Genomic DNA, 72,089 nt, shown 5'->3' on the forward strand with positions numbered 1-72,089 from the left:
CTTTCTTGACTTGTCAATGTTTTAAATAATTTGTATATTTCTATGGATTTTCTATACAATTAGGTCACCTACAAATAGAGATAGTCATATCTTTCTTTCTAATATTTGTATCTTTTATTTCTTTTACCTATCTTATTGCAGTGGCTAGAACTTACAACAAAATGTTACATAAACTGGTGATAGTAGTCATCTTCATCTTGCTTTTGATTTAAAATAGTGCCTATAAAGTTTTACAATTAAAGATAATGCTTGCTTTAGGTTTTTCATAAATATACTTTTTTGGCTAAAGAAATAGTCTTTTCTACTGAGGTTACTAAAATTTTTGAATTATAAATATAATTTTAAATAATTTATTTGTATTTTCAGCACCTACTATGATGATTATATTATTTTTCTCCTCTACCTGTTCTATGGTATGTAAATAATAGATTTTCTGATGTTGAACCATCTTGGCATTTTGGGTAAACTTTTCTTGTTCATGGTATACTAATTTTTAATAGACAGTTGATTACCCTTGCTTGTATTTTGTTTAGTGTTAGTGTCTATGTTTATAAGTGAAATTGGTCTACATTTTTCTTGTGTATTCCTTGGTAATATTGATTGTTGCTTTGTTATTAATGTTCTTGTAGTTTTCTGCAACAGTTTATATAAAACAATAATAGTTTATTTTTGGAGTCAAGGTTACCTTGAAAGCCATCTGGCCTTGAATCTTTTGTGGAATCTAACAATAATCTATTCACAATCCAATTTCTGTAAAGTTCACTGCCTTATCATGTTTTTTCCATTTCATCTTGAGTTTTAGTGATTTATACTTTTCTAAATATTATCCATTACATCAAAATTGTAAATTTTATTTGCGAAAAATATAGTCTTACTATGTCCTGCGATTTTTTAGAATCTTTCTAGTGTCTGCAGTTAGTCCTCTTTTAATTTATAATATTGTTTCTCATATTATCTCTTTTTTTGTTTCTTGAATAGCAATTTCTGGAGGTTCTAGTTGGTTTTTGTGATCCACTCTATTGCTTTTTAGCTTTGCATTTGATTAATTTTCCCCTCATTTTTATTATTTCCTTTCTTTCACTTTCTTTATGTTCACTTTATCATTCTTTTTGAGTTTTTCTGAGCTGAATACTTGGTGCATATTTTACAATTCTTTTTCATTTTGTTTTGTTTTCACTACATGCACTTAAGTCTACAAACTTACTATAAATGTACTTTAGATTTACCACATATCTTTTATAGATAGCATGTAGAAAAATCACTCTGAATGTTTTGTAATTTCCATTACTTCAAAGAGTTTAGGAGTTTTTAGGTTTAGTTTTTAGGTGTAGGAGTATTTAGTTTCCATTCATACATAAATATTTTACTTTTTTCATTTTGATAATTTCTAACTCTGTTTAAGTATAATCTGAAAACATGCTGTATATAATATAATTTCTTTACAGTTTATTGATACTTACATTGTGGACAATATTTTTCCTTGTATACTAAAAATTTCTTTTTCTAAATTCTGGGCATATATATCTAATATATATAGAAAAATGTGTTTTTGTTTTATAAATATACATTACATCACTATTATTGTTCAAATCTTTTATGTATTTACTATATTTTTTTGTCTGCTGGATCTCTCGGTTTCTAATAAAAATGTGTTAAATTCTTACACCACGATTGTGATCTTGTGAGTTTCTCCTTGTTATTTGTCTTAATTGTCCCATTGTCTTTGATGATCCTTATTTATCAGTTAGGGTGTGATCAGAGGATCAGAACCTCTGTGAGGAAAGTTGAAGGAATTTAGTGCAGGGGCTGGAGCAAATGTCACTGTGGACTCTGGCTTAACTGTCTGTGATGCCTGTCGTCTGGTGCTGGGCCTGAGCCGGGAAGGAACATGAGATGAAGTGGGCAGAGCAAGGATAAACAGATCCCCTGAGGACAAGCTGGAACCTGGGACTGTATCTCACGGCCATCAAGGTTTGACCTTGGATGACACAGCTGACCTGCAGGAGAAGCGGGTGCCCTTTGCCCCAGAACTTGCCCCAGACATTGGTGCAGAAGTCAGAGATGCTCCGGGAGGAGACACAGAGGTGGCAGAGGAGCTCAGGGCTGGGGTTGTCCCAGGTGCTGCAGGAGCTGAGCTGCAGAGCACAAAGGCCCCCTAATCCAACTTCTGCCTTCCGCATCTCATGCAAATTTCTATGGACACCAACCCACGTCTGGAAACATACATGGACAGGAATCTTGAGAAGCCTAGCTCCTGTTTTGCTTGGTTGACACAGGGCTAACCCACCATTGGTTCCTTCTGGAACTATTGTTCTTTCTTTAGTTCTTTAAATGCTTTTAGCCTTTAAGTATTTTGTCTAATATCAATATTTTTATGCTGCTTTCTTTTGTTTAGGTTTTGTTGGATAGAAATTTCCCATTCCTTTTTATGTAACTGTTGGTGATAACCATGGCAATACATGGCTCAGTTCTCCCCATCAGGAGACGTAATTGACCAGGTGCCCCACCAGCTGCTTTTCCAGATTCACCACCATGTCCAAGATAAGCTAGCTTCCCAGAGGCCACCCCCAGTCCAAGACCCAGCAGATTGGGAGAAGCGATGCAGCTACATTTCTGGGACACAGGGAGCTCTTTAACCAGGTGATTTTGACTCTGGGGCTCTGCACTGGCTCCAAGACTCTTCCTACTGGGTCCCTCCTTCCCTCTGTCCTTCACAGGGTTCAGACTGGCATCACAGTCGGACGGCTTTCCCCTTCCAGACCTGCCCCTTTTGTCTGCACAGGCATTTACCCAATACATTTCCTATGCATCTAATTCTGTCTTAGTGTCTGCTTCTTGGAAAACTTGAACTAATACACTATGTACGCATGTGCTTTTAATGTGTGTTATTAAGAAGCATATACTTTTTAACTGGCTCCAGCAAGGCTTTCTTTTAATGGGTGAGTTTAATCTACTGGGATTTATTGTGATTTGCAATACATTTAGTTTTCCCATTACATTGTTTTCAGTTTGCCAGCCTTTTCCTTTACCTTTAACTTTCCTCTTTCATGGTTTCAATTTGACCACTAAAGCCTATCAGTCAGGGAAACCTTGGGATCCTGGAATAATGAAGCCCAAACTTTTGTTGCTTCAAATCATGATTATTTCTCACTCGTCCTATGAGATCACAGTGGGTTTGCTTTTTCGCTCACAGAAAATCAAACCGATGCAGAGTCATTCTGAACACGTGCTTCCATAAGGGAGGCAGAGAAACGAGACACGCCAAGAGCCACTTGGCTCTTAGAGCCGCCGTCAACAAGGGACACGGGCCGCTTTCACCCCCATTTCTCTGACCAAAAGAAGTTACTTGGTCACATCTGAATTCAAAGGGTCTGCGAAGTGCAGTGCTGCCATTTGTCTAGATAGAATGGGATGTTTGCGCCTGGTCCCATCTTCTCTATACCTTTTGTCCCCCTCTGCTGGGTTGGAAGCTATAAAATGTGTTCTTATTACTTTAACGGTTTTTCTTCAATAAGTTTTAAACATATCTACTTAATTATGCTTATTTACCTAATGAAGTCTAAAACACATGTAATATTTTTCTCCTCATTCTTTTTTATGGAAGTCTAGTCAGTTTACAATGTTGTGTCAATTTCTGGTGTACAGCATAATGCTTCAGTCTTCCATGTACATACATATATTCATTTTCCCATTCTTTTTCATTATAGGTTACTACAAGATATTGAATACAGTTCCCTGTACTATACAGAAGAAACTTGTTTATCTATTTTACACATAGTAGTTACTATCTGCAAATTTCGAACTCCCAATTTATTCCTCCCCACCCTCTTCCCCTCCACACCCTCTGGTAACCATAAGTCTGTTTTCCATATCTGTGAGTCTGTTTCTGTTTGTAAATAAGTTCATTTGTGTCTTTTTTTTTTTTTTGATTCCATATATAAACGGTATTAAATGGTATTTTTATTTCTCTTTCTGTCTCACTTCACTTAGAATGATGATCTCCAGGACTTAAAATGTATGTAATATTTTTATCTTCCATCAAAGTTCAACAGAAACATTGATGGTCTTTAACTATATCTTTTGTGTGTGTGAGCTTTGTTTTTAAAAAATAAAACAATTTATGGATTTTTTAAAATTTTTACCATTGTTCTATATCAATGATCATATTTTTATTTCAACTTATAATTTTTTCTTTTATATCTACCAGTTCCTATTATGTATATGCCTGTTTTTGTTTCATAATTTTATGTTTGTTTTTATTAAAATCAGGAGCCTGCAACTATGATTCAGTTCCTATGTGGCTCACTGCCATTTCTATAAACAGAGTCTTATTGGAACACAGACATACCCATTCATTTATATATTGTGAATGGCTGCTTTCTTACTATAACAATAGAGTTGAGCAGTTACAGAAGAGACAGCACAGCCGGCAAAGTCAGAAAATATTTGTTACCTGGCAGTTTCCAAAAAAGTTTGCAGACCCCTGCTTTAAATGAATGCCAGGACCTCATTTTTTTTTCTTTTGATAAACTTAAACATACTTTAAACAAGTCTTTGTCAGACTGTTATACAGCATTCATTTCATCTAAAAGGCTTTCCTAGAATTGTATTTCTTCATAGATTCTCAAACTGTGGAGTACAGGCTTGTTTTGAGTGGAAATGTTTTTGTTCGGTTAAATATCGATCTTACTTTCTTTTCTCTCTCACTGACTCCCCTCCCTTCTAGCTGTTTTGTCTTTACCCATGTCAGGTCCCAGCTCTGCAATGCAGGATTCAGTCTTACAATGCAGTCTGGGCTGATGATTCCTTCCCTCCTGGTGACTGTGACTGGGGTGCTTGTGCATCCAGTCATCAAATGTAAGAATAGTCTGTCTAATCACCATACACTTCCCTCCTCAGCCTCCCTAGGCTCACCGTATTAACCCTTAGCTGAAGACAAAGATGAATAGTATGTTCTGAGCCTCTTTCTTATCAGAGAAGAAGGCAGACACACCGTAGCCACTAGCTTCATTAAACACCTGGATCAGTTCCCTGATACCATTCAGGAGCAAGCTCTTGCTTAACATTGCCTGCCTCTAAACCAGGAAACCACCTGGCCTGTAGCTTAGTCCTGCTATCAGTTTGTATTTCTGCTGTTTGTTGACCACAGAACTGCTTGTCACATTGTATTTTCAAACCTGGGTTTAGTTTTTGGCTTTCTTTAAAGACTTTTTATTAAATATTATTGGTCATCTCTTCAAACACTTCTTTGGCTCCATTTTCTTTCTAATCTACTTCTTGGAATTCAGTACATGTACATTTGATGATTTGGGATGCTTTTCTCACTTATTTAACCTTTTTTTTCTCTTTTATGTTAAGTTTGGATAATTTCAATTACTTTGACTCTGGATTTACTGATCCTTTCTTCTGCTTTTCTTGGCTCCTGTAAAATAAATGGAATGAATTTGATGTGAATGGTATTGTATTTATAATTCTTGAAATTTCTTTTCTTTTCTTTTTCTTTTTTTTTTCAGGTAAGAGCACCTAATACTAGACTGAAATGAAATTCCCCATCTGTCTCCACATGTTGACTATCTTTTCCACTAGCTTTTTCGGGCCACATTTTTTTTATTTATTTATTTATTTATTTATTTATTTATTTATTTATTTATTTATTTATTTTTAACCACTTTAAAAAAAATTGAAGTATAGTCAGTTTACAATTTTGTGTCAATTTCTGGTGTACAACATAATGCTTCAGTCATATATATACCTACATACATTCGTTTTCACCTTTTTTTCATTATAGGTTACTATAAGATATTGAATATAGTTCCCTGTGCTATATAGTAGACACTTGCTGTTTATCTATTTTATATATAGTAGTTAATATCTGCAAATTTTGGACCCCTAATTTATCCCTTCTTATCTCCTTTCCCTCCAGTAACCATAAAGTTTGTTCTCTGTGAGTCTGTCTCTGTTTTGTAAACAAGCTCATTTGTGTCTTTTTTTTTTTTTTGGTTTCCACATATAAGTGATATCATGTGGTATCTTTCTCTTTCTGGCTTACTTCATTTAGAATGATGATCTCTAGGTCTATCTATGTTGCTGCAAATGGCATTATTTTATTCTTTTTTATGGCTGAGTAGTATTGTGTTGTAAATATACACCACATCTTCTTTATCTAGTCATCTGTCAATGGACATTTAGGTAACTTCCATGTCTTGGCTATTGTAAATAGTGCTGCTATGAACATTGGGGTGCATGTATCTTTTCGAATTAGAGTTCCCTCTGGATATGTGCCCAGGAGTGGGATTGCTGGATCGTATGGTAAGTCTATTTTTAGTTTTTAAACTACATTTATATTAACATTTTATTTGCTAATTCCAACATTTTGGACACATTTGGATCTACTTCTACTGATCAGTCATTGTGTTGAGGGATCACATTGCCCTGCTTGTTTGCATATCCACAATTTTTTAATTTCATACTGGAAATTGTGAGTAAAAGGACTGTAAATACAGTTTACTAGAGAAAAAGGAATGTCTCTGACTGTGACAGGCTGCAGGTGATAAAGCTGAGTCAATCTAATCTGAAGTTGAGCTGGGTCTGAAGTTTATTGTAGCTTTTGTGAAATCTGTCAGTTTGCCAGAGTTTTCAAATGTTTTATGAGAAGGGTTGGGACTAGCTGAGCTGAGCACCGATATAATTCTTTATGCTTTACAGCCCAACATCTCTCTTTCCATGCCACCCATTCTGAGAGGTCCCTGTGGTACTCTCCTGGCTCTCCAGCCAGCTTCTGACTTTCTGAGCCTCACAAAATCGCTTTCTACTCTGCTGCTTTGCCCTTGGATTCTGGCCTGCTACTGTCTTGCCCTTGGATAAAGGTCCCGAGTGACTTAAGGGATGCTGTTTCTTAGCTCTGCTATCACGTCTCCAGCTTCCAGGCACTATGGACTTACGTACCTTGCAGAAAATCTCTCTCCCCTCTTCCCTGACCCAGGGCTTCAGAGCATCACGGTGTGCAGGCTGTCAAGCCTCAGGGGCGGAGATGTCTCTCTGCCCTCCTGCCCTGCTCCCCACCTGCCCTGACTGTGCATGTGTTTAGGGAAGGCCTCTTGGGGAGAGACTGGTGATCAGGTGTGGAAGCACACACTCACAGGACCTCCTTGGGATCCTCACCCAGTGTGACAGCCACCTGTGGCTAGTAAAGGGTTATTAAAATGTTGGCTAGTTTCTCTTTACCTCCGTCTATGGTGACTTGCTCCTCCTCTGCTGTGCCCATGGGGTAGGGTTAGTATCTTCTCTCCTAGGGAGGGTTCTTTCCTTTCTAGAATTTAATTCATTTACATATCTTTTTACCTTCAGCGCTCTAATGAAAAAAAAAACCATAATTTATAGTTTATCTGCCTTGTTCTTTTTGTTAGAGTGGAAACAGCGATCCTGTGACTTTATACATCTTAACCACAAGCACCTCTATCTTTATAAATAAGTTCCTTTTCTGCTTTGAATAGACTTGTTTCTAATGTTCGCAAACAAGGCCCAGAATTGCTGTTATTCATCATGTATTAAAAAATAGAGATATGTAAGTTAATCATGCTCACACAAATTGAATTATGAGATTATCTAATTTCAGATAATATTTAAATAATATTTATAGGAAATTACTGTAACCAAGTATATATGAATATGACTAATGCTTCAAGATCCTATATCTTTGGATTCAAATAAATTCCACTTCTTCTGATTCTGTCCTGAAGCAAGATTTTGAAAAAATTGTAACTTATAGATAGCCTTCTTCATAAATATGGAAATATGATTTTTTATATAGCTTTAGGCTTTTACTTGATGTATAGAATATATAGGTAATGTATAATATTTTATATATACACACATTTTGATGCCATTAATAATTTTTTCTTCCTCTTTTCTGGGACCTCTACAATTTCTTATCATTTTATGATCACAAGAAGATCAAAATGAGATGCTGTGTTTAAGAGCGTGAGAGAGAGAGAATAAGTGTATTTACTAGTTTTTTTTTTTTTTAAATAAGGCTGGTCCTACTTCCTTCAGAGATCACTGCATATTCCACAGACAAAATGTCATTACTTTCAATTATCGTCTTGGAAATAGACCCCTAATCCTCCATCTTCCATCCTTGTGTTTCATTCTATGCTCCTGATCCAGTGGACACATGATTGGAAACAAATGTTTCTAGGTTATCAAATATGTGTATGAATTTTCCAGCTTTAATTTTTCTAAACAATCACAATGCATTCATCCAATGATAGTTCAATGTAGAAGCATTTTGCTTTATTTCAAAAAAAGTTTTTTTTGTGGAGGAGGTAATTAGGCTTTAAAATTTTTTTTGTTTATTTACTTATTTTTACTGGAGTATTGAACCCAGGATCTCACACATTCTAAGCACACCCTCTACCACTGAGCTACACCCTCTCCCCTGAAGTATTTCATTTTTAAGTTAAATTATTGAAATAATTTAAAACATGAGTCCAGAAAAGTCTGAATGGCCTTTTGTTGTTGTTGCTGACCTATCATGCAATGGTGATAGACCTCTTTGCCCATTTCCAAGGGCCCACTTGTCTTTTGTCGGCCAATATCTCCTCAGAAGCTCGTAATTCTTGTACTGTTTAGTATATTCATCAGCCTCTATCCTGCCAAACTCCCGTTTTTTCTACACAAGACACATTTTCCATTTTCCAGTTGATAGGAATGGCCCTCTTGCTAGTTGAGGGGACTGATTCACCACTTGTTCAATGTAGGGAGATGGTCGTACTGACTTGAGGGGACAGGGCACCCCAGTCAATGAAGGACACTGTTCATAGCATGAGGGCGCCACGTTGGTAAGACTGGATTTATGTCAATGTTTGCTGCCTGTTTTTTATTGAGCACCACTATGGGACATTCATGTGGAAAGATTAGCTTAACTGTTGTCATTTTACCATGTGACTTGCTTTGGCTGATGAAATCTGAATAGCAGTGTCCTGTCCACATCTGGGCAGATTCGTTGAGAGCCGTTGCATGGTTCTGCCATGAATCCTCTTCCTTTTTTTCTAAGAAGAGCCATGTTCCAAGTAAGAGCTGATCCTTCAGTTCCCAGAAAAAAGAAGACACGCGAAACGATCTGTATGGAACAGGAACTGAAAATAAACCATTTTTCTTGCAAACCACTGGAATCTAGAAATGGTTTCTTACTATGGCATAATCTAGTAAAAGCTCACTTGTACTTCTAGGGGATTTTGGAGGTTTAGAATTTTATGCTGTGTTTATGGCTTGGTTCCTAAAGCCAGTACCGAAGTACAATTCTCTTGGGAGTGTATGAAATTTATGTACATTCATTTATGAAAAATATTTCTTATAGAATTTATAAAACTTCTTTAAGAACTTTTCTAGTGTCATCTGAATGCTTTCTTTTTTCCTTTAACATACAATGCAAACATATAAATATTGGTTTGCTTAAGTGTCTCATGAACTAGGCTGTATGTTTCTTGGGAGGAGGGACTTGGTCATATCTGATTTAAGCAGAGTATCTAGCACCTTACCCAGACCATGCAGGCATTCACAGATGTTTATTGACATGTAGGTACAAATCCTACATGTAGGTACAAATCCTACATGTAGGTACAATCACAAAACACCCAAAGGGGCTATTCTACAGTGAAACCTGACCTGGTCTGAACTCACTTGGCAACAGAACCTGATCCGAATGGACACAAAAGTATCTATAGTCAGTAATTAACCCACATACAATGAACATTTATAACTTTGGCTGAAGAAATACGAAACATTTTCTTGTAGGGGGCTGCTCCAAGCCCCCAGCGATGTTCCATGATACATAGTAGATGTATTAAATGACTTCTCTAAAATCCCCCAATTCTGATTGATAAATCACATCCTGGTTCCAAGAGTTTAACATAAGAGATTGTGGACCTGTGTCAGCAAATGATTATTTTGTGGACTGTGAAGAACCATTTTTCCTCTGTTGTGACGTGGTAAATGCTTCCATCCCTTATCAGATAAATGCCTTCTTGGATTCTTCCTAGCCATCCTGTGTTAATTTCTACCTTTCAGCTATTTAGCATGCGAGGATGTGAAAAGATCGTACCTAGCTCAGCATCCAGTGTTTGATAATAATGTGACGTACTTGTGATGTGATGTAGATATAAATGATGATGGCTCTTGTTTGTAAGACCCACCACCCTAAAGGAACATTAAAGAAACACAGGTCGATAGTAAGAGACTTTTAATCTGCAGAGTAGTTTCACTGGCTGAAAGTGGCTAATTTGCAGGTTTAAAGGAAAATTCATTCTGAACAACTATTTGTTTTTACTGCTTCTGTTCATGTAAGAAACAATACTCATCTGGGATTAGGAATTCATCACTAATATCATGTTACACTGGGTAGACGATCACACACACACATACACACGTGTGTGGAAAGGTGTCATGTGTTTGGTTGGATAGTACAAACGAGGCTGGGCATCTCAGTTGTAACAATGCGATTCACAATATTTTCTAACCTATAATTGGCACTAACGGGTCAGTGCTGGCCATGCTTAGATCTGCAGAGCTACCATGTTTTCTCCATATATAAAGTCTGATTTAATCATAAGTAAAATGGCAATAAAATAGACACAAAAGTTTTAATGCTGCAATCCATGCCATTCATTGCTTTTTGATATGGACTGCTTTATATTCTGATTAGGCTGCTGCCATAAAATGAAAAAAAAGGAACATGGAATTTGATAAAGACAAGAAAACTTTTATTAAACTTTTACAATGGTGAAATAAATTATTCATGCAATTGTAGGAATAATGGTATCCATGCTGATGGAATCAGCTAAGAGGAGGCGAAATATTCACGTGCATGGTGTGAGCTCCATTTTCAAACAGTTCTGAAATGAAAATGTAATAGAAAACAACACAGTAGTTGGTCCCCGAAAATGGAAAGGAGAAAAAAATGTGGAGTACAGTATTAATTCAAAAGAGGAGGGGAAAAGTTTAAAGCACTTCTGAAATCCACTAGCCAGAAGGAATTTTCAAAGACAGAAAAAAAATAATAATAATCCACCACTTCAAAGGAATTTAATGAAAGAGGGAAACAGCGAAGATGAGCAGGGTGAAAGGCTTAGAGACGGGAGAGACTGCTTATGCAACGAACCGTTACCCAACTTACTGTATTCGGGGCTTGAATAACTAGGATCCTCTCCAAATCGGGCTGTTGGATACGTGCCAGCGTTTTGGGGATGGTCTGAGAGAGGAGCTGCTGCTGGTGAGAAATAAGGTGACTTCCACAGCTCCTCTACCATCTTCCTTAAGATTTGTGACTCTCATTTGTCTTTTCATCAAAATGTTCACAAAAAGCAAGTGTCAGAGATCATACTTTTTCCCTTCCTGAATCGCCGAGTGCATGAAACAGAGGAGAAAACCCCTGCCACCCACTGAATTCCAAAAAGCTGAGTGCAGGCGGCAGACACACTGGAAAGGGGCGGGGCGGGGAGTCCGGCAAAGGGGTGGGGGGAGGGGGAGGGGAAAGGGCATGTGGGGGAAGGAGGCTGACCACGTGGCAGAATTCCTTACTGAAGATGCAAAAGTCCACCTTCAGAAAAATCCTCCCCCCACGGGGAGGATGCTTTTCATTTTAAGGCCTTCCTTCGGATTAGGGCAGTGGTATCCGGACCAGCTTGTAGGGATGACTGGAGGCCACTCATGTGTGCAGGACTTGCCACTGACTCCCAGCCATCCTGGTCGCTCTGATGGTGCAGTCCTCCGTCCCGCTTGGTCACTGTCAGTGCCGTGGTACCTGCTGGCTGGACCCATCAGCCCGACCTTAATCCAAGGCCAGGGAGCACCCTGAAGAGCTCTCTCTCCATCTTCCCTCTGCTCCCTTTCCTCCTCCTCCTGTTCCCGTGCCCCCCCCCCCCCCCCCCGCCGCGGTCTCCTCTACCTGCTGTTTGTACTAGAACCGCGGCTTCCAAGAGTCTCCACGGGCCTGCGGGCCGTTTTCATTCTAGGAGCAAAGACAGAGAGGTTAGGGGGCCCTCACTGACATCCTTTGCTTGAGTCTTGTTGATGCGTGTGGGTTAAAACTAAACCATCAGCTTCAGGGCTCAGAAGGACAGGTTCCTGCAGGAGATGAAGTGATGCCTCCAACATTCTCTTGTCATCCCCAGCACTTATTGTATTGCACATGCCGCCCACTCTCTCTAGGCGCTCATGGTGAGAACACCAAATCCATGACCAAGGGGGCAGAAGATGAAGAGGGGGTAATTATGCCAGTGATGGATACATATTTACTCAGGAAAAACATGAATGGCCTAAATTATGAGTCTTGCCTGTCAAATTGCACCGTATAGAGTCAAGTTGCTGATCTCAGAATTTATGACACGTGCCGTTTTTATATGTGAACTTGTTCATAGGAGGAAAAACTATGAGACCATCTCAGAGTAAATTTATCACTGCTATACAGCTTGAAATGTATTTCTATCACATAAACCGAATTTATGAAGAAAAAAAGCTAGTTGAAATATGTTTAATGCATCAAAGTTCAAACATTCCTTGTCCCATGGGAGAGGGCTGCCAGAAATTCTAGAATTTGCATGAGCAGGGAGACTATATCCCTCGCCGCGTGTAAGTGTATTAGTTGCTCCTTTCCCTCCGTGTTCTGGGGCATGAAGATCCAGGTCTGCTGGCAGATCAATCAGGGAAGAGATAGGCATTGCCTCAAAAAGTCAACTGCATGTAAGCTGAATCTTCTGAGAGTCCATTTCTCTGCAGTGAGCATACATTGTGGATGAGAAAGCACCTACATCTAATTGTGATCGTGGTAGAAAATTGTGGAAAGCAGTAAAAGAAGGGGTTGCTTCCTTTACAATTGGCCACTGACAACTTATTGAGCAGCCTTTATATTCTCAGTACTGCTCTAGTTCTTCCGAGAGATGAAAGAGAAGATAGGAATCTTTCATCTTCTGTCTAAATCCTTTCAATGGGTTCCCAACTCCTTCAGTAAAAACTGAAGGCTAGAAAGTCCTGCACAATTCATGTTCCAACCATCTGCGTCTCAGTGGGACCCCATCTCCGTATACTCCTCCACTGGCTCACTCCTCACATCGTCCTGGACGCTTGAACACGACACCAGTCTCCTGCTCCAGGCCTGCGGTACCCGCTTGTCTCTCCATCTCCAAGGTCTTTCACCAGAGGTCCTCCTGGCTCGCTCCCACAGCTCATCTCCACAGTAGGGCCTCCCCAGTGACCATTTTTAAAGCGTCAAAACAGTGCTCCTGCCCCGATCACTCTAAATTTCAATTCTACGATTTCTTCATTGCTCTCTCATTCATACTGAGTATTTTATGTTTGTATATCGACCCTCCATAGAATGTAAGACAGGGGTCTTTATTTTTCCACCACTGTACGTCCAGCAGCTGGAGCAGCACCAGGCGCATAGTAGGAGCTCAATAAATTGTTTACTCAATGGGTAGATTTAGGTGCTACTCTCAAAAAGGGGGACGTAAGGCCCCAATGAAGGCTCACTGTTAGGTGCTGCATTGGCACCCGATAGAAGTGCGGTGACCTCCGCTGGGCTAACACAAAGTTCCTTCCCTACTGGCTCCAGTGGAGAATGTCCCCCTACTTACACAACCCTCGTGATCAGACAGATCAGGTGCAGTTCTTCCTGACCCCTGAGTAGCGGGCTTCAGCTCGTTTCTAGCCGATGGATTTATTCAAACAAACCGATCACACTCTCCTGGAGGGACCAGGGGGCACCTCACCCTCTCGATACTACAAAGCCTGTCTCCCACAGTCCTGCTTGTTTTCTTTGTTTTCAAGTGCAGCCCTGTGTGGCCCTGTCCAGCACAGTGTCCCCCTGCCCTGGATGTGACTATGTGTGACTCAGAAACTGCTGTTGAGCACATCTGTCCAGTGTCGGGGTTGTGCGTCTGGCCATCTCCCGGGGTTATGAGGGCAGGAATCCCTCCCTCACCACCAGGGTGAATAGGAGGCAATTAAAAGAAGGAGTTGCATAAGGCAAGACATATCCAAGAATCAAAAATATAATGGAGAGTGTCTAGGAAAGTAGTAAATGAGGTGACATTAGGTAAGAATCCTGGGGGAGTTCAGAAATATTTGCATAAATAAATAATTTTCATTTCATAGACAAAGTCTTTTATGAAAAATTGCTATAAAGCTTTCAAAATTGGAATAAAAGAGACTAGGAACTGTTCAGTGCACTCGTCTGGGCTACCTTTGCCTTTCCTTGCCTTTGAGCTACTTTACAGCTCTGTACTTGCAGAAAACAGGTAACAGTGCAAATGACTCTCATCCATGAAAATAAAAAATAATTGTGTCTGGTAAGATGCAATTGACCTTCCCTGTGGGTAGACCCCCTTTGCATCCATTTGTAATTTCACTTCAAAATTCCCTTAAATATCTGTATCTGTATCTGTATCTGCACCTGTAGCTCTAGCTCTGTTCAGCCACATAAGGTTCTAAGAATTCGCCTTTGAATGAATCATAACATTTTACTGTCTTCCTTATTAATTGATGAGTTAAGTACAATCTGCAACACACATTCCTGTTGCATTTGTATGAGAGGCATGATTTTATCCTTAAAAAAAAAGCATCCTTCAACAACGTCATCTCTGCTGAAACATGAGAAACAACTTGTCCTATCCTATCCTTAGTCTTGCTACAGGCGCTGTAAATTTCGAGCGATGTGATAAATTATAATGAAATCAGGCATGTGAGATTAAGACAATGTCTACCTGAAAGCAAACATCTGGAGGAAACAGGAAGATTTCAGGCAGCCAAAATTCAGATATTTGCCTCCGAGGACATAAAACATCTGGATTTTTGTGAATTTGATTAATTCCCATCCGCCTCTCTTCTTTTGGCTTCATTCAGACACAGCCTTTGTTCCGACCTTATACCTTTTCCTAGAACTACACACTGTGATCTGTTGTAGAAAGAGGATTTTTTTCACCCTATCTTTCTTCACTACTCACATGGTATACATGATAATAGATTCTATTTTTACTCAATCATTGCTTAAACTATGCTTAAGGCCATCAACAAGGACAAAGGAACATAAAGACTGTTTATATTTAGTGGACCTGAGAAGTAATTTTATTCTCGTCTTTAGCTAGGCAATTATAGGAAGATTGTTTCACTTATTTTGATATAACTTTGTGGATTTTCTTTCCATGAGAGCTATTTCTGCTAAATGTTCCACAGCACAGTATGCATGCAAACCAAATAACGTATCTGTTTGTTTTGTATTCAGCACTGCACTCATGCAAAGAAAAAAATATTTAAATAAGAGGGGAAAACAATGAAGACTCGTGACATGCTTTAAAAAGTACCTAGGTCCCTCCTGCAGACTCAAGGCCATGATGAGGGAGGAAGGTAACGGAGCCGAAACTACACTTGCACCTGAAAGCACAACGCAGCATTCGCTTCAGGACCTTGAAGAGTGATGCCAAGTAGTCAAAGGCAAACTGTGAAATCAGTGACTTTCATTGTTGTTTTTTATTACAGATTTGTCACTCGGCAATTCTTTCAGTGACAACCACCGCCACCAAATCCTAAAGAGTACAGAAAGAGCTGGTGCAGTGGGTCGTCTCCGGTGATACTCGGTTTTGTCAGTTTGACCTTCCCAGGTCTGTAATTACAGTAATCACTGCCTGCCGAATGTGCTAACAATCAAAGCATCCCAACTCGAGCAGTTCAACAATAGCCTTTCTAAGAAGGGTAGAACCATGCTGGAGAGGCTGGCTGCTCTCCTTCCAGCCTTTTCTGAAGACACTGAATAACAGAGAACAGGTATCAGCTAACTCACTTCCTAAAAAAAAAAAAAAAAAAAAAAGGTCTGGACAGAGAGGGACTCTGTTATGAGAGAACCACCATGGGGCCCGGGGAGCTGCCTCTACCCCTTCATGGCCTTGTTTCTTCCTAACATTGCCCATCCATGTGGACCACGTCATTTACTTTTAAAATCTTCACCTGTTTTTTTTTTTTAAACATTTTTTTTTTTATTGAATGATAGTCATTTTACAATATTGTGTCAAATTCCCGTTGAACGCCCAATGGTGCCTATGACATTTTCATAGGTTGAGAAGAATTAATAAAATCGGTCGATGTGAGTTAGCCCAAAATGAATTGCTGGTATCAGGGACTTCCCTCCGCTCAACTCCCTGAATAATAGGGAAAACTGTACTGAATTACAAGCACGTTAACCTCCCACATTGTGCCAGCTTTTATATTGTTTTCTTCTACTAGTTGCCACAGATTTATTGTGAATTCTCTATGACATCTTCCAAAACACTCTGGACCGAAATGGGCATTAATAAGAGTCTGACTAAGATTAGTCTTTGGTCGTGAAACAGAATTTGTGGTTCATGCATTTGTGGTTGTTTTGTATTTGCTGGTTGGTTCCAATATGCACTATAAGCTCCATCTGACTTGCACAATTCTAGAGTGTCAAGGCCGAAAGCAAATTAGAAAATACCCAGCCTTTATCTTTCCTTTTTCCTTTTTCCTTTTTTCTTTTTTGCCAAAGGACCCTTTTAACCAGTTAAATCAGTACATAAAATCACTAAGTAAAAGCAGAGCTTCTCTGAGCCCAGACACCCAGAATCCCACCTGCTAAGTGTCTCCTTCATTGACTGTCCCTGGCTCCCAGCATAGCAGAACTCTAAGGCTCCATGGAACACAGTTTGAATAGTAGTTTTAGCCAAGTTTCCAAAACCTAGAGAGATAAAAAGATTTACCTATGGTCACTCCTAACTCCTGCAGTCACCTTTCTCCGACCAGCTGAGTCAACCACAAATGAACACAAAATGTATTTGGGCAAGCAATTGCTTATCATTCTGTTCAATTTTTTTCCATCGTCTTTTCCTGGAGATTCTACTCCAAAAGACAATCAAGTACTTTCCTAGTGACCTTGGGTCCAGTGGCAGCAGGACTAGTCAAATCAGCCATGTGAGCTGGTGCCCAGCTCCCAGAGCCAGCCTCAGTTAGGAAAGGAAGAGGATGCTCAGAGAATGGATGGCGCTGAAAATGAGAACCAGTTCTCACGGAGGGTACCCAGTGCACACCCACTGTGGGATGCACGTCCAGATGCAGAAGTAACCTCCCCAAAGCCCGACCTCTCTCACCACCCAAGAGCGGAGAGTGCTGGGCCAGTGAGAACAGCACAAACTTGCATGTCCACCGTCTCTGTCTGAAGGTGTGGAAAATTATCTTGCGTGCCTGGGCAACAGATTGTCCTTGCTAAACAATCTCACAAGCGTTGTAGAGTGAATTCTCTGGAGATCCTTACACTTTTGTCAGGACTCATCCTTTATTCACTTCTGAGTCCAGTATGAGAGTCCTCATTGGCCCCAGGGCACACGAGGTCACAGAGGAGAGGTCACCCAGCTCCCCGGGGTCCCGGGTCTGTCGGACAACACTCCCTGCCAAGTCACTGCACAGCATGACAGCAGTAGGAAGTTGAGTAGTGTTAGTGATTTTGAGATTCACGATTCAGAGGCTACAAAGAGAAATAAAGAGTTCCTAGGATAGCCCTGTTTACGTTCCTCAAGAACATTGCAGTTTAATTGAAGGCAAAGGTCCCAGTGTGCTTGTATACCGTTAAATAAGTTACCACTGTTTAACCTTGAGGACTAAGTGGAACGTGTAAGCCCAGTGTAGCCCAGTTATAGGATAAGTGGGTGAAGATAAACTGGTAATTGGAATGAGTGAAAACGTAAATGCTTCTAAAATATCATTTAAGGAGTTGCCAAAAATTAAATTATATTACTTATTCTGAGTAAATAATACACTTTAATTATCCAAAATCCAAAGGGAGCACGTAGGTATGAACATTGTATGTGATGCTCTGTTTCGAACATTCAAAGCCCGTCTGTTAAGCGGTATCTAAGATCACTGTTTATCTGCACCTTCTCAGAGTAGTGGAGAAGGGGCCTGTAGGAGTGAGGAAAACTGATGTACAAAATGAGGAAGGACAATTTAAGTACAAAGCAACTTCACTAATAAAATGCTCAAGCAGTCTTGAGTAATTTGGGCCCTTGGTGAAACAATGCTTAGCAATTCATGAACACTGTGGGTGCCTGGAATTCAGTTCCATTGTCCTCCCTCTGAATTGCTTTGAAAAAAAAGGTCACATGAGAAGGAAAGGAAGTTTTGACTTTCACATGCCTGTTATTGCTACGGAAACCACTTCCTCGGTATCCACATGTTTAGCATGCCTGCAGTTTTGGCTTTCATACAAATTACATTTTGGTGCTGCATTAAGAAACAAACAAGGATGGAGAGTATTTTGAAATATTCTACTCAATGAGGACATGTCCACAGAACAAAAAGAGGAGCCTTTTCAGATTCCTGCCTCCCTGCCCCCTTTTTTTCTGAAGCACTCAAGGTATGCTTGGACGGAGCCTCTAGTTGCTAGCAGGATTTCTGAGATTCGAGGAAGGGGCCCGTGACCGCCAGGAAACAAATGAGAAGCTAATACAGCTTTGTTATATTTTCTGATTGGCCGTGGCTCTGAATTATCTCCGACTTGGAGTTGCGGACAAAGAAACAGATGAATTACCATGTCCTAGGACTGAGTGTTCCTTTCCAATTCAAATTGCCATAAGAAATAGAAATGGTGACTCTTGCAGTGTGCAGATTATATAATTCGTCTCCTCTGGTTTTTTTTTTTTTTTTGCTTTGTTTTGTTTTGGTTTGATTTGGGCTTTGTCTTTTAAGGAGAAGAAAGAACAAAACGAAGAGAGATTTTAGAAAGACAGAGTCTCTCTCAGAGATTCTAGAAAGACAGGGTCTCTCTCATTGCAAATACGGCTGAACTCAGAAGTGGCTATTTTTGCTCAAGCGGATCTTGAGTATTAGGTGGTGTCTTTGCTTTTATTTCTATTTCTATTTTTAACCCAAATAGAAAGAGCTTGTATAAACTACTTCTTTATTCATCATAGAAATCCAACTATTTTTAATTTTCCCCGCTGCCGAGAATAATGATTAGGACTCACAAATCTAGGCTGTCTGGGGGCCATCTGTTTGAATATTCCGATTCTCTCTTCCAGTCCTGGGATTTTGGGGCTCATCCTCTGCCTTTTGGTTTCCAAGCTTATTCATGAATCATAGGTTCATAACTAAAGTGCATGGCTACTGAGAGCAATGTGCAAACAACTGCTCTGTAGTGAACTTACCGGGGAAGAGTGTCCCTTCGATCTTACGGGGGCAACTGTGAATGTGGCAACTCAGTTATGGTAAAGCGTAGCCTGGGCTGAGCATTTGAGAATTTTCATACCAGCAGACAATAGAGTCGAGTGGGTACCTTAAAAACATTTTTAAATCACGGATTTAACTTTTCTTTTTATCATATAAGAAAGTTAAATATTTTTAGATTGACAGAGAAAATACAGAAAGATGCTTATTTTCTTATTGATTGATAATTCTCTAGCCACACATTCAGAAATTTCTCTAAGACTCTCTACTGCTGGGCTGACACTATTAAAACATTGCAAATATGCTTTGGTTTCCAAAAGGACCTGGATGATGATGACAATAAAAACGATAATAATAATAATAATAATAGAAGTAGTTGATGTATATTAAGAATTTAATAAGCACCAATCACTGGGGTCAGCATTCTACCTACATGATCTCATTAAACCCTCACAATAACCCCACAAGTTTGATATTGTTATTATTACCCCCGATCTTTACACAAAGAACTGAGACTCAGAGAGGTTGAGTCAATGCTGAAGTTCACTCATTTGGCAGGCAACAGGGCTAAGACTTGAAAACTGGCAGTCTCTCCCCAGGGGCTGAGCTCTTAACTACTAGAGGGGGTGTGTACAGAGAGGAAGCCTTGGATGTAGACTGATGTGAGATGCCAAAAGGTTTAAAGTAAGGAAAAGACCCCACCCCTTCCTGCCCAGAACGTGTCCACAGAGAGCTCACATATGACTCTTTTGAACTTAAAGAGGCAGACACCACAGTCCCCTGGGTAGAAAGGGGTCATCCCCAGCGCCAATCATCCGGGAGTGAGGAGGCTTTGTGCAAGAACAAGACGGAAGTTTTGAGCAGGAAGGCTGGATGAGAGGAGAGGTCTCGGTGTGAGTGTTTGGGCGGTGGACACCAAGAGAACAGTGACTCCCTCTACTTCCTACCTACCACCCCCGCCTCCTGGGGACAGACTAGGAATTTGAGAAAGATTCCTGTCCTGGTGTGAGCAACAAGATGGAGAAGGTAAGTTATGTCCTGTTAAACTGGAAAATCAAGTTTCACGCTATGCCTTCCATCTCTTTCCCTCAGTAAAGTCACCTGTGAACATTCACTCTGTCAAAGGGATGATCCGAGGATACCAAGGGAAGGGTCACGCAGCTGCTTCTAGAAATAACTTTCTAGACCCACGAGGGAGCCGGTCCTGCCTAGGGTGCTAAGTCAGCAAACAGAAACGTAGGTCATTTTCCCTGTCAATGCTCTGCTTCTCTGGAAATGCAGGACCTCTCGTCAGCCGACCCCAAACGCCACGCCTTCTCACCTCCAACAAGGTGGACCTTGTGGCTCCAGCCCATCAGATATTTTCTATTTTTCTCTTCTTTATTCTTTATCTTATAAAAGCTTCCTGCCTTCCACCTCATTTTGCCCTTCTCCAAAAGGAGACCATCAGCTTCATGGAGTGTTAATGTTTTGTCGCCCAAATCGTCTTCTTTCATAATTTTTTTTTAAAACGAGTTTGGATCTAACATTGAAGGGAAATAGGGATTTCCCCTACCTTCTTACTCTTGGGGACAAAGGGTAAGGTTTCACCAAGGATGGAGGGTGAATCTGTTGGGAAGACCAAAGCTTCAAGGTCAGATCACCTGAAGAGATCCTTCTTTCATGTCAAAGTGAGAAAACAGTTTTTCCCTCTTTCTTTCGTTCATTCTTTCATTCGTTCTCGTTCTTTCCTTCCTTCTTTCCCTTCTTTCTTTCCTTTTCTAAAAAAAATTTCATTGAAGTGTACTTGCTTTACAATGTTAGTTCCAGGTGTACAGCAAAGTGATTCAGTTATGCATATACCTACATTTATATTTTCAGATTCTTTTCCATTATGTTATTACAAGAACTTGAACATAGCTCCCTGTGCTGTACAGCAGGTCCTTGTTTATCTCTTTCGCATACAGTAGTGTGTATCTGCTAATCCCCCATCCCCTAATTTATCCCTCCGCACCCGTTGCCCTTTGGTAACCAGGGTTCGTTTTCACCATTTCTCCTCCCCCCACCACCCCGATGAAAGCAGACAGACACGTGGGAATCTCTCCCCACTCTTCCCCCAAATGAGTCAAATCACTGTACATCCTTGGGGGATCACACACAGCCTTGGTGGCTCTTCTACGTTTCCAAGTGCCCTGGCCACCACCGTCCCCCTTGCCACCACCCCTACCCCCAGCCACTCAAGATTAAGTCATATTATTCATAGTGTCAGTGCTGTGATGGGCAGTAGAGGTGGCGGACAAAAGGATACACTTCTCAATGATAAAATTCTCCCTGCCTTTCCCTTCTGATGACACCGTGGGGCACCTGCTGTCATTTGTAATGTTTATTCACCTCGCCTTTCTTTCCCTTTTTATGTTTATTAGAAGGAGGCACTGTCTTGCAGCATCTGAAAAGTACTTCTACTGGTTCTGAAACTCCCAGGAACTCAGCATCCGGGTTAAGGTATTAAAAGCCACAGCAAAACGCAAATGTTATCAAGGCACCTCAGCTGATATCCAGCCCATCTCGGTGAAATAGGGCCAACCTCCACCCAAATCTTAGACTTATTCTTGATGCTCTCATCTCTTCATTCTGCTTAGCGTTCAGAGGTATGAAAATCAGTATTAAAACATCCCCAGCCCGCCCTCTTCTCCCCATCACTGTGCCCTCTCACCTGGGCGGCTGCAGTGCCCTCCTCACCCGTCTGGCACCTCCATTACACAAATAACCATAATAATTTTAAAATAAAAAAATAAACCTAATTACCTCCCCCCAAACAAAACAAACAAAAAAAAAAGCATTAAAAAAAAAAAAAAAAGACTCAATTTGCCACAGGGGGATAAAACAGCCGCTGCCCCTTAAAACCTTAACACCTCTCCTCGTATGTGACCCACATCACTTTTTCAATACTTCATGGACCAAAGAGGGTCCCATGGATGCTTTTTAAACTTTAAAGGGCTGGGAAAACACTGTCCTATCTTCAGAAGAGAACCAGAAATTCTTGGTGAACAATGCTAGTGATTACTGTTCGGCATTGGCCTCAATAGTTGGTATTTCATTCTGGGAATTAAGAGAATAATTGAGGAAGAACAAAGATTTAGGATCATCTGGAGCATCAATCCTGGCTCCATGATGATATTTTTGTTTTCTGAGGGTTGTGCCACCATTTCTGCCTACACACACACACACACACACACACACACTCACACGCACTCACACACTACAGCCATCCCTTTCTTTAATGCCATAGAATTACATATTCATCTCTACAAATGGCAGCTGGCTCTTGAGTGTCATTTGGTGATTTCCACACCTTTTCTTTCTTACTGCAAGAGGAGTCTGCGTACAAAGCGTCAGGTGCAGCTCGCTGATACTTCATTGTGTTTGTGATATGTGTGATGCATATCTCTTCCCTTTCCAGATGCATTTTCAAATGAAGTCCTATTTAAATTCATCATTTCCACAAAGCAAGAAAGCTATTTATCAGCATGCCCTGCCAAGTAGACTGGCAGAGGCCACAAGCACATGGTAAAAAAAATTCTTCTGTGGTTCATTATTTCCATAAAAACAAACGCTTTTTTTTTGTTGTTGTTGTCATTTCTGAAATAGAATAGAAACCCAGTTCTAAATCACAGACACACACACACACACACACATACACACAAAATACAGTGGCCATCAAACCCCAGCCCTGTGTCTCTAGGAAGTTAGTGACTAGGTGAAGTCCACCACAGTCCCTCCCATTCAGAAGAGGATTCACAATCGGGGGCTCCATTAAAGCAGTTTCCTGCCTAAAATAGGCATCTCTCAGACAGGAATCACTGACAAGGGGTTAAGAATGGAGCCAGGTAGATAGCGTACAGTGGGAAAATGTGAGTAAAATTAGATTGTTTCGATGAGGTGCAATCTTTTCTCAGAATCTTTTCTGGGAATAAATTGTTTTGCATGAAATCTTCTGGATTATTCTATCCTTTTCTCTGACTCCAACGGATTTTCCTAAAATACAAACCCAGTCGTGTCATTCTCCTACTTAAAATGAGTCAGCTCCGGAACCAGGTTACCAGCAGAAAAGAGTCAGCATCTCAAGTGTACAGTCAGAGCGTAAGTGAGCCGGTGCCCCTAGGGGTGCTCCTCGTCTGCACCAACGCCCTGTCCCCGTGCACTCCTCGCTGCTGTTTGGCAATCAAACCTCCACTTGGATGTTCCCTCCGCTGCCAAGTCCCCTTTGTTTGTTCTTTATTTGCACTGCCCCCCCACCCCGCCCCCCGCCCACTGCCTCACCTCCTGGCCTTTTCTGTCTTTTCGCGTCTGCATTCACTGAATGGTTATTTCCTGACTGCATTTTTTTCTCTTACACATTGCTCTGAGCTCCGATCCAGGCAAGCCCTGACTGCCACTGGTTTCCTGGCTCCTGAGTCATGGGTCTGCTCTGTCCTTTGGAGGGTGTGACCCTCTGGATTCCTGGCCATGTGGCCCCCTGCCTCACCAGTACACTTGGTCCCAGCGTGTTATTGGTCCTGACACCACCAGACACCCCTAATCACTTCCCCAGCTTTTCATCTTCTGCTTTCCCAATAGACTGATTATTGTGCAATCCTAGGTAAGTCATTTAAACTTACTGTTCCTTCGTTTTCCCATTTTACAATTATGACTCTAAATCAGCCCCAAACTGCCCACACAGAGCTTATGAGGATCAAGGAGAAGAAACATGGGAAAACATTTGTAAAATGCTAAACGAATGTAACATTGTTCTTACTGAGATGCTCTGAAACAGCATTCCTGGGTGTCATTTTCTTTGTACAGAGCTGTGTGATTTGAAAAGTACTGACTGCTCATTCGATGGACTAGCATGTAGGTAAGAAGGAAGATAATGAGAGCTGTTGCTACTGGCCACATACCATGTGCCTGGTACTGGGCTGAGTGCTTCCTATACATTATCTAATTTAATCCTTACATCTGCTCTGCAGGGTAGGTATTATGATCTTCATTTTACAGCCAAGGAAACAAAGGCTCAGAGACATAAAGTAACTTGTCCAAGGATGCACAGTTTGTAAGTCACAGAACAAGAGAGGTGCTCACTTCTGTTTTATTGCAGAGCTGTAGTGCTCAGCACCTGTCTTCCTAGGGATACCGAAGTGGGCTCCTGGGCTTCACCTTGTCTCTAGTCCTACCAGGCCAATTGGATTCACCCTGTATACATCCCACCTCATGACAGTCCAGGTGTAGTAGCAGCCTTCTAAGATGACCCCAATGTTCCCCATCTTCTGATACTGCTGCCCTTGTAAACGCTGTTCCCCTGGAGTCTGGGCTGGACTCAGTGACTTGCTCCTAATGGATATACCACAACGTAGGTGATGCGATGCGCCTTCTGAAGTTAGTTTACAAAAGGCTGTGACTTCGGTCCTGCTGGTGTTATCTTAATCCCTCTTGTTTGTTCCATTACATGAAACCAACTGCTGTACTATGAGCAGGTCCCTGGAAAGGCCCTGGGGCAGGAACTGACGGCAGCCTCTAACCCATCCTCTGACCAGTGTTTGCCAAGGACCTGAATCCTGCCAGCAACCAGCGAGTGACCCTGGAATTGGTTCTTAGCCCAGTTGAACTGTAGATTCACTGACATCTTGAGAGACTGGAGATTCAGCAGACCCCTGGATATGTATTGTGAGAGATCTTGGGCTGGAGAACTCAGCTAAGCCATGCCTGGGTTCCTGTACCACAAAATTATGAGGTAGTAAGTGTTGTTACTTTTGTGTTTTTTAAACTACTACCTTTAGTGTCATTTGTTCCATGGCTGTAGCTAACCAATACACATGCTGTATACTGAGCAGCTTTATTAATAAGATCTGCTGTCCATGCGGCTGGCGAATGAGGAAACTAACCAACACGCTTGACTTTCTCACCAATAAGCAACACCTAGTAAGAGCTGAGATTGGAACCCAAGTCACTCAAAGCCCAAGGCATCACCTTTAGTCTGTGCTGCTGGAAGGCATGCTCATTTTTACAGGGACCTTTGGTGGGGGATGAAGATGGTAAAGCCATTGTTTTGGTGTCCTTGCACAAAAGGAAGCGGGTAAGAATTTTCCACCTGAAGACAGATTGGTAGGGAAGAGTTTGGGGACCATGGACAAGGAAGGGCTTCCTAAATATGACCAGGTAAGTTAATCCTACTCCACTTGAATATACAGCCACTTTGACCTAAAGCAGAGATCAGAATTTTTCTGCAAAGAGTCAGCTATTTAAGGCATTGCAGGCCACATGTGGTCTGTTGCGTACTCTTCTTCTTTTTCTCTTGATAGACCATTAAAAATGAAAAAGCGTTCTTGGCTCAGAGATCTCATAAAAACAGGCTATGAGTCACACTTGTCCCAGGCTGTAAGTTTGTCACCCCTGACTAAAGTCAAAGTAGTCCTCAAAGGCTGGGTTACTTGAAGTATGGTTCTCCAAGGGATTCCAAGAGGGAATGAAGCCCTAATGTCCTAAAGCATCCGTTGTATGTAATGAATCAGCTTGTCTCCTGCGGATTTAGAATGGTGTTTGCTATGTCTATACTTGGGAGAATGGAGTAAATAATCTCTCAGAACATTTTTGTGCTCTGTGGTTCAGATGACAAGCCCCGGTAGCGAAAGCCAGTGGTACACATAACCATTTACTCACTCAACAATCATTAAATAGGCACTAACTATGCGCTCAGTGTTGGATTATGTGGTGTGGCAGCAGAGATAAATGAACTATGGACTTTACCTCAAAACCATCACCCTGAGTGAACTCCAAGAAATTTTGAAAATAATTTTGGAAAATAATTTTGTTTCATGCTCAAGCAAAAACAACATGATGATCCTAATAGATTTTTTTTTTCATTAATGTGATAGCCTTGCTGTAAAATGAGTGCATTTCTTTTTCTCCTCTGGGCTGTGATCTGTGCTCTGCAGACCTATTGACAGATGCCCTTAGCAATATTCGTCCACAGGTACACCTGCGTGAGAATTAATCCATCAATCCTCGTCTGCCACTGACTATGTCACTTCCAGGAATTACTTAACCTTTTTGAAATACCGTTCCACCAGAAGATGGAGAAAATGCCTACTATCTACTTCAGTAAACTGATGTGTAAATTTAAATGAGAGAAGACCTCTAAAGCCCTTAAGGGTAATGCTTAACACATAGCAAAAGCTGAAAAGAAATAATGATTATTGCTATTTTCCAGCTACGTCCTATTATTTCAGGGGCATCCAATACATGCCCCCGAAATCCCCTTGATCTTTCTAAAAAGTCAGATCTATATCTATCTATCTATCTATCTATATATATAAAATGTACCCATACAAAGAAGACATCTGGACTTCTGCCTAATTGCTTTAGCCTCCTCAGAGAACAGGGCCCAGCTATGGAGGGGAAGCCTAATGTATCTAATTAGGGGACCAACAAATCCCCTGAGCATGAGCCATTGGACAAGGATGGTTTGATTTCTTCTCAATACTATAAACTGGCTGCAGGAGGACGGGGAAGGGGGACCAGGGGATGCATCAATTCAACAGATCCCTAATTTTAACTCATTTTTTTCCATTCCTTTTGAGAGCTGCTTCATGCAGAAAAGCCTCTTGCCCTTCTGGATTCTGAAGTAAGAATCACAGAACCAAGCCTTATGTAGGTTGCCTTCAGAGCCCAGCTCTTAATTCCACGGGGGTACTGCATTGCTGCACAGTAGAAAGATTTTGTGAGTCACGTATACAATTAACATTTTCTTGCAGTCACATTGCAAAAAGAAAAAGAAACAGGCACAATTCATTTTAATCATACGTTTAAGTTAAAAAAAATCATGCTGAAAATGTTGCCATTTGATATGTAATTACGTAAAATGTCCTTTTTTTCCCGGACTTCATGATTTAGCACCTTTCAAGTGCTCAGTAGCCACAGGGGGCTGGTGGCGTCCACACTAGGGAGGGAAGCTCCACCACCCGCTCTGCTGGAATTACTGGACTCACTATTTATATCTCTAGGTTTACATAACCTTTATTCTTTTTGTCTTGGCATCTTCAAAACCAGAGAGATCTTGAGTACTAAAACTGAAAGTAAGTTTTAGAAAAAGGAAGAAAATAAAGCAGCAGTAATATTGTCAATGTTTGGGATCTTAAACAATGCCTAAGAAAGCTGTGTTCGTCGGTGACTCCTGTCACATTGCTGAAATAGTTTGAGTTCAACTGCATGCCCATTTAAGAACATAAGGTTCATTTATCATATTTCCCCCTTGGCCAAGCAGAAATCTAAAAATAAACTCTTAAGTTGTTAGGTTTGACCTAACTCTTTATATAAATATCCGTTCACGGTTGTTGTTTTAGCAAAGGAAAAAGCCAGTCTCCTAAGTGTTTTGGTTCTAAAAACTTTAGGAAACTGATTTCTCCCCTAAGCACTTCCTTCCTCTAAACCACATACAAACTGGTAAAAAAAGGAAGTGAAAATTAGATTTTATTTTTTTTTTTCCTACAAGAGGACAGAAAAGACAATCCTGCCCCTCTCATTCAACATTCTTCTGCTATTTCCCTTCCCGCTACCAAATTCTAAATAATGATTAGGGTATGAGAAATTGGCCCCATAATAGAAAGCTTAACTCTGTACAGTCTTGGTTTTGGGAATAACATCTCATCTCACAAGTCTGGAAGAACCTGCGGGAAATTAAGCTTGTCATATAAACCCCCGTTTGTGTCTCAGGCAGTGTTGCCCAGCACTGAACACAGAGAAGTAAGTAACTTACTGAACAATAGACAGTAAGTGCTTGTTGAGTTAAATTTTTTTAATTAGTCGGAGGCAAGTCAAGAAAAAACTTCTATCGACTATTATAAAAGAACAGTGGTTTACTATTTCCAAATATATTAATGGAAACACTTAGAAGATATATATATATATATATGAAGTATGGTCAATTTATGATGTTATGTTAGTCTCTGGTGTATAGTATAGTGGTTCAGTCATACGCATATATACATATAGTCTTTCTCATTATATGTTATTACAAGATATTGAACATAGTTCCCTGTGCTCTACAGTGGAAACCTGTTGTTTACCTATTTTACATATAGTAGTTAGTATCTGCAAATCCCAAACTCCCAATTTATCCCTCCCCTGCTCACTCTTCTGGTAACCATAATTTTGCTTTCTTTCTCTGTGAGTCTCTTTCTGTTTTGTAAATAAGTTCATTTGTGTCATTTTTTTGGATTCCACATATTTTAGTTAGAAAGAAAGAACCTGTGAGAAAAGAGTGAGGCACAGATGAGATAGAAACTCCTGGAACTTAAAGGGTGATTGGCTTCGAGAGGCTCCTCCTTGACCCTGCCTTTACATGAAGTTTTAATATGAATAAAATATGAAAATGAATTGTAAAAATAAAAAAAAGAATATGTAGAATATTTGTAAGATTTTGGTCAAGGGGAAGACCTTAAGGTAGTAGATAGGAAACTTAGAAAGAAAATATGGTTATATTTAACTCAACTTTCTCTATATATAAATATAAAAATAAACATATGTAAGTTTAAATATATTTATGTGTACATGTGTATATGTATATATGTATTTAATATATACCTTATACAAAACAATGAACAGAGGAAACTATATGCAATTAGCATACTATCAGAAGGCAGATAACAAGTTGCTATTCCTAATATGCAAATGGCTGCTAAAAAAACCCAAGTTTTAAACAGAAAAAAAAAAAGAAAATGGACTACATTTTCTTCCTCACAAATGAATCAGAAGTGAAAAGTATACAAAAATCAGATGAAAATTTCAATCCATCACGTAAGCAAAAAAAAATGTCACATCATCATCCAATCATAGCGAAGGAGGCCCACGACACAGCACTGGGGGTGCGAACTGTTTCAGTAAATAGAGCAGACTTTGCAGTGGTTTCTGTTGAATAGTACCTACTAATGACACGAAAGCTAGCTGCCTTGGCTCAAAACATGTCGGCCAGGTATCTCTCAGAACTGTGTGTAGAGCAAAGTGAAATCATATTTACTAGTTAAGTTATATGGCCTCATGAGTTTTCAAAAATGTAAAGTAATATTAACCCGCTGGGTAATTTGCCTTACGCAGTCAACGTCAGTTGGCCTAGATGACCAGTGTGCCGACGGACAGTGGACAGAAGGGACAGGGGTAGCTTCGAACCAAGGCTGCTAATGGCCTCAGCCTGCCCCCTCCACCCCTGCCCTGCTGCCACAGCCCAGGAGGATGGGCGGTCCTGACGGTGCAGCTCCGCGCAGGGGGGGCTTCCCCACAGCATCAGACTGGGATGTGAACAAAGGGGAAACTTGACGAGGTTACACTGCTGAGATTTGATGGTCAGTATGTGGTCACTGTGGTCTAGCCTGACCTAACTAAAACAGCAATACAGTGTTTTTAGGGTCTACAGAACATCATACCTTCTTTTTCAAAGTTAAGGTTAATAATCCCTAAATATATACAGAATGTATATTATATATATTTTTGAATGTGATTAAATATAACTGTTTTCCCTCTAAGTTTCCTACTATCTTAAAGTCTCTGCCTTAACCAAAATTTACAAATGTTCTTCTATTCACTATTCTGTTTTTGGTTTTTTCTTTAGTTTTTAACTTTGGTTCATATTAAACTTTGATTTAAAGCATTCAGACGCATCTTATGCAAAATAGCATTCTAAATTAGATGAAAGATTTCTTTGCTCCTTTTAGGTCTTACATCACTTTCCGGTTATTGTTATGTAAACATGATTGCTCATCTGTAATTATACTTGTTAATGGAGGGCCAGGTCCTTTTAAGTTGCTGCAACCACTTTAAATCTACTGCTCATACCTGTTTTGAACCTTCTGTCCTGACTAATGCCCCTTTCTTTGGAATTTTGACCCTGGTTCCTTTCTCCCTTACCTTTCCTGTGGGGATGGTTCTCAACATTGCTTTCTCCATTATCGCGTTTGGATCCCAAGACACCACTCCCAAAACACCACTCCCAAAACATGACCATGGAAGATTCAGCTTCTCCCTTCTCCACGGTCCCCCTCCAGGCTCCAGCCCTTGCACTGAGTGAAACCTCTGATCACAGTCTCCTGCTGTGTTTATTTGGACTCAGCCATTCAACCTGAAAACCTCAGGGGCCCAGGGGAAGGGTCAGTACCTGAGGTGCTCATAGCAATACAGTGGGAAAGCCATCATCATACCTTCTTTCTCAAAGATGAGGTTAATAATCCAACATCATAATGCCTTGTGAAAATTCTAGGAATACTTGGATTATTAAGCAATTTCCATAATTACTGGACTTTTCATGGGTCCTGAGTTCCCAGGTGAACCAAGTTTGGAAAAGTCTTGTTAATAAGTTTATTATTAATAAATAGGTAACTTTTAACTTACCACACCTAGTTTTACAGACATGGTTAGCGTGCCTGGAAGCTCCTAGCTGATACCCTGAGATCCTGCAGGCAATGATTACTTCATAGAGGTAACTTTTTTCTCTAGAGAGCCAGGATTCATTATATTTTAATAATTTGTCTTTCTGAAAATAAAATGGTAGTGATTTTTTCCTTAGTGAAAATAACCTGAAGTTGGGCAAAAATAAATCCTAACTGTTCATTAATTAGAGAATAGTTGCATAAATTATCTTTATCTGTATTATTTTTAATGTAATCTCGTGCCAGTATTAATATAAAAACTAGAAAGACAAGGCTGATACATGGAAGATTAGCATAAAATAATGGTAAGAGAAAAGAGCAGAACACAGTATTTTCCTTACTTTAAGGTTAAAATCCCTGCCATGGCCCCTGAGTAGGGACTCTAGTTGTGTAGCTGTTTTGAATTCAGGTTGATCAATGGATGTTCTTCATTTGTTGAGTGGACTGCCAAGGTGGTGTGCTGTTGGGGATTTTATTTCCGTAAGAAGTTGAATAGCTGTCCCAGAAAAGCAATGGTTGGACATAAGGAGTTCACAGTTGCTTCCAATCTCTGAACCTCACAGTAAATATGGACATGGGAGGATGGAGGGGCAAAGGGATTTGCATGGATGTTGCCATGGAGATGTTTACCAGATTGACGTGATGGAGAGTCATGACACACAGGCTTTGTGTAGAGACACTGATGAAAGTTTGGGAAAGATGTTGGGGTAGGAATGGGAGGGCAAGTGCGGGGGTGATGGTGGAGTCAGTTTTGAGCACAGTATTTAACAACCACCACTTGGTATTTTCTTCAAACACAACTTCTTCTATAGCCTTTTTTTTCTCATTCCCAGGCACTTGTGCCAAATTTGGAGTAAAATTAAAAACTAAAATGAAGTCAGTGAATGAGCTGAACAATGACTCTGTGTGTGTGTGTGTGTGTGTGTGTGTGTGTGTGTGTGTGTATGTGTGTGTAACATAAAGAAGATAAAAACTTCCTGTTCTGTGTTGGGAGTTTTAATCATGTCAAAAGGAAAACCATTTTTCTTATTCAGAGTGATAATGGTTTGTATAAAAGTGAGGCTGGAATCACACCTGTCACAGGGACCCCAGCTATGGGCAGAACAGATGGAATTAGACAGGAGAGAGAGAGAGAGAGAGAAGCATAATGCCATTTGGAAGCACATGGCTCCAGAACTAAATGGGAGAAAACTCATCTCTCCGCTGCATCTTCAGTGTGTATATTCCTTCCACATGGTCTGGGGAAACATGAGTTATATAAACATGTGAAATGTGCACAAAAGAAGATGCTGAATAGGACTTTTCTCAAAGTCCTGGAACCAGTGACAGGACTTTGAAATTGGAGACTATACTTCATTTATTAAAACCTTGGGATTTAGAGCAAGACTGCATGGGTTTGAATCCTGGTTGTCCTACCTCCTGGCCTTTAATCTTCAAGGGATTCCGTGAACTTTGTGCTTTAGTTTCTTCATCTGGGAAATGTGGTGGTTGTGAGGATTAAATGAACTAATACATATTAGAGGATCAGAACTGTTTTTGGCACATAAAGTGTAGCTGTGAGGATGGCAATAATGATTGTGATGATCATAATGATTAAGGCTCAAAACTGAGTCAAAGGAAGCCAGTTTATGATCCACATTTTAAAGAAAATGCTCAACAATTGGATCGAGGCATCTCTAGACCTCTTTTAGAGCCGGGTAAGCTCCAGGGAACACCTCAAGATGCTTTGCCTTCTCTTACAGATATAGTAGGTATCAGGGTAGGGTAATTCTGGGTACTGTAACAGAATGCAGAATAGGTAAAACACAATTGTATTTTTTCCCCCCTGCACACATGAGATCTATGTGTGCTCTTGGTCAGAAGGTGGCTTTCCTCTGGGCAGGCACTGAGGAACCAAAGTTCCTTGTGTGCTATATTCTGACCAACCATCTCAGGGCACAACAGCCCTGTGCATCAAACAGACAGAATGAGGAAGAGAAACAGGAAGTCACTAGCTTCTTAAAAACCTAGGCCTGGAGGTGAGGCCTGACCTCCACTGTCTTTCCTTGGTAAGACTGCAACACATAGTCCCACCCGCATGCCAGTGGGGTGGGTCACGTAGTCTCCAACTGAGGTCGTGGTCTCCCAGAGACACGGGAGGGGGTGTATGTGACTTTATAGACAGCTAGCTCTCCTTTCAAGGAGGGGAGACTGACAGAGGTCAAATGGCAAGAAGGGGACACGAGGCATCTCATTCTTGACTAAATGTTTATTGAGCTGCTGAATTGGTGGAGCCACCCTGGCTTGACCCCTGAGACAGAAGAAGGTGGGGAAGATCTTAGGAGATGTTGGTGTGTGTGTGCTTCGTGGTTTCATCAGGCAGAAGCCTCACCAGGGCAGCTGAATCATAAAGTGTGAGGCAACCCTGACTTTGAATACATGGGAGGAAAATGGGGACAGGCTCTCAGTCTATCAGAGGACCCACCCGAGGACCCTGAAGCTCTGCAGAAAGGTACATAAAGTTAGGATATGGAGCTCTTCAGGTCCGGCAAGAGGATGCCCCACTCAGAGAGGTGTTGAAGGCGAGGATCCCTGGTGTAGCCAAAAGGGAGATGTGGTTGACCCTCTTGAAGGGTTCCTCAGCCAAAAAGAGGGTCAAGGTGAACAGAAGAGTGTCATTGAAAAACCACACACAACCCCTATTCAGAGACCATCATAGTGGTGGAGACCCCCAAGGAGTTGATTTCAGGGTTATCTTCTCCCATCAACAGGTAACCCGTGATGTCAGACCCCAATCTCTCTTCTGTTCCATCTTCCTACAGGATGGCTCATAGGAAGAGGGATGGGAGGAAGGAAAGGACAGACCATGCCTCTTAAGGACTATAAGTCCCCAGGCTAAAGATAAAGCCTGAACTGGGGGGGGGGGGAGGAAAATATGAGAGCAGAATTTAATATGAGAATAATTTAATGAGGCTGAATTCAATATTCAGATATTGAATGAGCATCTGAAAGAGACCAGGAAGCTACGGGGTCTTCCGAGATAGTAAGGGACTGAAAAAGAAAATCCCACAGTTTATGGTTAAATACAGCGATCGGGGAAAATAAGCAACCTCTTTTATGTATCCTGTTCAAGATCGGCCTGTTGGGTGAATTGGTTTCCTAAACACATAGATGACAAGAGCTGGAGGTGGTGTGGAAGACACCACTTTCCCTCTAGAATTCATTTGTATTGATGGGATGTTGGGGGTGCATCAGTGGGCTCATATCTGCCAACATGTGTTTACCGTGAGGAGGAAGTAGACTGCGTGCCTGTTAAGTTTGTATTTTCAGAGCCCAAATACTGTGGGGCAGAGAGGGGAGGAGGGAGACATGGAGGAAGGGGCTATTTCTCTCCTTCCAGGTGGCCTTGAGGATGGTACGATTGGCAGAGAACTGCCCTCTGCAGCAGCAAAGACCAGGGAGAATCTTGGGACTTTAAATATTTAGGGGGAACTTTTTAGGAACCAGGAACTCCTGCATGAGCAGATGGAACTTTAGAGCGAATGAAAATCAGTTCAATGGTTTAAATGTTCTCATTTGTATCTACAAACTGGGGAGGCCAGAAGACCATGGAGGAAATAATGCACCCAGTATTTCAAGGATGAATAATTAAGATGAATATTTATTCATTCAGCCATTTGTATTCAAAAATATGTAGTGAATACCTTCTATGTGTCATGCAGTATGCTAGATGCTGGGCATACAATGGAGACTGGAGTATCTAAGCTCTGAGGGGCTGAATTTGCGAAAACAAACAGAGAGAGCTTTAAAACGGGTGCCTAATCTGGTCTGCGGGTGGAAGAGAATGAGAGGGAAGTGACACAAAAGGTCAGTGTGTGAAGATAATGGGAAACAGGGTTCTTCATGTTTAAAAATTCCTTTAATGTTGCTTTAATACTCTTTTCATAATAAATAATAATCATAAAAGGAAAGAAATGAAAATCTTGGCACAGTGAACCAAATGGATAATTGCTCTGGTGTTTTTCCTTAGGGTCCAAGTAAATTAAAAATCATTTGACTCTGATGAAAGGTCTCCATCACCTCATTTCTTCTTTCCCTGCTGAAGCTGGAGAGCATCTGCATCTTCCCACTTCCTCTCCATTCCATTCACGCTGGATCCTGTCACATCTGGCTCAATCCCCCTTGAAACAAGTCATGGTAAAGATTTCCCCTTGGTCTTTTGAAGTTTCAAAAGCCTTCAGTAGTTTCAGAGGAAGACTATTAAAGTTATAGATTGCCCTTCTTTGTTCCATCCTGAAAAGTTAGGGAAAGAGAGCTGTAGTGGCTTTTAGAGAGCAAATCAAGTTGTCACCTGAGGATGGCAAAAGCCAGGAGTGTTTTGAAAGCAAATGAAGAGTCTCTCATGATCCTCAGGTAAAGCCTGAGAAAGTCGATTTAGATGCCCAAGCGGGTCAGGGAAGAGGCTGAACAGGCTCTGACATAGGAATGTAAGCTAAGCATGAATTAAAGCACCCCCACTTCATACCTCTCCCCCCACCCCCAACACCTGCACAGGAACTCAAGAGATACACGTTCTAAAAGAGACTGAATCCTTCTAACCAGGCTGTGAACAGAGTATTGGCTAAAAATGTAAAATCATTAATGCATTTAGACTTTAACAGAAACACTTGAGAGGCTAGTGACATAACATTTTTCTTTGGAAAATAAGGGTTTTCTGTAGCTTCAATGTCACACCATGAGCAGTCCACCCTCAAGGAGGCAAGTGGGATTCAACTCCGTTCATGATCCAGACGGCCGCCAGTCACGGTCGTATAAAACCCAAGTATTCAGGACAGACGAGGCGCGTTCTCATGGACTCATCTGAGTGCTTGGATTGAGAAAGCCCTCAAAGATGTGAGCAAACCCCGGCCGACTTCCATCCAGGGCAGGTCTGAGTTCCGGACAGAGGCTGTCGCTAGGGAAGTGGGACTCTTGACCACGATTTCAAAGCGTGGGGTGAAGAAGTGAAAGAAGAACAGATGGGGAAGGGAGCCCAGCAAGCTAGTCTCCCTCCCTCCATGGAGACTGGATGAAACAAATGCACGTAGCTGTAGGATACACACTCGCTGACTACAGCACAATTATTCTGCTGTCTATAAACACTTTTTCCCCCTGAACTGGCTCTAGGGTAAAATAAAATTTTCACCCTCTTCTCAGTTTCCATTTAATAACCCAAAATGAAATGATTACAGGAAAGAGCTATATATTTTATAGAAAAGTTGCTGTGGTTGTGTGCTAGGCAGGAGGTCCTTGCTTAGGATACATACTGGTTTGAAAATATGGTACCACATAGGTCAGCAGGGAGAGAACTAATTAAAACATATAAAAAAATCTTTTCTAAAAGCCAATAGAAATACGCATGCATATGCACAACAATTGACTTCCCCAGACCCTTAATGCAGTGTTTAAAATAGAGAAATTTTTACATGATGCTTTTCACTTAACATTAAATTAACAAGGACATTTTCTCATCTTACCCTTGAGTACTTTTCCCGCGTGTCTGCTTCACACCTGATATACAGTAGCAAGCATGGGCTTGGTGTAGTGGGTCGGATGGTGTGTGGGAACTTGCCAAGATATGTCTGTTAATGACGTTATTCATCCAGTTGTTAGAAACTGTTGGGGGTCTTGTGAAGTAAGACAGAGATCGACAGATGCAAATCCAAAAGACTGGCAAAGTGAAAGGCTGTGCTTTATGAGAGAGAAACAGCCCTGCTAACTGACCCTCAGAGAGTCCTGCCCACCTCATGGGCAGTGCTGGACCCAGGAGGCTCTCCCAGCTGTGGGTCCTACCAGCTAAGACCCCTTACGGTTCAAGGAGCTTTGCCTCCCTCAGTGGTGGAACTGAGCTGAACAAGCCAGATTTGTTTTTAAATTCCCAACCTGATAAATTTATTCTACTTGCCCCGGAGAAAAGGGAGTGAAAGCAAGGGAGGAGGCAGGAAGGTTTAGGGAAAATCCCTCTTCAGAGAAACCAGACCAGCTGAGAAAATGTGTTTGTCTCGAGTGGAAATGACTTCTTAATCCTATCAGATTTTTTCACTCAACACTCATGGTGGGGGCAGCACATGGTTCAAGGTGACTTTGAGGGACTACACAAAAATTTAAGTCGTGTAATGCAACGCCACGGATAGCATTGTTTTGTATTGCTTTGAATCCTAATGTTTTCTTTTGAGTCCCAGGCCCGGAGCCGCGCTAATATGCTTGGGGTTGTTAAGCTTATTATAAACTGACTGCCTGGTACGAATGCAGACAAATAAGCTACTTATTTGTCTTTATCATCATACGTGGCTTTAAATGGTTCGGGTCCACAAACAAATCCATGACACCTTGTCTCACTCGACAGATGTTTGTCCAAATACATCACTTACATCACCGTTCAGAATGTTACACCCCAGATTTTATTCTAAACACAAATGAAAGATGTTTCTGAGTTCTTAGAAGCACAGGAATGTGGTATTCTTAGCAGACACAAACATTAAAATGCCTTCAGGCACTTCTGTTTCTGTCACGACGTAAACCAAAACCAGTGTATCTACGTGTATATACACACACCAACACGCACATATAGGCTGTGAATTGTAGCGTCTACTATGAGGCTCAAATGGGTTATGAATGCTCCAAATTGAAGCTATTTTTAGTATGAAAAGCAATGAGAGATCTAAAAGTTAACATGTCTCCCTGCCAAATCAAGAAATTATATATTTTATGTTTTATTTTTATTTTTTAATTTTTTTATTGAAGTGTGGTTAATTTACAATGTTAGTTTCAGGTGTACAGCGAAATGATGCAGTTATACATGTACATGCATATATGTTTTCTTTTCAGATTCTTTTCCATTATATGTTATTGCAACATATTGAATCCTTGTGCTATACAGTAGGTCCTGGTTGTTTATCTATTTTATGTATAGTAATGTGTGTCTGTTAACCCCCAACCCCTAATTTATTACCCCCTGCCCTTTCCTCTTTGATAGCCAGAGTTTGTTTTCTATGTCTATGAGTGTGTTTTGGGTTTGTAAAGAGATTTTTATCATTTTTTTTAAGATTCCACATATAAGTGATATCATATGATTGATATATATTGTTTTTATATATAAAACCTACAAATCTTAGTTTTCAAAATGATATCGAAGAAACAAACATGACTGTGTACAAATATGTTAGATGTTACCACTCACTTCCTTCCGACTTCTAGTGAACAATTTTAATGTTAATTTTTAAATTTTTAGTTTTGTTTGTTTGTTTGTTAGGGGGAAGTAACTGGGTTTATTTATTTATTTATTTATTTATTTATCTATCTATCTATCTATCTATTTATTTATTTATTTATTTAATGGAGGTACTGGGAATTGAACCGGGGACTTTGTGCACGCTAACCATGTACTCTACCACTGAGCTATACCTTTCCCTCCTAGTGAACAATTTTAAAACAAAAGCAGTGGGGACTTTAAATGAAACCCTATGAACCAGGAGTCTTAGCGTTCAGTGATTTGGTGGCTGCTAAAAAATATCTTACCATTTTAAGGGGGAAATTTGTTCTTGGCTGAGATCTGGGGGTACATGCAGTGGTTGAGGATGGTTGACCGGAATTCCAAAATAAAAGTGTATATTTATAGGAAACACAATACTGCCTATCCAGTCTGGCCTGTAGTTGGGGCTGGTTCCTCTTCGTTTCTAGAAAGGTGCAAGGGTGCCCTCTTGGGCCCTGCTGAAAAAATTTTCCTCACACTTGCATGAATTCTCTGGGCCCTCAAGTCAGGCACCTCAAAGGCCAACGACAAGGTTTTAGCAGCAGGCACGGGGCCTGAGCGGTGACAGCAGCTGCACCGACTGAACTGAAGTCAGGTTTGCCAGGAACTGCCAGCCCCTCTTCCAACTGCCCCAGGGCCCTTTCTAACAATGTGAGCCTTTATCAGGCTGGCCCGCCCAGCCCCTCAACCAGAACAGCTGTTTCAGCGACAGGCTGCTTATATTTTGACTTTCTTGGCACTAACAACAATAATATTCCTTAGCTAATCCGCATAATGCCATGTCTCAAAGTGCCTTCAAATGAGCATGGTGTAATTGTCGCTTTAGCCGTAAAAACTGCAGAATCTGAGGGTTGGAGGAACATTACAGATTATGTAATTTAACCTATTTGTTCTATCAAAGTGGAAATGGAGGTTGGGATTCATGGAACATCATTCAAAAAAACCACAAAATTTGAATCTAGTTTTCCTGAATTCTGGTTGAATTAAGTTTCTGTTACCTAATGTTTACAACAAATACATGAATAAGTCAGGATAGGTGTTCTTTCTTTCTTTCTTTTTAATTTTAAAATTTTATTTATTTACTTATTTTTGAAGTATAGTCAGTTGACAATGTTGTGTCAATGTCTGGTGTACAGCACAATGCTTCAGTCATGCATGAACATGCATACATTCTTCTTTAGATTCTTTTTCATTATTGGTTACTACAAGGTATTTAATATAATTCCCTGTGCTATACAGAAGAAACCTATTTATGTATATTTTATATATAGCAGTTACTATCTACAAATCCTAAACTCCCAATTTATCCCTTCTTACCCCGTTTCTCCTCTGATAACCATAGTTTGTTTTCTATGTCTATGAATCTGTTTCTGTTTCATAGGTAAGTTAACTAGTATCTTTTTCTTTCATTTTTAAGATTCCACATATAAGTGATATCATATGGTATTTTTCTTTCTCTTTCTGGCTTACTTCACTTAGAATGATGATCTCCAGGCCCATCCATGTTGCTGCAAATGGCATTGTTTTATTTTTTATGGCTGAGTAGTATTCCATTGTATAAATAAATAAATAAATATATATATATATATATATATATATATATATATATATATATATATATATATATATAAATTATGGAGGTTAAGTGGTTTCTCTGAGATCACCTGATTAAGTAGGGACAGAGCTAGAAAGGAACCTGGTATCTTGCCTTCAGTTGGGATTTTGTTTTTTCAACAACACATAAACATGAACTCAAACTCAGAAACTGAGACACAAGTCTGCCACTCACCAGTTAGTCTACTAGTAATCAAACTTTCATGTGTCAGGTGTTTTCCTAGTCACAAGGGATACTGCAGAACAGGACATAGTCTATAACATCCCAGGTGTGGGGCCAGCCTCTGAGGTAGGACCCCCCCCCAATGACTTTTGCCTCCTGGGATCCATGTCCTTGTCCAGTTCCTTCTCGCGCAGGGATGACTTATGTAATCAATAGTACATTGCTGGATGACCGAGTGTTATCTCTAAGTCTAGGTCATAAAACACACCATGGTTTCCATCTTGTTCTCTTTAGGATCACTTACTCCTGGACAATCTCGCTGCCATATTGGACGGACATCCCTGCAATCCTGTGGAGAAGTCCATGTATAGGAACCAAGCCCTCTGCCTGGTAACCAGCAAAAGCCTGCCAGTCATGTGTGTCAGCTGCCTTGAAAGCAGGTCCTCCAGCCCCAGTCAGGCCTTCGGATGACTGCAGCCCTGGCCAACATTTACCTGCAGCCTCACCTGGACTCTGAGCCAGAATCATCTAGTGAATGTGTTCCCAAACTCCTAACTCATAAAGACCATGTGAGAGAATAAATGCTTGTTGGACTTCAAGTTGCTAAGTTTGGGGTAATTTATCATTCAGCAACTGAGAGCATATATATGGAGAGAGAAAATAAACTCCTACACTAATAAACAGAATAATTTCAAAGATGGTGTGACAAAGAAGATAAAATAGGACAGTATGAGAGAGGATGGTAGAGGAGCTGCTTTGTTAAGGGTGAGAGGGATGATCCCTCTGAGGAAGGAACAGTTGAGTTGAGACATCACTGTTTATAAACAGACGACCGTGGAGGGGGGGGGAAAGAAACCCACAAAGAAGCAGCGGTAGGAGCAGAGGCCCTGAGCCAGGAAAGAAAGGACAGGAAGGAAGCCAGTCTGGCTAGAGTGCAGTGAATTAGGGAGAGAGCTGAGGGAGATGATGTAAGGGGTATAGGCAGGGCCAAGTCCCCCAAAGCCTCAGAGGTCACGGGAAGCCACTGAGGATTTGCAGACGGAAGAGACCCAGGATCTGAGTCACACTTTAGAAAGCTCACCCTGGCTGCTGTGTGGACCCTGGACAGTCACAGGGAGAGAATACAGCCAGGAATGCAGGTTAGAGGCTATGGCAGTGGTTCTGAAAAGAGATGGCCACTACTAGGGTGGTGGTGGCAGAAAAGTGGGCAGACTTGGGACGCATTTTGAAGGTAGGCAGGCGAGGCTTGCTGACGGGCTGGGTTTGGAGTGTGTAGGAAAGTGGACCCAAGGATAACCCAGAGCCCTGAGCCCTATGGTTGAGAAACCACCCTTGACTTCAGTTTTGGTTTTTGTGTTTTTTTAATCTGAAAAGAAATAAGAAAGAAAAGTAAAGGTAATAGCCAAATCTATCCTTGTGAAATGACACACTCTGTTGGAAATTTCTTGAAAAAGTATTCAGCACTCTGTAGCTTGATGCCCTTATTAATCACCTCACTCAAGTTCATGAGAACTTTTCTGCTGGAGAAAGGCAGTAAAGGCAGACACAGGTGATTCAGGAGGGGTCCCTGCTAAGACGTGAAGTATGCAAAGTACATCTTTCCTAGGGCAGTAGACTAGTGGGGTCTTGAGTCCCACCTCGAGCCGTAATCCTTAGAGGAGAAAGTAATTTTCAGAGAAAGAAGTCTATTTAGGGTTGCCTAATTATAGAGGGGCTCTTTTATTTATTTTTTATTTTTTTTCTATTGAGATATAGTCAGTTTACAATGTTGTGTCAATTTCTGATGTAGAGCACAATTTTGCAGTCATACATGAATATACATATATTCGTTTTCATATTCTTTTTCACCATGGACTACTACATGATCTTGTATGTATTTCCCTATGCTATACAGTATAAACTTGTTTATCTATTCTATATACACCTGACAATATCTACAAATCTTGAACTCCCAGTCTGTCCTTTCCCACCCCTCTCCCCTCCGGCAACCACAAGTTTTTATTTTATGCCTGTGAGTCTGTTTCTGTTTTATATTTAAGTTCATTTGTCTTCTTCTTTTTTTTTTCTTTTAGATTCCACATATGAGTGATCTCATATGGTATTTGTCTTTCTCTTTCTGGCTTACTTCACTTAGAATAACATTCTCCAAGGACATCCATGTTGCTGTAAATGGCATTATGTTGTCGTTTTTATGGCTGAGTAGTATTCCATTGTATAAATATACCACAACTTTTTTATCCAATCATCTGTTGATGGTCATTTAGGTTGTTTCCACGTTTTGGCTATTGTAAATAGTGCTGCTATGAACATTGGGGGGGGGGGCAGGTGTCATTTTGAAGTAGGATTACTTTTGCATATACGCCCAGGAGTGGGATTGCTGGATCATATGTTAAGTCTATCTTTAGCTTTTTGAGGCATCTCCATACTGTTTTCCACAATAGCTGCACCAAGCTGCATTCCCACCAACACTGTAGGAGAGCTGAGGGGCTCTTTTCTTTCTCTGAAGATTTTGTATTTTATGGGGACTTCAAGATTTCCTGGGCATCGGTTATAGTTGCTACTTCATGAAAACAACAGGAAAAAGCAGCTTTTTTCTTTCCACCTAGGAAGTTTGGTTCTTATAAATAGCAAAATCAGAAGGCAGTTTTCACTCTGGTACAATCCAGCCTTGTGCTGAGGAATTAGGCACCTATTTTTAATGCCAGTATGTATTGCTAAGGATAACATCATAATTCGGAAATGATAAGGCACACAAATACGTGTACTATTGCTGTTGGGGAAATGAATAAACAATTCTATTACACTGTATCCCACAAGGCAAAGACCATCATGGGTCACTGGAGCCACACTCTGTTCCAGTCCCGTGGTTCACTCTCCATCAGCTGCTCTCCCCCTCTGCTCACTCACACACACAGACCCCAGTTCCTGAGCAGACAGTTAAGCATGTTTTCTAAAACAGGATGAAAATTCAAACACCGAACAGATGTGAATAAAAAGAAGAGGGTAGTTTAAAAATATTCCCGTTGCTATCAGCAATTATTTTGTCTCATGACTGGCATGTGGCTATCGGTGTAGAATATGATTAAGGCTGGTTTGATGACTGTGGGGGCTGGGACAATGGCAGATTTCCCATTTTCAGTCTGTAAGACTGTTTACTGAAAGTTCATTATGCTTTTTAGACTATATTTTAAAGAAAGTGTCAATTTCAAGTAGAAAGTCACTTAGGTTACAGAATGATTTTGTTCCACATGTTCCTGTAGATGCAGCCATACACAAACTGTTACAGAAGTTGCTTTTTAAAATACTCTTTTTTGAAATCTTAAATCTGAAAATAACATATTGCTGTCTTTGCTGATGTAAAAATTTCTTCTTGAACAGCAGTCAACCCGTTTAAATTAAATAATTAGAAACTGATTTTTCTTTCATGTGGTACTATGTTATTTAAACATTACCATTAGATTACTGGAAAATGAGAAAACATAAATGTACTCCAGCAAATTGATTGCTTATGCCAATGATTTGATAATTCAGAGTAATGTTTTTTAAAAAGTAAAAAAGGAAAAGATAATTCAGGGTAATATAAGGAGACTTGATGGGTGGAAATAGTCTTTCCAAGTACAACATCTTTATGAATAGGGACAGTTTCATAAGGAGTCCATCCAAATGAAATGCCAACCAAGTCAAGGCTAAGACAAATATGGTGATAGATGGAGAAGAGGGAAGTGACCACTGCATTTGAAATAAAAAATGATCTTAACAGAAGACTGGAATCAGAAAGCCCAACAACTCCCATTAACTGTAGATGACACTGGGCCATGCATGCGTCTAACTTACATGAAAAGTAAAACTCATGCAATAGAGATGTATTAGCCAGAGTTCTTAGGAAAAACAGAAACAATAGGATGTGTGTACAGAGAAAGATTTATTTTAAGGAGTTGGTTCGATGCGATTGTGGAGGCTGGCAAGTCCAAAGTCTGCAGGGTAGGCTAGCAGGCTGGAGACCCAGAAAGTTGATGTTGCAGTTGGAGTCTGAAGGCCGTCTTCTGGAAGAATCTCTCCTTCCTTGGGAGAGGCCAGACTTTTCCTTAAGGTCTTTCACTGGCCAAGATTCACCCATATTATGGAGAGTAACCCATTTACTCAAAGTCTACTGATTTAAATGTTAATCTCATGTAAAAAACACCTTCCCAGTAACATCCAGACATGTTTGACCAACTATCTGGGTACTGTGGCCTAGCCAAGTTGACACAGAAATACATCCTTCACAAGAACATAGTAAATCAGTCACTCCCATGCAATGACCGTGAGTACACACTAACTTCAACAATTTTGGAAAATAACCATTTTATTAAGAGCTTCAAAATGTTTATGGTCATTTTTTAAACCAAAGAATTACGTTTCTACCTTATGGAAATGACTCTAAATGCAGACACATGGAGCAAAAACTGTAGAAGAAAAAGATTGATATATGCGACATGCTAAATTAAAAAAAAAAATTTTTGTGGCATGAGACCTCATAAATAAAGTCAAAAACAAGCTATCAACCAGGAAAGATATTTGAAACAATTGCAGAGGATAAAAGATTAGTAGTCAAAATATATAGACTGCTGCACTCCCACAGTCAACAAGAAAAAGATTTAAAACACAACTGAAAAAGAAGCAAAGATTACCACGGCAGTTCTTGGATGAAGACACCTGAATGGCTGGTAATCATGTGAAAAGTTGTTAAGCTTAACCTGTAGAGATAAGCAACTTACAAAAAGATTCACTTTTCGAACTATCAGAAAGACCAAAATTAAGAGTTTAATAATGCCAACAGTCGATGAACACATATATTGGTGTAGCTACATTGGAGAACATTTGCCTATACTGAGAAACACTGAAGACGTATATACCTTAAAAGCCTAAAATTCCTTTCAGGTATACATAATCTTAGTGAAATTCCAACGCATGAACATACATATGCACGAGAAATAGCTATTGTTTGTAATGTTGTTTATAAATGCAAAAAGCACAGGCATTTAAATATCCATCAGCAGAAAAAAGATGCAAATTGATATAGTCAGAGAATAGAATACTGCATGGCTATTTAAATCAATAAACTCGATTTACATTTATCAGCATGGATTTATCCTGAAAACATGTCAGGTGAAAAAAAGCAAGTAACAAAATTATGTGTGTAGTATGATTTCCTTTATGCCAAATTTAAATGCATTTAGTTGAGAGAGTCAGCTATAGGAGTAAGAAATCATAATACCATATGATATATGTGTGCATATGGGGTAAATTTATTTCTTAAAACATGGGGTGAAAAGATATCCTTCAACCTTGGAATGTTGTTCACCTGGACGAAGATTGGGAGGGAAATAGACATCTGTGTGTGTGGCCATGTGCGTGTGTGCGCGCACGTGTGTGTGGCAAAATGACATTTTAAGAATGTGCAACACCGAAAGTGAATTCTAATGTGAAATATAGACTCTGGGTGACAATGATACATCAATGTAGTTTCATCGATTGTACTAAATATATCACTGTGGTTGGGCCATGTTGACGGGGGTCGAATGGGGTGGGGATGAACTTTATAGGAACTCTCTGTACTTTCTGCTCAATCTTGCTGTAAACCTAAAACTGCTGTAAAACTGAAGTTTATTCATTAAAAATGTATGTTAAATCTAGGGTAGCTACATTTTAAAAGTTATTCATTGGACTTTAATGAACGTTTGAAAAAAACCTGATAATGATAAAGTGCAGTGTAACAGCTCTAGGTCATTTCAAAACTTTTATTTCATGTGTGTGCATTACTGTTATATTAAATATGAATATAAATTGGAAAATCATTTACTTCTCAAAAAGCTGAGGATAAATTCTAAGTGTTATTTCTTGAGGCTGGGACATGTTAGATGATATATACACACCTGTTTATCATATCCACATATAGGCATATTTTAGTTTCAGGAACTTACTTTTTTATTGCAATGAAATATTAAAATTTAAAGTTTTTAGGTCAAGTGTGAATAGTGTACATGTCCAGTTTTTGCTTGGTAGTCTTTATAAAAAAAACATCATTTCTTAAACTTTTCATTCTTATTTTCCAGCCCTTATGGAATTTTGCCCTTTATCCCCAAACTCGAGTCACAATTTCTTTCTTGCTAGCTGAACAGGCAACTCAGGATGAAGTTAAAATTATACATAATTGTTAAGAAAAAGCACATTTCCTTTTTGCTCCTGCCAGAAAAGTCAGCTGTTGGACGGGACGATTTCAGGATGCCCAGTTCAGGAATTCTCATGTTTGCCTGCATAGTAGAACCACCTGAGGGTCTTTAAAAATCCTCAGGTCTAGGTCCACTTCATAGCAGAAAAATCTAAGAATGGGACCCAGGCTTCAGTTTTTGTTTTTAACTTTCTAGTTATGCAACCCCAAAATCTCTCTCTCTCTTTTTTCTCTCTCTCTTTTTTCTCTCTCCCTTTCTTTCTCTCTCCCTCTCTTTCTTTCTTTCTTCCTTTCCCCTCCCTCCCTCCCTCTCTCTTTCTTCCTTCCTTCCTCCCTTTCTTTCCTTCTTTCCTTCTTTCTTCCTTCCTTCCTTCCTTTCTTTCTTCCTTTCTTCCTTTCTCCCTTTCTCCCTTTCTCCCTTTCTCCCTTTCTCTCTTTCCTTCTCTTTCTCTCTTACGGAGGTACTGGGGATTGAATCCAGGACCTTGTGCATGCTAAGCCCTTGCTCTAAAACTGAGCTATACCCACCTCCTTTTCTTTTAACTTTTTTTGGCACCCCCCTCCCCAAATCTCTTGGTACTATAATTCAAAACCATACTTTTTTCCTTTCTTTTTGGATTAGATACAGTCTGTGAGATTTACTATGAGATCCCCATAGAAGCTAGGCTCTGGCCTAAAACTGGTACGGTCTTCATAGCTTTGCATCTTCAAGGAGGATCCTGGTCCTTAGCGGGACCCATCATTTTGTCCAATTTGTCATGTGTATGCCACTGGAGTTATGTATTCTCTTTGTTGCTAATGGCAACAGCACCGACTGTTTTAAATTTTGGCTAAAAATAATGTCACAAAAATAGAGTATTTTGAAAAGACTCAAAAATACACACCCACAGGGGCTTTTAAGAACGACCAGTCCCAGGGGGAGGGTATAGCTCAGTGGTAGAGTGCATGTCTAGCACACACGTGGCTCTGGGTTCAATCCCTTGTACTTCCATTTAAAAAAATTAAACAAATAAATAAACCTAATTATCTACCCCCTTCCCCCCTAAAAGAAAAAAAGAATAACTGGTTCCTAGATATAACAGAAAAAAAAAATTCAACTAAAGAACTTAATTGACTTAAATACTGGGTAATATTTATGACTATTTTAAATATAATATTCAAAACTTTCATTGAACTTTTCATCATTTCCTGGATGTCAGGCCTTAAATTTCCCATCACAAATGATATTTTTGTTTTATGCATAAAGCAGTAAAACCTGAGGAGGGGATGACTGGGACACTTCAAAAGGCAAACAGTCCCTGGTGCATAATGTGTTTCACGCAAGCCTAGTTACTACTGTTGGATATTATAATTCAATTTCAGAAACTGCTGAGAGACTATAATCTTATTCAGAATGTTCAACTTAATATTTATAGAGTTGTATGTCCCCCAGGATATACACAGCTGCCATGCCAGGCACTGAAATATAAAATTGCACCTGTGGTATAATGAGGTGCTTTATATAGGACCTATCATTTTCCGAAACCGATCTTGCAAATAATCATCACAAATTTAAAGGGCCTGAAAGGTGGACTAGACACATGTGGTGGTGGAACATGCAACTACCTGCGGGGTATAAATTAAGCAATACTGGAAAGCCATCCTGCCTTCATTCCTCTAGTCATTTGTTTACTGATATTGTATCTATTAAGTATCTATTTCATACCATATTCTGTATACTCAAACTATCTCTTTTGCAAACTCACTGACCCTTCTTTGGAAGAAGGCTTGGATCTGTTGGCTTCAGCTAAGAAGAAATTTGATACAGGCTAGTGGAAACCCTTTGTACCTATTTGCATGTTGGCACGAATTTATTTCACAGAAGGTCAGCTGCTATCCAGGAACACGGAGTTCAGGGGTCTGTAAGGAAAAGGCAGGGCTCTTCCGTGACTTGGTTTTCCATTTCTGTAGATATTTCCCTTTTGTGAAAACTCTTCCCCTTTTCTAATATGTCTCACAGTTATAAGTTTTTGCTTCTATTTGCTGTCAATCTTATAAAAAAAGTATTCTATGTGTTTTCTTTCCTTCACTAACAATGAACAATTCACTTTCAAAAACTAATTTATTAGGGGGAGGGCATAGCTCAGTGGTAGAGTGCGTGCTTAGCTCCTGGGTTCAATTTTCAGTACCTCCATCAAATGAATAAATAAAACCTAACTACCTCCCCCAAAACAAAAAACAAACAAGCAAAAAATAATTACATAAAAATTTAAAAATTAGTTTATTGATTTTTAAAAAGTAGTATATGGCCACGATTAAAAAGAAATGTCAGCAATAAAGCAAAGTGGGAAAAAAAAACTCACTCCCAACCTTCCACCTCCTTAAAAATCACCATCATACACATTCGAGGAATATCACTCAGGCACAACTTTCCATGCAGAAAACAATAGAAAGATCAATTTTTAAATGTTAGAAAAATTGGATCATGCAATTCATGCTTTCCTCAAGTTAAAGGTATGTATTTTTTCTTATTTCTTATCAGTTTCATCTTGTGCATATCCTTGTGTACAATAAATCCATTCATTAGGTGCACGGCTCCATGAATTTTGACAGTTGCAGACATTCATGCTGAGAAGACTGTGACCATCTGAATCATTACTTTCCTTTATGTAATGTGTCATTTTCTCTGGCCATTTGCAGTATTTTCTTGTTCTCTTTGGTTTTCAGTAGTTTGACCATGATATGCTTTGGTCTGGTTTTCTTCTAATTAATCCCGTTTGAAGCTTACTGAGCCTCTGGAATATGTAAATTTATTATTTTCACCGATTTCTTTAATGCTATCAGGCATAATTTCTACAAATGTTTTGTTCAGCCCCATTCTCTGTCTCCTCTCTTTCTGGGACTTCAACAATCAAACTACAATTAGAGGCCTTTAGAGATCATCCCACAGACCCCCGCAGCTCTATTTTTGATTAGTATAATCTCCCTCTTTCTGTTTTTTTTCCTCCTCCTCTATTGGTTGCCTCGGCAAATCTTTTGAAGCTTTTATTTATTACTCTCGCTCTCTCCTTCTCTCTGTACATGAGGTCCTAGAAGGTCAAAAAGGAGGTAAGAAACCTTATTGTATGAAGAAAGTTTTTACTGGCCAAGTTTACTTTTCATAGTTGCAAAATGCCTTGCACATAAATATTTCTTGATCTGAAAAATTGGAAGGTAATTTTTTCCCATCAGCTGTCTTTCATCATGATCCATTTTACTGCATGAGTTGTAATTTCTGCAGGAAATGTGGGGAAAGAGTAAGAAAAGGGACAGGAAGTACAATGATAATGATCACCAAAAGCAAGAGGAAACTTGAGACACTGTGTAGAGAATAAAAGCTTCTTCGGCCACTGGAGTTTCACCTACTTGATTAGCCATTGTGCTTGGGTCAGCCTGATAGCTCCATGAATGCATTTCACTCAAAACAAAACTCAACAGAACAAACATCAAACCACAGGTCAATGCTTATGTAACTGATATTTTTAAGAACCATAAATTATAACTTGTTTTAAATAACCGTTGCTTTGCTATCCTTATTTTCAATTTCTCTTACACAAAAAGAGCAAACAAACAAATTTTTAAAAATCTATTATTGGAAGTGCATTGTTCGGGTAACACATTGATAAGTTTTATCTTTCAGTTTCTAATCCTTGATAAAACAAGCACACACACACAAAAGACTTTTTTTCTTTGCTGAAGACTGTGTAAAAAATTGTCTAGGATTTTTGGCTGATGATAAATAAAGTATCAGTACCCAGAATAACATGGCATGATAAAAAAAAAAAATCCAACTGCACTGAAGAACTCATACTTAGGTCTAGGGCCACTGCCACATGCGCTCCCACTAAGGACTGCAATCCCATTGGATGCTTAAAAATGGTTATTAATGAATTACAGAGTTTTGAGAAGGAAAGACCATTTGATAAATGTGTGATTAATTTCTCATTTGTAGAAAAGGGAATAAAGTGGCAACGTGTTGCTCCAAGATACAAAGGGAATAAAGTGGCAACGTGTTGCTCCAAGATACAAAGTGCTCTGTGAGCCCTGAAGGATCCTCACAGAGAGAAAGACTTCAGCTCAGTATGACAACCCTGTGGTAGAGCGATGCTGGCCAAACAGTCCATTCCTCCTCCAAATGTGTTTCCTAGTCCTTTTGAATTTAGATAACGCCTGGGTCTTGTTCTGGCCAATGAAACGTGAGCCGAAGAGATAGTGTGACTTCCAGGCTGAGGCAGTAAATGCCCACGACTGTCCAGTCTCTCTCCTCCCCATCAAGAAAATGATCCTTAATGTAGTAGTCACAAAATTCTGCAGTTTGTCAGCCTGCACCCAAGAGTAACTCTGTGAGTAGACACTCCTGAAACCACTACCGTTATATCCTCATTTTCCAGTGAAGGACTTGTAGCCACAGATTTGTAGTTCCTTTAAGAAGCAGATTAGTATAAATTGCGTTTCTCAATCATTTTGGATCAAGGAGACTTTTGAAGTATTTTCTTCCTAATCATTGCCTACCATCTCCCACCCCCAACAATAACATTTTAATACCACACATTCAAGGAGAGTTCGATTTTTTGGCTCCCCTTTAGGAATTAATTTCCCGGGGGTGGGAAGCACCTCCATTAAAAATAAACAAACAAAGAAACAAATAAATAAACAAACCTATTACTTCTCCCCAATAAATAAATAAATAATAGAAATTTAAAATAACTTTTAAAAAGTTTTAAAAAATAATTAATTCCCCTTCCCCCCATTGAGAGCAGTATCGTCTCCACTGAGTGTATCTTGTGTGGTTCAGCAATGGAGTGGACTCCCTTTGAGACAAGCTCCCCAGGACAGGAAATGTTCACCCAGAGACCAGAAGGGCTTTCTCAGAGATGCTTCAGTGAATGCTTCTAAGCACAGGAAGCTGAACCAGATAGCTTCTTGTGTTCTTTGAAACTCATGTTATGCCTTCTTCCTTGTTCTTGGAACATTTTCCTCTGAATTCTGTCACAAGCCACGTAGTTCTTGATATTTCTACTTTGTATGTTTTCTCCTTCTTTCTGTGCTTCTCAGTTATGAGTCTTGTATGAGGTTTGGTCTTGTCAAGGCTGTTTTTAACTCTGTATGGCATAACTAATTCAATCTCAAGGTTTACTTTTAACACTATTTATATAAGTTTCAGATTTATTACTCCAGCACTGACCCCTCATTTGAACTCCATGTTTGGCTCTCCATCTGAATAAGACATCTCTGCTTAACCAAGCCCAGTTATCTCTCCACGGTGCACCTGATTTAAGGAGCCCTCCACCTGCATGGTCTGACCTAAGCATGGTGTGAGGAGAAAGGGACACATTCCACTGGCCAAAAGTATTTTCAAGATGGTTGAAATTATTTTCTTTTGGTTGTTCAACATAATGAAACGATATGTGTGGCCCACATAAAAACCCTTCATAAAATCCCGCTTTCCTCTGCCATTTACTTCACCCCCACCCCATGCAGCTACTCCCAAGCATTCTTTTCCCTCAAAGCTGCTATTGCTTCACCAATCTCCCCGCTTTTCATTCTGCATCTCAAAAGTCTAAATTACTCTTTAGCAATAGACTCTCCCTCTCTGGAGGGTGTGGAAGAGAGAGGCTGAGCATTCAGCCAAAAATCTTTTAATCAAGTAGCAGCAGGCAGAAGGTTGGGGACACATGTATGTAAATTTTGCCATTTAACATGACCTATTTCTGTCACCTGCTGTTGACAGACTTCAGCCCTGAAATCTAAAAGTCATTTAAAACTCAGTTTTTGATCAAACTCCCAGAGGACACCTGCTGGGGGTCTGCCCAGCAACACACAAGGACACCCACATTTGCTGCCTCTGTCCATCACACGGATGGACTCGTGGTAGCCATTTTATATGACATAATCACACAATCTCTGGGCACAATTAGACCCCAAATCAAACTGGACCAATCAGAATCTGCCTCCAGAGAATTTTTGAAATCAAACAGAGAGATGGTCTTTCTTGCCAGCTGGATCTGTAACTTATAAGCTCAAAAACTGCTTGCACTGGCCAATGTCAAGAGGAACCACCTATGATGCTCAAAGGCATCCCCGCTTGGCCGGCATACCTCCACTAGAAAGGGTCAGAGGGGAGCCCCCACACTTGGGGTGTGTGACTTTGTGATCTATAATATGAAACATACATGTGGTCTTCATCCTCATTTCTGAGCTCCTAAAATCCTTGGAATTTCTTAAGTGATAATAGCAATAAAGGTGCCTCGATATTTATAACAAACCCATTGCATCTACAGCTGAGCTTATGTCAACAAGGTGACTTTTGGAAAATATCTAAAGATGGGGGCTCATTGCCAGGGCAGCCAACCATGGGATTGGAGGGCTGGAACTTTCAGGCCCACCCTCTAATCTCTGGGGAGTGGCTGGAGGTTGAATCATGACCAATAATTTAATCGACTATGTCCATCCAATGAAGCCACCATTAATAATTCAAAAGGGAAGGGTTTGGAGAACTTCTGGGTTGGTGAGCACGTGGAGATTTGGGGAGAATGGCACACGTGGAGAGGGCATGTCTTCCTGCCCCTTTACCATCCCTTGCCCTGTGCATCCCTGCCACCTGGCTCTTCTTGAGTTACACCCTTTTATAATAAGCTGGCAACCTAGTCAATAAAATAATTCTCTGAGTTTTGTGAGCTGCTCTATCAAATTAAATGGATCCAAGGGGGAGGGGGTGGTCTTTGGAATCTCCAATCTATAGTGGGTTGGTCAGAAGTACAGGTGATAGCCTTCACTGGAGATTGGCATCTGAAGTAAGGGGAGGGCAATCTTTCAGGGCTGAGCTCTTAACCTGTGGGAACTGATACTGTCTCCAGGTAGAGAGTGTCAAGATTGAATAGAATTATAGGATATCCTGCTGGTGTTGGAGAATTGCTGGGGGGTATGGGAAAAGCTCACATACTGGAAGGGGTGCAGAATCATAGGGTAAGACTGTCCCCATTGTGAGTTTGGGGCCCCATTGGCAGAATTTAAGGGTGAACCCAGGTACTTAGTGCAAGCCCATCCTTCTACAGAGTCCACACCCCTACCAGCAGGGGGCATGGGGAAGCCCTAATTATCTGGGTTCTCCTTTAAGCCCTTTTTCTTCCACTCCTAAATACTCACAGCTTTCATGGAAGCATCAGGGCAAATCTCACCATGGCCAAGATTTCTGTTTATGTCAACTACCAGCAGATGCTCCGACATCTCTGCTCCTCCCTTGCTAACTCCTCCTCCCACCTCCCTTCAATATCTAAACCCCTCTACTGTGCCCAGTGGGGCTCTTGGTTGGTCATCAGTACAAATCCATGTCCCCGACCTATTATTTCCTGAAAGTTCCTTTAATCTTGTTCTGACTCCTGGTTCTCCCCCCAGGATGTGTTTCCTTCCACATTCCTCACGCTCCTGGTCTGGGAGGGAGGAGAGATGTCCTGCTCACTGCTCACTGCTGCCTGCGGACCCTTGGCCCTCTTTCTGTCCAGGAGCTCTCTAGGACTGAATTCCCCTTCAGGGTCCACAACCCACTCCTCACTGTCATCACTGACCAACTGCTGGGTTAGTCTCCTCCTTTCTTGAAGACTGTGGTTCCTGGATCACTGCCACTCTCCAGAACACACTGCCATCATGCTCCCTGAGGACTTCAAAATCCCAATTACCTGGCCTTTTGGGAACCTGACCTCCACTCATAGAAAACTTTTTTTTTTTTTTCCAGTCTTTGTTTCCTCTTGTCAGTGAAAGACATATATTAACAATCTCCTCTGAGGGTTATTGTGAGAATTAGTCAGTGATGTTGAAGAAGCGTATTGCAGAAAGGCTTCCTGAAGTTGAATCTAAATGGCTGAAAATAACCCTTTTGTTGGTCTCTTTTTAGCTTGGAAACCATGCCTCCAATGCGATCTCACGCAGAAGCCTTAGATGTGTAAAGTGGAGATGCTTTTGTGGAAGTCAGGGAGGGTGGTGTGAGCACAGAGTTCTACAGAGCACAGCCAGCTCAGCCTGGAGGCCCCAGCACAGAATTTCCTAGAGCTCAGGCCAGAACAATTTGAAAACCACTGAACTACAAGCTATTTCATCCTTGACCTTTTCTGTGTATGACCTACATACCAACTGATATCATTTACCAATTGATATCACATATATATTTAGGTAAATGCTAAATATATTTAGGTAAATGTTAGTGCTTCAAAAACATATTTTTTTCACAAAAGGAAAGCTTAACATTTATTCCTTGGCTATCACTGAATAAGGTAATTAATAAGTAAAAGCTAGTCATATGGTAGATTTTTGGTATTTTTGTAAAATTTTATAGGTTGTAATGTACTTAATTTTTCCTTCTGTAAACTTTGAAAAATCAATTTTTTTTTAGATTTTTTTTTTTGTTGGGGTGGTAATTAGGTTTATTTACTTATTTTTGGAGGAGGTACTGGGGATTGAACCCAGGGCCTTGTGCATGCTAAGCACATGCTCTACTACTTGAGCTATTATCTTTCCTCTTTGAACAATCAATCTTAAAGATTAGTGCTTGGAAAATGTGTTTTTTGAATGGTTATACTTCCTTTTGTCAGCTGATCATTATATAATACATCATGCTTTGTGTTTTTATGCCTTGCCTACCAACATTTATACTAGTTGTTTTTAGCCTTTTTTTTTCCTAGTACAGTTATGTTAATATCTCCTTACTTGAATTATGACGTTTTATCCCGAAAATTTTAATGGCATATATTTTATGGCAAATACTTCCAAATCCTTTTGGCAATTAGAAAACATGTAGATTAAAATTTACATGATCTAAATAATAATGTGTAACTAGTGGTAGAACAACCATAACTCAGTTTTGTTAGATATTTACAAACATTTAAACTTCTAGCAGGTGAAAATATGGCTTGAATTCTTCTTTAACAGCCTTTGTGGGGGACGCACTCATTGAGTCAATGGTACATCCTCAGGAACTACAGAAATCGTGGTATCCTTGCCAAAAGTGGTCACACCTGGTGAAGTCAAGAAAGTGGTCTTTTGATGAGAGAAGAGAATGAAAACAGGTCAGATTTATTCTGTTCACTTCTAGGTGATAGATACTAAGTTATTTTGCTTTGCAATCTTTGAAAAACCATTTCTAGTTTTGTGATGTTCATTTCAAGACAGTCAAATGTTAACTTTTAGGACAAAGTGCCAATAAACAGCACCTGACATGTCACTTTATGAGTTGATTATTTAGAAATCATACTTCTTATGGCTGACAATTTACTGCTAACATATAGTAAGTTGCAACACAAATTAGTAATGTTCTAGAATGCTTTTATATGAATCTATCTTTTGATAGATTTGTTTTAAATGACACATTTAGAAGTTGAGTAAAATGATTATGAAAACCAGATAAGTATGTATGTGTTCCATATAATAGGAGTTCATGAAATATTGGTTTTTATCTTCTCTAACTGTGCTTATATTCAACAACAAGCTATTTTTCTGAATTCTAAAATTTCTTTTAGGAATGTTGCTTATGAAAATAGAGTAGTAAAATGGTAGAAAAAATGAATAAAAAAGAAGTTGAGATTATGTAACAAATAGCATTAATTTAATCCAAGATTGCCCTTTAACCACAACTCTTAAGTGCATTTCCCACTCAAAAAACTTTCATAGCAAAACAAATTTAAAAAGAATTTTAAAAAAGAATGGCACTGAGTTTCAAATTTTAAGTACATTTTTTTTATTTAGTTTAACAAGTAGAAAAAGGCATCCAGAAGAAAATTTCAACATCTGAAAACAGATTAGTAACTAAAAAACTGACATTAGTAACGGCTTGTAACTAAGCAACGTAGTATGACACGATAAAAATAATGAACTTAACCCCTCCATAAATAAAATAAAGAAAAAAAGTTTTGCTTAAAATGGAAGTTGGGGGGAGAACACTTGACCTTTTGCATTTATTTGAGTCAATGAGTATTTGGCACATTTCCAGAAAGACTTTGGATGGAAGAAAATAACTACAAAGAAGCCTGTGTTTAAATATCACGGCTGTGACAAACGCTGACAAACGCCAGGCCGTCAGCCTGTCACCCTCCGGCCAAGAGGGTCCTGAGGCAGAGTGGCAGGTTCCTCTGAACACACCACTTCCTGGCTTTTGTCATCAAGCCACACACTGTATTTCTTTTAAATTTTATACAAACCTCTCACAGATCTAGGGTGTGTGACAAGCCCTCTGGAAAATAAAAAAAATAAAATAAAAACCAAGACCATGATGAAATTTTTAAATGTATCCCTTGATCAATCATATGAGGTGACAGGGGACACTTCGGTGTGGGCAGTGAGCCAGTGTCACTGTTGGAGGACACTGGAGAGCAGAAGACTCTAACCTCTTGTCAGCTTCCCTGTTCTGTTTTGATTCTGCCTGAAGTCAGGGCTGGATTTGTGTGAATTATTTCTATCTCAATATTTCTACCATCATCAACTGGTAAAAGGGTGAGAAACATTAAGTCAGAGATTGCAAAAAAAAAAAAAAAAATTGTAGCGTCAAAGTGTGTTTGACCCTGAGCAGCATAACCTTGTTACTGAACATCAAGGGAGGAGTGTCTGCTCTGGTAATGATGCCCATCACTGAAACACTTCTCAGACTTGAGCATTCTGATGTTCATTCTCTAACACAGAGAGCTGTGTACGTAGTAGGTGCTTAATACCTGACTGACCCTCACTCCCCTGTATGATCTAAGGGCCTCCAGTAGACAAATCACTGGCACTGACTGCAGAAGTTGGGACTCTGGGGACCACAGGTGATGGAGCTCAACTCAGGCAGACTTGGATTTTCATTGTCTCATGTTTTGAAAACTTCAGATATCTGCCTAGCCAGAGGCCAAATCCAGGGCGTCCAGTGATGTTAGCAGCGTCTCTCTCTCTCTCTTTTTGTTTTGCATCTTCTGGTTCTGCTCTCCTGTCTCCCTCTTTATCAAACAGCTTTCTCCTGTGCACTGGCTAATATCAGGACCAGGCCACCCAGACTTACATTCTAACAGTTCAGCAAACCCAGCAGAAAGAGATCATCTCTTTCCAGAAAATTCCAGCCAAATTCTCAGATTCACTCTCATTTGATGGATTTGTGTCCCTCACCCATTTTGAACCAGTCTTCATGGTCAGAGGGTGGGAAGGCTGATGAGCTGGGCGTGCGTCACATTCCCACCCTGAGTGGCGCTCTGAGTGGGTGGAGAAGGATGGAGGTGTGGGGTTAGGTCGGACCCACACCAACAACAGGTGGAGAAGGAGGGAGGACAGGGTTGACCAGTGGTAAACGTTTACCATGTATTTATCTCAGCACATGGTGAGGGCCCATTATTTAAGCTTGAGAACATGGAAAAGAACGGTTCCTAAACCTCTACATTTTTTTTAAAGTCTAACATGTCTTAAGCTCACAACTTGAAAAATTTTCAGAAACTGAACGCACTTGTGGAACGAGCACTCTGCGTTTCATAAACAACGAAGGCGCTAGACACTCCTTTGACAGTCTGAAGAAAGTTTAGGTTTCTTGTTCTCAAATATGCCCAGACAGAAAAAGTTTAGCTTGAAATGTCAAAGTTCTCACAGACTCCTAGGTGACAACTTCTGCACTAGATAAACACAAGATGGGCTTTCCCTCCCTATACAAATACAGCAATCTACCCATTTTGCTTTAGTTTATTCGTCCAAAGAACAGGAAAAAAAAAATGATAACAAAGTTCTAATCCCATGGATTTTTAGAATCACTAAATAATTTATGTATGTTGTAAACTTTGTTTGACAATGTGTATATTTTTTATTGGAGCATAGTCAGTTATAATGTGTCAATTTCTGGTGTCCAGCACAATGCCCCAGTCATGCAAATATATACATATATTTGTTTTCGTATTCTTTTTCATTAGCAATGTATATTAAGTGATGAATTAGTACCAATCATATTGTCTTGGTTAAAAATAATAATGGGTTTTGTTGCAGTTTTTCAATAATAAGTATTTCAGTGTATTTTTAGATGAACACCAACTTTTTTTGGAAGATACTTGAGGAAATACCTTAATTTTCTACACTGGACTTTGCCTCTTTGTCAATTCCAGCTTAAACAATTTATTAATCATTATGGTTTTTGGAAGAAGCTAGTCACAGGTAGAAATAATAGCATGCCCTACATTTATATTCTAAATTCTTCAAATATTTGGCCCCAGTAGGAAGATTGCTATTCAAGAAAGCACAGTTCATTAATCATAAACACAGATGGTACTGAGTGGAAGTTGCTACTTTGGCCACCAGATGGGGCCAATATTGTTTCAGAAACATAATGGATCCTGGCATCTTCACATCTTCCCCTTCTCTCTCAACCCAGGAGTCTCATATTTGCTTCTAAATTTGGTCAGGGATTCCAGAATTACTATTATTAATTGAATATATTCTTATTAACAAAAAGCTATTTCCATTACTCCCTATTAAGCAAACACCTACATTTCTTATGTGAAAAATGAAGGCATTGTTTTAGGTGACTTTTAGCCTTCTCCCAAATTTTGAAATCTCTAATATTTTCTGGGGATATTTTGAGAGTACCATTCAAATTCCACTCTGCTACTTGGGAGGCATCCTTTGATAGTTCATTGTTCTTTTGGTATTCATCATTGTGGCAGTCAATGCTGACCTCGCAAATTTAAAGCATGCATTAGGGGAGAAAATAGAAACAGAGGAGAGACACAAGGACTCTTAATGGTATCTATTATGAAAGTTCATTTAGTGTCCATGCAGAGACCATTTCAAAGTGTTGAGTGAGTTGGTCCACGAGAATGCAAGTTACGTGTTACATATATTGAGTTCCACTGTCCCCTTGTCTTCCCTTCCCACCTTTTGTGTGTGACACATATCTGTATTCCAAGAAGTCGAGTCATGCAGTTGCAGCTTCCTTGTATTTCTGTTGACATACTCTGGACAAAGCAACAAGGGCGCCATATTTGAACATGAAGTTGATGGTGGAGGGAAAATTGGAGTGAGGAGAAGAGATACCCAGGAGGTCGCGCAAAAGGATCTCTCCATAATGAGGCCATGACATTACTGTGGGAAGGCTGGGCATGTTGATGGCCAGGTGGTGACAGGGCTCAGCAACCTTTCGAACCCAGTAACTCAGGGGAACGGCATTCACACAATCAGCCGGAGTGTGCAGCATGCGAGCACGTGAAAAGCAAGAACGTGAGGCTGTAATTGACTTTACTGATAAGAGGCCCGAAGGAAGCTGCAGGCGCACAACAGGAGACACTGAGTGTTGATGTTGTACAAGCTTAATGGGCATAGTTTGGAAACAGCACGTGGTTTCTAGGTTACCGTCAATTACAACTTAAAGATAAGGAACGGAGGCAGTTGCTAGGATGGTATCTAAATTGAATTATGAGATGATTAGGCTAATGGAATATAAAATCTGCTTTGAGATGATTAGGCTAATGGAATATAAAATCTGCTTTGGAGGCACATTCTCTAGATGTCAACTTAGGGTCGAAGCAGGGATGGAAAAGAATAAGGAAGTAGAGCTAGCAGCCAAGAACCCAGACTCTGCATGGAACTGAATTCCAATCTCTGTACCGTGACTTCTGAGCTGGGTTAACTCACCTCTCTCTGTTTTCTCACCTGGAAAATGGAATAAAAGTGATAGACTATTGCAGTGGTTATTGTTAGGATTAATTGAGATGATGTGGAACCACAGTGCTCAATTTGTGATATACACTTGAAAAGCTAATGATAATAACGTTAACATCTCCAGAATATTTGTTCCAGCAGACACATGGAGACATCTCAGAGAGGGAGACAGGTTTATCCTGAAAGCAGATCTTTTGCCCCTTTTCTGCTTGCCCATTTCTTTCCCAGTCTAACCTTAAAATAACCTAATTATAGGAATGAGATCACTAAATAATTTAATCTAATTCATGGCTTCCACTTTCCTGAACGCATACCATGCCTTGCCTAACCTGTTGATTCTCTTCTTAGATAAAGAGAAGTAAGAATGAAGAATTAAGCAGTTAAAGAGTGACTACCATTCTACCCCTAAAGTCCCCTTAGCAATCCTGCAGGCAGATCATGGGGACAAGATCACAGCTGAAGATTCAGCCAGTCTACTCACAGTGGAGAATGATGCAGACCCCAACCTACTACCTCGATTATTTATTGAGATTCTTCCCCCCCAATTTTCCCTTTAAAAATCATCAAGGCTGAGCAGAGCTGTCAGAGTTGGTCTCGGGACATGAGTCCACCTTCTTCCCAGATTGCCACCTTTTCTGAATAAAGCAACTTTCCTTTCTACTGATGCTTTCCTCTTAAATCAATGGCTTTGGAGCAACAGGCAGCTGAATCTGAGTTCGGTAACAATCCCAGTGACTTTGGCAAGAAAATAGCAAATGACTAAGATTTCCCAAAGGACAAATTGCCTCTTAATACAACAGGAGCAAGTATTCCATTCAGGGAATGAAGTCCCCTGGGGAAATACTAATAGGGAAAGAGGACATACTAAATGACTAGCCCACAGGTCCACGTTCTTGTTCCTGTTCATGAGCTGAAATATTGCTCAAGGAACAGGGAGGGGTAGGTGGACAAGAGCACCTCCCACTGCACCTTTCTAAAGCCTTGTCACTTGGAAAAGGATATTATTAAGAGGGCATTTCACCAATAAGGAAATTATATTTACCAAGGAAAAAGAGATATGCAAACATAATTATTTGCCAGAAATATGATTCTGCTAAAAGCAAAATGTCTAAAAATCTTTTACTTTTCCATGAGGATATCTTCATTGTTCAGCAGGCAGAAGAAACAAAAGAATGAGTGGCAACGTCAGACTTAATTTTGAACAGATGATGTGCTATGGAGAATAAGCAATTACATGGTGAGGGATGGGTCCTTGCTGTGGGATCCCAGCCTCTCCAGTCTCAGAGGACATGGCCCAAGCCCAGTAGAAGCCCCTGGAGGTTAAGAATCTGGGGTATGTCAATGTGGTTTGAAGTCAGTCTTTAAGAAATGTAACAGAACAACAATTTATGGTTCTTTCTGGGAACACCAAAGTAAACTTACGTTCTTTAAAAAAGAATATCTTTTCCAGCTCTGTAAGAACAGTAGCTAAAAGGAATTGTCATGTATTTGCACATCGCTGACACTCTTAAGTCCACACGCCTCTGTGCATAGATCTAATTTCTCATACTTGTCCCCCCAGAGAAACCCCAGGGTTCCTAGGGGAGTAGCTGATCCAAGATCATTGGCAACAGAAAATTCAAAATGAGCAAAAAACATCCTATTGCTGCTGAAAAGCAAGGGATCTTTTCAAACATATTGGGGGTAATGCTAAAGAATTTAGGGGCAACATAATAAAATGCCTTTTGACTGAGTTGTGATGATTTGATCAGAATGAATGGAAGTAAGGGCTTTTTAAAAATCCTTGAAAATTCAAGAAAAGTTAATATAAAGGGTACAGTAACTCAAATAGAAAAGAAAGGAAACTATGATGGGATATGTTTATTTTATTGATTTTAATAAGAGGAGTATTTATATGTGGGTATATACATTTTGTTATTAAATTTATATTTAGAAAATGTAGACATGCACTTTTGTTCCGTGTTAGTAGGAAGCAAGTGAACATAATGGACTTGGGAAATGCAGACACCAGACAAGAATTTCCAGTGAGTGCACTAGACAATCAGCTATGTTTGTAATTCTCTGCTTTGTGAATAAGTTCATTTGTCTCATTTTTTTAGATTCCACATATAAGTGATATCATGTAATATTTGTCTTTCTCTGTCTGACTTAATTCACTTAGAATGATGATCTCTAGGTCCATTCATGTTGCTGCAAATGGCATTATTTCATTCTTTTTTTATGGCTGAGTAGTGTTCTGTTGTATACATATAGACCATATTTTCTTTATCCAGTCATCTGTCGATGGACATTTAGGTTGATTCCAGAATCCAAAATATTCTCTCTTTTTTTTGATATAATAAATATCCTTGAAAAAAATTAACTTTCTCAGATCTTTACACTGTAAAGCACAATCAGTGTCTCTAAATCCAGTTTACTGCAAATAAAGGAATAAATTTGCTAAATTCCTCAAGATGTTCAGGTGAGTCTCAATTTTAGATGTTTACTGTCATTTGACTGCAGAAAAACACTTGGTAAAGTCAGGCTGTGCCTAGGAGAGATTGTTCAATCAAAGGGCTTTAGAAGCAGACTTTGTGGGATACACTACCCACAAGTGTGGACTCCACTGACTCAACACTCAGACCACTAAGAATTGATCCATCTCTCAGAGTTGTGGTGACAGTGTGAGGGCTGGAAAGACTCAAGCATAAAACTGGAGTGAGAATGCGTTTATAATGAAAACTATAGGGAAGGAGGGTGTAGCTCAGTGGTAGAGCACATGTCTAGCATGCACAAGGTCCTAGGTTCAATTCCCAGTACCACCATTAAAAAGAAAGAAAAAAAAACTGTAACTGCCAGGTGTACAAGATGACTAGACTCTTGCTTTTAATTTTTTTGGGGATTGGTGGGCAGAAGTCTTCCTCTGGAAGTAAACGTGATAGGAGACTAAATCATATTCTGAAGTTGGCTTGATGAGCTGGGAATCATAAAAGGGGTGTGTCTTATAATGACCACTTGTTTGGTGTCCGCCATATATGAGATGCTTTGCAAACATATTTCACTTAACAGCATCAGAGCCTCATCACTACCACCCAGACCTGCCACCATCACCTCACACTGAAATTGTCCCAGTTGACCTATTGGTGGTCTACAGTGATCTCCCTCAGACCTTATCTTTTTTCACTTTCCTTTGTGTTCACTTGACTCCAGCCTTCCTGGCATCCCTGAAATTCCTCAGATATGCCAGGAATGTTCCTCTGCTCTAGCTGCTCCCTCTGCATGGAGTGTTTTCCCTCCAGTCATCCACTTGCAAACTCCCTTACCACCTTCAGTGCATTACTCTGATACCACTTCTCAGTAAGGATGCCCTGACTGTTCAAATTAAAACCACACCATGCCCTTCCTCCAGAGCCCTCTCAACTCCTTATCCCTTGTTTTATGTTTTCTTCATTTTTCATTTCTATCTGATTTCTATCACACTACGTCATTTACTTGTTTATTATGTTTAATGCTGACTGTCTGTGGTATTAGGCAGGGATCTTTGTTTTGTTTTGGGACACATCCTAACTGTCCAGAAAAAGTGCTGGGCACCCAGCAGGTGCTAAGTAAGTATCCGTATGATGAATGGTTTATCTGACAGTGAAGGCATCACCTTGACAACTGAGACTCGGCGGGTCAGGTGATCGGTTCAAGAACACCGCTTATCCAGAGACTTCATAGATGAGTAATGGGGATGTTTTCTAATTTTGCCTCCTTTCTCATTTTGCTTCCATAGCCAATCAGTTCCTTTCTGATATATTCTTTCTTTATGTGGAGAAGACTCTTTCAATACATAACAGCCAATCCTGTCATATCCAGAGCTAGTATTTTTACGGTGATTCTGCTTAATTCTGTTTTCTGTTGAGAGTGGTTTTTGAGGGGGTGGGGGATTTCATCGTGCCCTAGAGACTACCAATATTCTATGCCCATAAACCATTAAACACACCAAATTTCCAATTATCATCTTCAAACTCAAGTTTCCTGACACCTAGAAATGTAGCCTTAATTATGTGAGCCAAAGAAATTTCCTCTCTTTCTCTTTATTTTTTTCCCAAGCTGGTTTGATTTGAGTTTTATTTCTTTTGCAACTAAGAGTCTTGAATACTAAAAAATGTTCCACAGTAGAATCACCCCTCTAGTTTTACTCAATTACAGCTAAAGTCAATGCATAAAATAATGCCTTGATTCTCTGGAATAAGAAAGGAAGAATAATTATGTATGGGTTTTTTTCTTTTTTCTCCTCCTTCTCGCTTTCCTTGCCTTCCTCCCGTTCCTCTAGCTTCTGTCTTTATTTCAGAAGGTTTTTAAACTGGCTGCATCCACCACATAAAAAGGCAGAAAAGTGGATATTATGAGAAGATATTCAGTGTCTATGGTTATAACAACACATTTTCTGATATTTTTCCATTGTGAAGAAAATTAAATAAAGCAGTACTCCCATTTCCCAAATGCCCTGCTACCTAGCTAACAGATTTTATGAGCAAATAGAGAATCATTCCAAAAGATCTCTTTTAATGAAATGCTGTTTATAGCAACATGGATGGACCTAGAGATGATCATACTAGGAGAAGTAAGTCAGAGAAAGACAAATATCATGTGATATCACTGATATGTGGAATCTAAAAAAAATGATACAAATGAGCGTATTTACAAACCAGAAACAGATTCACAGACATAGAAAACAAACTATGATTACCAAAGGGGAAAAGGGATGGGGGAGGGATAAATTAGGAGTTTGGGATTAGCAGATTCACAATACTGTATGTGAAATAGATAAACAACAAGGACCTACTGTATAGCACAGGGAACTACGTTCAATATCTTGTAATAACTTACAATCAAAAAATAAATAAAAGGAAAAGAAAAAAAGATCTCTTTTTGCCACTTTGCCTCTTACCATTTGTGTTACTTGCTCAGATTACTTGACTTTTCAGAAACTTAGTTTACTGAGCTGGAAGTGAGGGTTATGATCCCAAAGAGTAATAATGCAATAAGACAATGTATGTGAACTCCCTGGTCCAGATAGACACTCAGTAAATGGTACCTGTTTTTATATTATTGCTATCACTTTACTGTAGCCCACTATTTTTAGAATCAGGTGGGAGAATGATGTAAAAAAGTGTCCTTATTCAGTCTTTAAGAATAGCTAAGGAAAGTAGGACATTGCTAAGTAAGCAAGAAATGTGTGTCTCTGTTTCATGCCTGCATTAGCAATTATTATGTGCAAAATTACGTCTCTTTGATGGTAGCCTCCACGTTTTCTAGCCTTGTGCCAATCATTTTCTGTTTCTCCTGTTTTAAAGATTCTATCTGAATGACAAAACCGGCGAGGTGTATCAGCAGACGGGAAGAGTCCTAAGGGAGAGAATGTTCTTTCCTCCTATGCAGATTCAGTGTGCCTCTTCCACCTCAGAACAAACTCAGCTTTCCTGGGCTAGCTGCACATCTGACTGCAGACATTGTCCCTGAAGCTAGATTTTTATTTTATTTTTTACCAGTAAGGATAATGACACCTATTTCTGTTAGGCCATTGCCTTTTAAAATACATGTGTGTGTATATATATATATATATATATATTTTTTTTTTCCTTGTGGCCTAAAACCCTTAAGTATGCAAAGTTTGCACCCAGGAAGGGTGGGAAGATGTTGAAGGAAGATTAAGAAGAAAACAGGGCATGAGTCTGTTTTATCATCTTTTCCTGGGCAAAGCTCTGCTGCGGTGTTTTTTTTTTTTTTTCTTCCACTGACTGATTAAATGTTCGTGCCTGTGGCAATGGGGATCCTTAAAAATAACCAAATATTGTAAAGCACTGAGTTTTTCATAACCATACAGCGTGGTCTCAAATTAATCTTTTATTTTTCTCATAATAGGTATCAGCACAAAAATAACGTCTGACATCAGCACAGTGCTGTAGGCTTCACAAAGTGCTTTCATGTGCATGATCTCATTTCACCATCCTAACAAAACAGTGATGGAGGCAGTGTCTGCATGCATCTCCCTGTCTGTTTTCAAGTCGTACAAGGTGAGGCTTCACGTATTTAGGTATTTTGCCAAAGGTTACACAACTTGGAAGGGACTTATTTGGGAGACATCTGGGGGCCTAAGTGCAGTGCATTTGGGGCTATACTAGATTTCAAGGGTTGCTTTCTTTTATTAGATACTTCTTTATTTGTTTTAAAGCATCAGACTTGAATATTTTCTTTGTGCTAAGAAAGTCTTCTTCTGGAATGAATGCTGGAGAACTCCTTTGTTTCCATTCAGATGAAAGACAGAAGCAATTTACTTTCCTCTCAGATCTGGCTCCTACGAGATGCTGATTCGCCTCATCATCTTTTTATAAGACGAGAGTGGCTATCTGGGAAGGATCAATAGTTCACTGATCTCACACTCACTCCAACTAAAACCCTCACTTAAGCGATGCACAGTTGGGGCGAGAGGCTGTGCAGCAAATCCAGCATGTTCGTAGGGCACGTGTTTTAGAGCATCTGTGGGTCGGGAAGTTTTTTGAGAATTTTCCTGAGTTATTATTTTTTTGCATTTTATAATTGATGTATAGTCAGTTTATAACATTGTGTCAATTTCTGGTGTACAGCATAATGTTTCAATTATATGCATGCATATATATATATATTCCTTTTCATGTTCTTTATCATTATAGGTTACTACAAGATACCGAATATCATTCCCTGTGCTATACAGTAAGACCATGTTGTTTATTTTATATATAGTAGGTTGTATCTGCTAATCCAAAACCCCTAATTTATCTGTCCCTTGCTTCCCCTTTGGTAACTATGGGTTTGTTTTCTATGTCTGTGAGTCTGTTTCTGTTTGTAAATAAGTTCATTTGTATCATTTTTTCAGATGTCACATATAAGTGATTATCATATATTTGTCTCTGTCTGACCTACTTCACTTAGTATGATAATCTCTAGGTCCATCCATATTGCTGCAAATGGCATTATTTCATTTTTTTTATGGTTGAGTAGTATTCCATTGTGTATATAGACCACATCTTCTTTATCCAGTCATCTGTCAGTGGACATTTAAGTTGTTTTCATGTCTTGGTTACTGTCAATAGTGCTGCTTTGAGTCATCTTATTTCTTTTCTTTCTTCTTTTTCTTCTCCTCTTCCTCCTCCTTCTTCTTCTTTTTTTCGATAGATCCTTCACAGGGAGCAAACTTCCAAGCAGAGACAAAGCCTCTTGTCAAAATGTGGCCCTCTGAAGTTTGTTGATTTTTTTTTTAATAGACTTTATTTTTTTAGAGCAGTTTCAGGTTCACAGCAGAACTGAGCAGAAAATACAGAGTTCACGTATAACCCTCCCCACCCACTCATATATACTCCCCGTCTCTCAACATCCCTCATCAGTGTGGCATATTTGGTACAATCAGTGAACCAACATGGGCACATTATTTTGAACCAAAGTCCATAGTTTACATTAGGCTTCGCTCTTGATTTTGTACATTCTATGGGTTTTGACAAATGCATAATGACATGTAGCCACCACTATAGTGTCATACAGAATAATTTCATTGTCCTAAAAGTCCCTTGTGCTCCATCTGTTCATTCCTCCCTCCCCTCCTCTCCCCAAACCCCTGGAAACCACTATCTTTTCATTGTTTCTGTAGCTGTGCCTTTTCCAGAATGTCATTTGGTTGGAATCGTACAGTTTGTAGCCTTTTCAGATTGACTTCTTTCATTTAGTAACATGTCTTTTAAGTTTCTTCCATGTCTTTCATGGCTTGATAGCTCAATTATTTCTCTTTTTTTTTACTGCACATATATTTTTAAATTTACATATGTGTACTGTTCATTGTTTCTAAGAAAGCACTTTAGCTTTTTAAACTTACATAGCTATCAAAGGAATAAAGCCAACCACAAAATAAGAATTAATTCAAAAAGATACATACACCTTGCTATTAACAGCAACATTATTTATAATTGCCAAGACATGGAAGCATCCCAAGTGCACATCAATAGTTGAATAGATAATGAAGATGCAGAGTATATATATATATATGTAATGGAATACAGCTCACTCATAAGAAAGAAGCATATTTTGCCATTTGCAGTCCTTCATTCACTTTTTTTTTTCAGTTCAAAAACCAGAATTTTATAACTGGTTGAGACGTTTCCATTACATCAAAAACAACAACATACCCAGAAATAAACCTAACCAAGGAGGTTACCTATACTCCAAAAACTGAAATGACACAAAGAAATGGAAAAATTTCTTGTGCTCTTGGATTGGAAGAAACACTATCTAAATGGCCACACTACCCGAAGTAACCCACAGATCCAAGGCACCCCCTGTCAGAATACCCACTGCATTCCTCACAGAGCTAGAACAAACAATTCCGAAATTCACAGGGAACCACAAAGACCCCAAGCAGCCAAAGCAATCTTTTGTAGGTCTCTCTCCTTTTTTTTCTTCTTTCTTCTTCTTGTTCTCTTTTCTTATGGTTTGACAACTAGAGAAGGTCCTTTAACATTTATTGTAAAGCTAGTTTGGTGGTGCTGAAATCTTTTAGCTTTTGTTTATCTGTGAAGGTTTTGATTTCTCCATCAAGTCTGAATGAGAGCCTCGATGGATAGAATATTCTTGGTTGTAAGTTTTCCCCTTTCATTACTTTAAGTATATAGTGCCCCCTTCCTTCTGGCCTGTAGAGTTTCTGCTGAGAAATCAGCTGATAACCATAAGGGAGTTCCCTTGTATGTTATTTGTTGCTTTCCTCTTGCTAATTTCCATATTTTCTCCTTATCCTTAATGTTTTCAATTTGATGACTATGTGCCTTGGCGTGTTCCTCTTTGGGTTGATTCTATGTGGTACTCTCTGCGCTTCCTGGACCTGGGTAGCTGTTTCCTTTCCCAAGTTGGGGAAGTTTTCTGTTATTATCTCTCCAAAACTTGTCTCAGGTCCTTTCTCGCTCTCTCTCTTCTCTTTCTGGGACCCCATAATGCAGATGTTAGTGAACCTCATGTTGCCCCAGAGTTCTCTTAAACTATCCCCATACCTTTTTATTCTTTATTTCTTTTTTCTGTTCTGAAGTAGTGATTTCCACTAATCTGTCTTCTAGCTCACTGATCTGTTCTTCTGCCTCATTTAGTCTATTCTTGGTTCTTTCTAGTGTATTATTCATTTCAGTGATTTTATTCTTCAATTCTGGATATTCTTTGTATCTTCCAACTCTTTGCTAAAAACTTCACTCTGTGCATCTATACTCCTCTTGAGTTCTCTGAACATCTAGGCCATCGTTACTTTAAGCTCTTTCTCAGATAAATTGCCTATCTCCTCATCACTTATTTCTTCTTCTGGGGTTTTATCTTTTCCCTTGGCCTGGGGGATATTACTTTGCTGCTTCATGTTGTCTCTTTCTATGTGTATGTGGATTCCTTCCACAGGCTTTGGGATTGTTGTTTTCTTATTTCTAGTATTTGCCCCTGATGGGTGAGGCTGGACTAGAGGCTTGTGCAGGTTTCCTGGCAGGAGGAGCCAGTGCCTGCCCACTGCTGGGTGAAGCTTGTTCCTGTACCTCTGGTGGGTAGGGCTGTGTTTAGAGGCCTTTGTGGCTTAGGAAGTCTGCTGATGGGTGGGCTGTGTTCCCACCCTGCATGTTCTTTGGCCTGAGGCTTCCCTACAGACTGTTGGGTGGGGCTAGGTCTTGGTGCTAATGATCCAATCAAGATGTTAACCTCCAGGAAAGCTCAAGTTGATGAACACTTCTGGAATGTCCACCACCAGCTTTTATGTCCCCTCACTGAGCCGCAGCTGTCCCCTGCATCCCCCGGAGACCCTCTAAATCCATCAGGCAGACTTGGCCTAAGTTCCTATGAAACCACTGCCTCTGCCCTTGGACCTGGTGCCGGTGAGTTTCCATGTGCACTTCCCAAGTGAATGAAGTCTCTGTTTCCCCCAGCCCCATGGGACTCCCAGAACCAAGCCCTACTGGACTTCAAAACCTGATGTCCTGAGGACTCTTTCTCCTCCCAATGCTGGGACCCAAGCTGGGGAGCCTGACGTGGGGCTTAGAGCTCTCATCTCTGTGGGAGGACCTCTGCAATTTAACAAATCTTCAGCTTGTGGGTCGCCCACCCAAGGGGCTTGGGGCCCTATTATATCGCAAGCACACCCCTCCTGCCATCCTGCTGTGGTTCCCTCTTTGTTTTCAGTTGCATAAGATCTTTTTTTGCCAGATTCCAGTATTTTTTTGGCAGCTGTTTAGCATTCAGTTGTATTTTCATTGTAGTTGTGAGGAGAGGCAAGTTCGTGGTCCTACCAGTCCGCCATCTTGACCAGAAAATCCAAGTCATCTTATTTCTTGGTGGGCTTCACGGCCCCACTTCACTGCCAGGCATAGCCCTTTGTGGTGAACACCAGAAGCCCCTTCCTTGGATTCTATTGTTTGGTCATGCTTCTCAGGGCAACGTTTAGGACAAAGCTGAGTGGAAGGCAAGACGAAAGCAGGAAAGAAGGGGTGAAATAATTGGACAGGTTTTGTAATGGGCCCATCTATTTTTCCCTGAGATAATTCCAAAATAATTTAATTGATGATTTAGGTGTTGCAGGTCAATATTTATTTAGATGTGAAATTGTAGTGCATGTGATCAGGGCATGGTCACTCTTTAGTCGCCTCACTTTATACTTTGTATGAAATATAAAAGAGTTAATGAGAGTTTTAAAAGGTGTAATAATCATAAATACTACTAAAAGGCAGTGTGCAGAACCTGACCATGAGAAAGAATGACATCATTTTGATTAAACTTTTGAAGACTTTCAGCATTTTGAAGCTAAGAATTTATAAAAGGTCAAAGGATCAAAAATTAATTCTAAATAAAGGTTGGTTCATGCATTTTAAGGCAGGTAGCCTTGTATAACACATACTGCGACCGTGTGAGGCTGTTGGTGCTGTGGAATGGGATGACTTAAAAGGAGACATCCCTCTGGATTTGTTACTATTTTGCATTCTTAACATCTGCCAGTAAAAAATTGTCTACACTGAAAAAAATATATAAAAGGAAATATCTTCGTGTTTGGTGAATCCTGAATCAGTCACAACATACTCTCTCCTAGTCTCACCTGCTCTCTGTGTCCTCATATTGTCCTTGGATTCTCCAAAGTGACACCTTATTCAGATCTGCCTTTTTATTTGGCATTTTTTCTTACTCCAAAATATCTAAAGGAGCCATATTTCCATTTGAAAAAAAATCAGGAGGAAGTTAGACTTTTCACCAAGATAATATAAGATAATATAATAGGGACTGCACTTACCCTCTGGCCCCAAACAAACAAAAAATATATACAAAATATATGAAAGAATGGTTTCCAAAGCATTGGACATTAAGTAATGAAGCACAATGATCTGAGAAAGAGAGAGAGAGAGAAAGAGACAGAGAGAGAGAGCAGGTGAATGTGGGAAGCCATATAATTGCCCCATATAAGGGCCTTGGGAGGGTTTCATGGGATGTTCTTGGGAAGGTGCAGTGCAGGGAGCAGAACCCTGTGAAATTCCTGGGTTCAGGGTTCTGAGACAATGCTGAGAGTCTAGGAGAAGGTCCCTAGGATCTTCTAGACAGAATACAGAGCAAGAGTGGCCTGTCCTGAGAGAGGACAGCGAGGAGATGCAGAACGTGCCCCTTGAGTATATAGGATAGTCCTGATTAGTGTAAGCAAGGGATCAAACTACTTCAGGCCCAGAAGGGAACTTCCTGAAAGGCTTTCAGGTAACACTTACTATTTTTCTTCTTTTTGATAGCAGCCGTTGTAATTGGTGTGAGGTCCTGCCTCACTGCAGTTTTGACTTGCATTTCCCTGATGATTAATGATGCTGAGCGTCTTTTCATTTATCTTTGGCCATCTCTATGTCTTCTTTGGAAAAAAAATCTACTCAGGTCTTCTACCCTTTTGTGATTATTATTTTTATTATTATTGCTATTGAGTTGTATGAGTTCTTTATATATTTTGGATATTAGCTGCTTATCACATACATAATTTACAAATATTTTCTCCCTTTCAGTAGGTTGCCTTTTCATTTTGTTGATGGTTCCCTTTGTGGTGCAGAATCTTTTAGTTTGATGTAGTCCCAGTTGTTTATTTTTGCTTTTCTTGCTTTTGTTTTTGGTATCAGATTAAAAAAAAATCATCACCAAGACCTATGTCAAGGAGCTTACCAACTATGTCTTCTTCTCAATGTTTCATTGTTTCAGGTCTTACATTCAAGTCTTATTCCATTTTGAGTTAATTTTTGTGTATCATGTAAGATAGTGGTCCAATTTCATTCTTTTGCATGCAGCTGTCCAATTTTTCCAACACCATTTATTGAAAAGACTGTCCTTTCTCCATTGTGTATTCTTGGCTCTTTTGCTGTAAATTAATTGACCATGTGTACATGGGTTTATTTCTCATCTCTCTTTGATCCATTGATCCATGTGTCTGTTTTTATGCCAACATCATCATACTGCTTTAATTAGTCTAGCCTTGTAATACAGATAGAAATC

General features: G+C 39.9%; 1 long non-coding RNA gene across 1 annotated transcript; it reads right to left on the bottom strand.

The window, feature by feature from the left end:
* Positions 1–10,777: 10,777 nt before the first annotated feature.
* On the bottom strand, positions 10,778–30,262 carry LOC123612018 (uncharacterized). Its single transcript, XR_006719177.2, has 4 exons — positions 30,133–30,262; positions 11,945–12,007; positions 11,174–11,807; positions 10,778–10,892 (listed from the first exon to the last, which is right to left on the bottom strand). It is a non-coding gene; the product is annotated as an uncharacterized LOC123612018 (long non-coding RNA).
* Positions 30,263–72,089: the final 41,827 nt, after the last annotated feature.

Source organism: Camelus bactrianus, chromosome 8 (genome assembly GCF_048773025.1).
Source record: "Camelus bactrianus isolate YW-2024 breed Bactrian camel chromosome 8, ASM4877302v1, whole genome shotgun sequence".
In the NCBI taxonomy this organism is placed as follows: domain Eukaryota; kingdom Metazoa; phylum Chordata; class Mammalia; order Artiodactyla; family Camelidae; genus Camelus; species Camelus bactrianus.